Source organism: Sarcophilus harrisii, chromosome X, assembly GCF_902635505.1.
Source record: "Sarcophilus harrisii chromosome X, mSarHar1.11, whole genome shotgun sequence".
NCBI lineage: Eukaryota > Metazoa > Chordata > Mammalia > Dasyuromorphia > Dasyuridae > Sarcophilus > Sarcophilus harrisii.
In genome coordinates this window covers 38965070-39037158 of record NC_045432.1, presented here as the reverse complement: position 1 = coordinate 39037158, position 72089 = coordinate 38965070, and the positions used below count along the sequence as shown (strand labels likewise).

Here is a 72089-nt window from a genome sequence, read left to right as displayed (position 1 = left end):
AGGCTCCATCTGGCCAATGGGTACTCGGCTGGGCTGCTGGCCTATCCGGCCAGGCAATCGGGCTGTTCGGAAATGGTCTTTGTCTGGAGGGAAGTTCATTGTCCATTCAGACCTTTTCATATGCAGCTGAGCTTTTCCTAGGTGTGGAATGCGTGGAATGCTTCCTTTATATCTGAAAGGCCCTCTCTCCATCTTTTGCCTTTTCCCATCGGAAAAATGCTCGATCTGACAAATCTACTAAAATGAGCTTCATTTCGGCTGTGGACGAGAAAATGAGGACTGGGCGTGAAAATGGGGATCTTCTTGGAAACTGCTCGCTTTTCTTTTTTAAACATATCACAGATTCAACATGTGATTTTAGTTTTTAAATACATATTTTGCTACCTCTTGTTTTCCCTTTCCAATCTCTTGCCAGGGAGCTATTGTACTCCTATTTAACAACAACAACAAAAATTTTAATCAGCAAAACCAATTAATATATGAGGGGGAAAAAATCTGATAATCTACATAATGTTGTACATCTGTGGACTCCAATCTGAAAGGGAGTGGGGGAAGGGAAAGTAGGAGGGCTCTTCTTTTGGGCCAAACTGTCCCGCTCGTTTGATATTTCTTAATTCTCTTAAGCTGAACACCTTTCTGTGATCTCTCTCCGTCTCTTTGTGTCTCTCTCTCCCTCTTCCTTTCCAACTTGCCCACTCTTTGCACCTCCCAAATTGCGACAGAAGACAAACAAAACTTTTGTAAAACAAATTTGTCCCAAACTGAACTCATCATCTCTCTTTTCTTTCTAACCTCCCTATTACATTTATTATGGTACACTAGTAGGTGTTATCCTTACTTACCACCTTGCTCTCTCTCTCACCTACTCTGTCTCTATCCAATCCACTGTCAAGTCTGATTGTTTCAACCTTCATGGTATCTTTCCATAGATCCCCACTCCTAAATATCCTAAATGTATTTTTAAAAAACTTTGTTGAATATCCTTTTCTTACTACAGCTAAATAAATCTTTTGTTAAGTGTCGAACTGGCACATTTTGTTCCATCATCAAATATAAGCTACCAGACCACTTGCCTGAGCCAGGTTCAGCCCAAAACATCTCTTTAAGTGACATCAGGCCTCTTCATTTGCTGTGAGCTGATATCCTATCTCTCTCCCATTTAATGAACTCAATCACACGCACGTATTTTCTAGTATATTATAATCTGTATAACATCTCCAATTTCTCATTTGTGTTTGCTTGAGTAAATAGGTTTATTTACTATTTGCTATTTGTGATGGTCTTTTATGTGACCAACATTTATTTGATGCTAAGAGGCCAACCTGGCATATCGAAGCTCATGGCTGTCCTCCTTAAGAGTGACCAAGGATCAACCTGCCATCTGGGGGAGAGAGTGAGGGGAAGGACGGGAAAAGTTGGAACAAAAGGTTTTGCAATTGTCAATGCTGAAAAATTATCCATGCATATAACTTATAAATAAAAAGCTATAATAAAAAAAGAATTAAAAAAAAAAAAAGAGTGACCAAGGAAGCCTCTTTTGTCCTGAACCAGACATATCCCAAACTAGCAATACTTGTGGGAATACATAGATGCTCCTTTTGGAGGGGAGCTTTTTCTAATGGAAAAAGCAAACCATCAACCACAGTCCTTCTGTTCCCTTCAAGATAGAAATTGCAGCCTTCCTTGAAAGAGGCTGACCTGATTCCAGAGCTGGTTATCTCTGCCACTTATGAAAATATACATCTATGTATGAGAAAACTCATTTGGACAAACATCTTACAAAAACAAAACAACAACAGAATTAGCAAACAAAGGGCCAAAGACTACTACAGGCTTGTACTTGGGCTCTATCTGCCATACATATCCAAGCAGTACTTGTTTCTGCGGTGTTAGGGAAGGCCTGAATCCTGCAGGCTACCTCACTAGAAATCCCCGGGAGAAAGTTACAGAATAAAATTCATAGTTCAACAGAGCACTGGCTCTGAAGTCAGGGAGACTTGAGTTCAAATCCAGCCTCAGACACTTAAAACTTACTAGCTGTGTGACCAGCTGTGTAAACAAGTCACTTAATCTCGATTACGTCACCCCTCAAATATATATATATCACAGTCTAATAGTGAACGTAAAAATTGTCTTTCTTTTTAAATGTCTTAAAATGATGCAGTACCTCTTGATGGGGGAGCCCCAAAACTCTCTCTTTCTGATTTCAAGGGAGAGCTTAGTGTTCCCCCACAAAGTCAGAGAGAGAGAGATAGAGAGAGTTTTGGGGCTCCCCTCATCATCCTGTCCTCAGAAAATCACCATACTAGAAAATACAAATGATATATTGGTCCATTTCCAGAGAAGGCTCTGGCCTTTCCTTACCATAAGTCCACAAGGCACATCTTCTGATGGCCTCCTGCGCCACATAAAAACCCCCCAAGAAACGCCTTCCATATAAAATTTGGAAGGGGTAAGGGGGGGGGGGGGGAATGGGCCTTGGTCCAATTCCAGGTTTTGGTAGATCTACCAACTACTCTCACTTCCAAATGCAAGACATTAAACAAAGTTAACTACCGACAGTTTGCTATACTTTTCTTCAGGGTATCCTTCTTAATGATATAGAGTATATTAAATCAGTGTCTCCTTATTAAATATAGAACAGAATATTCTAGAATCTTTCAAAGACAGCGGGTTCTGGATAGTAAGTAGCAGCCTTCTCTAGAGCATCACTAAAAGCAGCTCGAGCAGCATGGAGGCCGATTCGGCTTTAATTTCCTCCGCCCTGGCCATCCCCCTATTTTTTTTTTAATTTAATAGCCTTTTATTTACAGGATATATGCATGGGTAACTTTACAGCATTAACAATTGCCAAACCTCTTGTTCCAATTTTTCACCTCTTACCCCCCACCCCCTCCCCCAGATGGCAGGATGACCAGTAGATGTTAAGTACATTAAAATATAAATTAGATACACAATAAATTAGATACACATGACCAAAACGTTATTTTGCTGTACAAAAAGAATCAGACTCTGAAATATTATACAATTAGCTTGTGAAGGAAATCCAAAATGCAGGTGGGCATAAATATAGGGATTGGGAATTCAATGTAATGGTTTTTAGTCATCTCCCAGAGTTCTTTCTCTGCATCCCCTTATTTCAGGCTATTCTGTTCCAATCCTGCATGATTATGCCAATTGTTCTGGGCCGGACCTACTTCAGTCCTCTGGTAGTTTATATTTGATACCAGATTGAAAAGAAACATTTGTTGGAACTATGCTCAAAAAGTTATCAAACTGTGCATACCCTTTGATCCAGCAGTGTTACTACTGGGATTCTATCCCAAAGAGATTATAAAGAAGGGAAAGGGACCTGTATGTGCACGAATGTTTGTGGCAGCCCTTTTTGTAGTGGCTAGAAACTGGAAACTGAATGGATGTCCATCAGTTGGAGAATGGCTGAATAAATTGTGGTATATGAATATTATGGAATATTACTGTTCTGTAAGAAATGACCAACAGGATGATTTCAGAAAGGCCTGGAGAGACTTACACGAACTGATGCTGAGTGAAATGAGCAGGACCAGGAGATCATTATATACTTCAACAACAATACTATATGATGACCAGTTCTGATGGACCAGGCCATCCTCGGCAACAAGATCAACCAAATCATTTCTAATGGAGCAGTAATGAACTGAACTAGCTATGCCCAGAAAAAGAACTCTGGGAGATGACTAAAAACCATTACATTGAATTCCCAATCCCTATATTTATGTACACCTGCATTTTTGATTTCCTTCACAAGCTAATTGTACAATATTTCAGAGTCTGATTCTTTTTGTACAGCAAAATAACGTTTTGGTCAGGTATACTTATTGTGTATCTAATTTATATTTTAATATATTTAACATCTACTGGTCATCCTGCCATCTAGGGGAGGGGGGGGAGGGGTAAGAGGTGAAAAATTGGAACAAGAGGTTTGGCAATTGTTAATGCTGTAAAGTTACCCATGCATATATCCTGTAAATAAAAGGCTATTAAATAAAAAAAAAAAAAAGAAAAAAAGAAACATTTGTAAGTCATTCCCCAGTTAATAAAAGATTTACTTAACTATAGAAGGAGAAGGATATTCAACAAGGCTATACATCAAAGACAATGAATTGATTCAGGTGAATGAATTGATTGCTCCTACCTCTAAACTGCCCGTGGTGGTCTTCCAGCCAACCATCAGATCACCCCTGGATATCTTCCAGACTGTGTTGTACTGGGAACTACTTATGTCAGTGGTTGAAGCCTGTAGGTTCAATCCTGAGCAATCAAGTCTTGAAGATTGTTTCAAAATCTTTCAGGGGAAAACTAGACTAACTTGCCTAATAAAGGACTGGTGAAGATATTTTTCCCATTGCGGAACTTGAAAAAACAATTGATTTGACCAAAAGGCATATTGTATGGAGAAGAAAAATAATAATAGCAAGAACAACGTACGTTTACACAGCACCTTGAGGTTTAGCAAGCATGTTATTGAAAAATAAGGTTAAAAAGCTGTGGGTAAGGTAAAAATAGTATTGGAGTTGGAAGATCTAGGTTTGAGTATCTTTTGACCTTGAACATGTCATATCATTTCCCATAATCTCAGTTCCCTCATCTGTAAAGTGGGAATGATAATATTTGTACTAGACTGTTGGACTTGGGATCGGAAAATTGAATTCCTAAACTGAGGATACATACATATCTACCCAAGAGAACAGAGTTTATGCAATTGTTTTCAAACACTACTAGAGTTCCTAAAAAGACATACCGGCAGTAATATTGGGGAGAACACACTAAAAGAGGGGAATCAAGCCAATGGATTAGAAAGACCACCCTCCTGCCCCCAAACAATCCCTTGGGGTTATTCCTAAAATCCTGTGGGGAAAAGAAGTCCAGATTCTATCACTGTTATATTAGTAAGTGTCCAAATTGTGATTTTAATCCACATCTTCTAGAATCCAGGTGACAGAGTTTTTGCCACAGAATGGTAGTGAGTGATTCATCAGGTTGTTGACTATGAATAATGGTATATACGGGACAGCTAGATAGTCCAGTGGAGAGAACACCGGACCTCTCAGAGGACCTGAGTTCAAATTTGACCTCAGATACTAAACACTTAATTAGCTGTGTGATCCTGGGCAAATCACTTATCCCCAATTGCCTCACCAAAAAAAAAAAAAAAAAAAAAAGATATGCAATATTCCATACCCCCTACCTGTACAATGAAGAGAGAGGGGGTACATTTTCTCACCCTTTTTGAGAGTCAAGAATGATTATTATAATTAGAGAATATTCAGTTTTATGTTATTTCAACCCCTTTATTTTACTTATGAGAGAATCGAGTTCCAGAGAGAAGAAATGTCTTAGATTTAATTGTGTAGTAGAAAGAGTATTGGGCCTGGAGTCAGGAAGGCCCAAGTTCAAATCTGCCATCAGAAGTTTACTAGCTGTATGATCCTGAGCAAGTCACTTAACCCTTTTTGCCTCACTTTCCCCATCTGTAAAATAAACAGAAGGAAATGACAAACTGTTACAAGTATCTTTGCCAAGAAAACCCTAAAAGGAGTCACAAAGAGTTGGACTCAGCTAAAAAAGAACTAAACAACAACATAAGAACCAAAGTTCAAGATCACCTCTTCTAATTTCCACTTCAAAGCCCTTCTCATGATGCCTCTCCCAACTTGCCCTTCAAATTTGTCTGGCAGAGTCTGAGGGCGTAGCAATGCTGTATGTTTGAGAAGCAACTGAGACGGCAGAAATAGCATCGGACTTTGGTTTCGGGTCCAGGCTGGCCATCTGTCAACCATGTGACTTTGGGCAAGTCACTTGAACTTTCCAAGTCTCAGTTTATCTGTAAAATGAGCACAATGTGTTCTAGAATTGTTGTTGGGTGAGCTCAGTGAGATAATGTGGCTGCAAATTCTAACAGTACCTATGTGACCTGGGCCTACCTTTCTCTGGGCCTCGGTTTTCTTATTTATAAAATGAAGAGGTTGGGCTTAATAACCTCTAAGCCTCCTTCTACCACTACATCACTGCTGTTATGTCAATACTGCACAAACTAAATTAACTGTACAATAGTGAATTGTTAATACTCTAAAGGCTGATGTTCCAGTTTGGCCAAGGATTGTAAATAGACTGGCAAGTATTACTGAGTTATCTTGAAAATCTGGATGGCCACAATTATGGCCTGGCATATGGAGCCAACATTAGGGCAAGTCAATTTCCACCATGAACTTTTTGGGCACTAAAGACGAGACCAATTCACAGGCATAAAATCTATTTGTACCTACCAGTTTAATATACTTTTTAAAAAAACCCTCCAAAAGTATGGCGATACCGAGGGGATATTTGTGATTAAATTAGTATAGTGTTATAATAAGAACTCTGGATTTGGAGTTCAAAATTCAAATCCCAGTTCTACTATTTCTTAACCTGTGTGACCTTAGACAAAATGAGAAGAATGAGATGATACTAATAACTAACATTTATCTCGTGTTTTGAGGTTTGCAAGGCATTTTCTCTCTTTGGAGATAACAACAACCCTGCAACATAGGGAGGTACTATTTTATTATTCACATTTCATATATGAAAAAAGCAGAAAGGTTAACTCATTTGTCCACGTCTGGCTGGCCCTGTGCTACAATTTTATAATTAATGCTTCTTTGGATCCTCACCTGGGAGATAGTAATTATTTCTTTTTTCTTTCTATTCTTATATATTATTATTGTTTTTTTTTTATTTTGCAGTGAAGAAAACAGGCAAACAGAGGTTAAATGCCGTATACAGGGTCATACAATTAGGATGTTTCTGGGGCTGGATTTGAACTCATGACTTCACGACACTGACTCTAGGACTTTGAGGCCAGAGCTCATCACTTAGCACCTTGTTTGCACTTTCCCACCCTGGTAAGTTCACTTCACATAGCATTTTGTAGCATAGTTATTGGTCTAAGTGTCCTACTCCCCTACTAGACACAGGAAGGAGCCACAGCTTAGCCAAACTTTGTAGCTCTCCCAATATTCCATACATGGTAGGTGCTTAAGAGATGTTGACTAATTATGACTAATACATCTATTAAACGAATGAATGAATTGTGGGAACACTTTGAAGCCTTTGTACTTTTCATGCCTGGAAAAAATAAGTGTCATGTTAACAATGAAATATGCAGAATAATATTACTGTAACATTAGTGGGTGGGGCTGCAGAAGGGATTTGATCCTATTTTCTCTCTCCTCTCTTTGGAGTTGACTCTCACTGGGCCTCCACTGTCTCCATTCTGTCTCCCTTTCTTTTTTCACAGCAGGGGCTGGAGATTAAATCAGCTGTGCCCTATTATGACAATTAACTTGCTTTTGGTTTAGGAATAAAATAAAGACCCTCAGATTTCCACAGTCCTTTATTTGCTGTTTTGCGGAGTTGAAAAGAGACAGAAAGGTATTAATATATAATGAGGGCTGGAGCTGGGGGGTTGGTGAACATGCATAACAGACATGTCTTATGCAATGTTAACATGGAAGACACTATGGAGACTATGTCCAAAAAGGCAAGATGACATTTAATGGCAGGGCCCTGTTGCACAATTTGGAGCATGTGCAGACAGTTAGGAATTGGTTCTGGTCTGCTAGGTCATGAAGAGGCAGGTTATTAATTGACCGCATAACTGGAACTGGGGTACCTACCTTCAAAAGGTATGAGCTGACCAAACCAAGGGGATTGGCAGTGCTCGATCCGGCCTGGTTGTGTTCATGTGAAAAGGAAAGGACTAAGCTATCAATGGGGGGTGGGGGTGGGGGAGGGGTCCCCAGCCTTTATCTCCCCACATGCATTCTACAGGTACATGGCCCTTGTTGCTTCTGTCTCTATCCTTTCCTGCTTTTAGATGAAGGAGATTGGAGATGGCTATGAGTTTGTATCAGAAGATCAAGAGAAATTACTAGATGTTCAGGAACTCTTGGAGCTCATGTTGTTCCCAACATGAAAGTTCCCAACTTGCTGAAAGTTAGACGGTGAAGAAATAAGTCCCAAACAACCTGCCTGGCCATAGATAAATGGCCTCATCTCTTCATTCATTGCCTTGGTCACAGATGGCAGTGAACTTGGTAGGGTACTCTCTAATTTGATACCACTCTCAAGAGATTAAAGTGGTATATGGGAGAGTGTACCTTCAGGGGAAAGTGAATTGACTTCTGTTTTTTTTTTCTATATCTTTGAAGTAAATAAATATCCCTTTGTAAAACCTAATCGATTGGAAATGGTCAAATGGAAGTGGGATGCTAATCATCGGTAGCTAACAATGAGGGGTAACATGCCAGAATGGGAGCCTGAGCCAAGAGAACAAGAGAAAGATTTATCCGACTCCTCTAGGGAATTCTTAAAACCCTAAGGTAGAGATGTAGCTAGCCTTACTCTGGGAGAATCCAGAGTATGACTACAAATACAATCACAGTAGCTCAGAGCTCCCAATTAGAAAAATTCTAAACATTTGGACAGAAATTTTGACTCTCTGCCCTAATTTAAATTTTGTAGCTTCCACTTTAATCCCCTCCCTTTTTAAAATATTTGGCATAAAATCAGAATATAAGAAATATTTTGGTAAAAAGTTGGCAGAATATATTATAGTGTCTGTTATTGGACAGATAAAGTAAGGAGAAATTGGAGGGGGAAATAGATCTTTGGGTCTTCCAACTTCAAGGATCTCTTTTTTGCTTCAGCCCAGGGTCTTCTTTTGATTTTTTCTATTCCTCATCCTGATCTCTAGTTGCCGATTCTTTATTCCTTGGCTCATTAGGTTCCCAGCAGGACTGGAGGTTGCATCTCCTTCCTCTCTCTCATTCTGCTCTCTTACAATTTTTTTGTCTCTTTAAAACTCCAGGTTGTTGATGCAATGGATAGAGTACCAGCCCTCAAGTTAGGACTTGAGTTCAAATCTAGCCTCAGACACTTAACACGTTCTAACTGTGTGACCCTAGGCAAGTAAGTCACTTAACCCCAAATGCCTCAACTAAAAGAAACAACAATGACAAAAAAAAATTCCAGGATGTAATGCAAGTTACCTTTCTGATTCAAAATTCATGCTAAACCAAATTGTTCTCAACGCTAGAAGGAAATACTTATCCCTCATAATTACCAATCCCAGAATTCCACTCAATTTTCCAACCCCTATTATATTACAAGAGCTTTTATCCCTTGGTGGAGTTGTGAATGATCCAGCCATTCTACGGAGCAATCTGGAACTATGCCCCAAGGGCTATCAAACTGCAAACCCTTTGGTCTAGCAGTGTCTCTACTGGGTCTGTATCCCAAAGAGATCATAAAGGAGGGAAAAGGATCCATATGTGCAAAAATGTTTGTGGTAGCAAGGAACTGGAAAGTGAGTGGCTGCCCATCAGTTGGAGAATGGCTAAGTTATGGTATATGAATGTTATGGAATATTATTGTTTTGTAAGAAATGACCAGCAGGATGAATACAGAGAGGATTGACGAGACTTCCATGAACTGATGCTGAGTGAAATGAGTAGAACCAAGAGAATGTTGTACAGAGCAACAGCAAGATCATGTGACGATCAATTCTGATGGACATGGCTCTTTTCATCAATGAGGTGATTCAGGCCAATTCCAATGACTTGTGATGGAGAGAGTCATCTGCACCCAGAGAGAGGACTACGGGGACTGAATGTGGATCACAACATAGGATTTTCACCTTTTTTGTTATTGTTGTTTGCTTCTTTTTCCTTTCTCTCTCTCTCTTTTTTTTTTTTTTTTTTTTTTTACTTTTTGATCTGCTTTTTCTTATGTCACATGATAAATATAGAAATATGTACAGAAGAATTTTCCATGTTTGCTTTCTAGGGGTGGGGGTAGGGAGAAGGAAGGGAGGAAAATTTGGAACAAAAGGCTTTGCAAGGGTGAATGTTGAAAACTATCTTTGCATATATTTTGAAAATAAAGACTTATTATTTTAAAAAATAAAACAAAAACAAACAAACAAAAAAGTATTCCCTGGCTCCCTATTGCTCACTGGGTAAAGTTCAAACTCCTTTGCCTGGCATTCAAGGCTACCCATAATCTAGTGCCCCTCAACCCTTACAGCCTGCCCCATTCCACCTCCCCCTCGAGAATGTTATAATCCTGCCACACTGGACTACTCTTTACTCTCCAAACATGCACGTCATTCCTCCACTTCTGTTCCTTTCCTAGTTCTGTGCTTTTTCCCTAGTCTAAATCCTTCTCCCTGGTCTTTGCCTCCAGAATCCTACTCAGTCTTTAAAACTCTACTGAAATGTCCTTGGAGCCGATCCAAAAGGCCCTGCCTGAGGACTGATGCTAGATTATACATTCAGATTTTGAGCCAATGATGCCTTCAAGGAATCTGTTGGAAAAGCTCTTAATTCATAGGTCCAAGTCTTTATTCTCTAAAGCTCAGGTACCAGGTTGGATTCTATTCATTAGAGGCAGCAAGGTAGCCCAAACTGCTGCCTCTGGAGACAAGAATTGAGTTCAAATCTCGCCTCAGACACTTAGCAGTTGTGTGAATGGTAATCATAGTAACACCTGCCTCACAAGATTACTTTGAGGATCAAATGAAATAACATAAGGTTTTTAGGGTGCCATATAAATGCTAGCTACATTCATTTAACAATAAATACCAATTGCACACCTCCTGCATGCAGGGTAGTTGCTGGAGAGAATTTAAAATGTAGACAAGATTCATTCACAGAATCAAAATAATTCTGATTAGAAGGGACCTCAGAAGTTACACTGGCAAAGAAACCCATATTGCATCATTCTTCACAAGTGAGCCATTAGATCGCGAGCTTCTCGAGGGCAGGGAACTGTCTTTTTACTTTCTTTGCATCCCCAATGCTTAGCGCATTATGCCTGGCACATTGTGGTGGAGGAGACGAAATGACTGAGAAAACACAGGTTCAAGTTTCTGAGCATATCTATTAATAAGCAACGTATGCCAATTGAATAACAAATCAGGGCCAGATCTTCTCGGCCTTAACCCTGGACCCCCAATACAGAGGGAGAGAGATTTTTATGCATTTAAAAACAATCAAATAAGGCCAATGAATTAAAAGAAAATAATTAACAGGCTACAAACTAGGATACAAAATCAAGAAATTTGCTTTCTAATTGTAGGAAAGATCAGGGACTTTTCAAACTGGGAAAGGGAGCACAAATAGGTGCAATTTTCTGAAATCAGAAAAAGAGGCATCCCACTTCCCTCGAGTGTTTGTACTCAATCAAAGAAACATGGAAACAGTAACTGATTGACTAGTATGAGCCAGTTTTCAGATAAGAAACATATAGGTTGCTTGAGATGAATAATAGTGAGCAAACTTTTTTCATCAATCTTCAGATCTGACCTGGTTTCTGGTCAGCAAAACCAGGTCCTTCTTTAAGAGTCTCTAAGCAACAGGTAGAGATGGTCCAACTTCCCAGTCGCATAGGGCTAAGATTCAAATAGTGCAATAAAACTTTCTCACAATTCCTACAATTGAATATATTTTTCTCTAGACAGAATTGGACTAGACCCATAATTGAATAGAGAGGGAATTGAGCTAGATCCAAAAGCGAGTCACAAGAGAAAGGCAGTGTGGTTCACTCAATTCCCAAATCAATGTTTATTGACTCTACTAGAATACCTTTCAGTGAAGGTGGGGGTGGGGGTGGGACCCACTACTTCCTTCTTTTGACAGGTCTAATTGTTAGGAAACTTTTCTGGATCTCAAACCTAAATCTGCCTCCCTAGACATTCTACCAATCGCTCTTAGTTCTGCCCTTTGGGGCCAAGCAGAACAAATTTCGTACCTCTTCTAGGTAGCATTTCATGTACTTTAAGCCATCTTTCATGACCTCCTTCTCCATTGCTCCCCACCCCCACCTCCCCAATCTTCTCTTTGCCAGGCTAAATCTCCCCTAACCTAATTTTTTATAATAGCCTTTGATTTTTTCATACATGCAAAGATAGTTTTCAACATTCACCCTTGCAAAAACCTTGTGTTCCAAATTTTTCTTCCTGCCTTCCCCTCTCCCTCTTCCCTTAGACAGCAAGTAATCCAATCTAGGTTAAACATGTGCAATTCTTCTAAACATATCTCCACATTTGTCATGCTGTACAAGAAAAATCAGATCAAAAAAGGAAAAAATGAGAGGAAAAACCAAGTAAACAACAAAAAAGGTGAAAATACTATGTTGTGATCTACCTTCAGTGCCCATGGTCCTCTCTCTGGATGTGGATGGCTCTTTCCATCACAAGTCTATTGGAACTGGCCTGAATCACTTCACTGTCAAAAAGAGCCACGTTCATCACAGCTGAGCATCACATTATCTTGTTGTTGCCATGTACAATGTTCTTTTGGTTCTACTCACTTTACTTAGCATCAGTTCAGGTAAATCTCTCCAGGCTTTTCTGAAATCATCCTGCCCATGGTTTTTTATAGAACAGTAATATTCCATAACATTCACATACCATGCTTTAATTCACCCCTTCTCTAGCCAATGGGCAGCCACTCAACCCCTAAACTTCTTTTAAATGGTTTTCAAACAGAAGAAAGTCAAGACATCCCCTGTCTTGGTTGTCCTTCTCTGGATGAACTCCAGTTGCTCAGTTTCTGAAACTGAGGTCCTGTCTTCATGTAGCTGATAACTCTGTAAAATGAGGAAACTGGACTATATTTTCCTTAAGGCCTTTTCCAGCTGTAAATCTATGACCCTGGGAACCTACCCTTCTGGGTCAGAAGCTAAGGAAGCCCAGGTGAGTTTTCAGTTTATCTTCCTGGAACACTCAGGTGAGAATGATGCAAATCACCTCAGCTTGTCAGCTACATATGCTGGCAGTGTCTTTAACAAACCTTCATGCCCAGGGCCTGCCTATAATTCATTTTCCTAGAGTTTAAGAGAATATCATAACTCAAAAATCCTCCTTCTCTTTAAGTAAAACTACACAAGCATAGGCTTATGTTGCACGGAAGGCAACATGCATCATGATCTGTGTTTTGGCCTCAATAGCAGGAAGACCTGAGTTTTTAACCTTCCTCTTACTCTTAATAGTTGTGTGATTCTGGGCAAGTCACGTCCCCCCCACAGGCTTCAGTTTCTTTCTTTATAAAATGAGGGAGGTGGATTAAATGGCCTCTGAGGTCTCTTCCCTCTCTAGAGCTATGGTCCTATATGTGACATTGGGCCAGTCTCTTAATGTCTCAGAATCCCAGCTTCTTCCTCTGTGAAATGAGGTGGGACTAGATGGGCCCAATGGTCCTTTCCAGTCCCAAATTTATATTTATGTGATCAATTGATTTCAGGAAAAGGAATGATGGCTCATGTTTGAAATTATCCTCCAGGAAAAAAAGAAACTATCTTACAGATCCATCAGTTGGGACCCCCTCCCTAAGTCCCCTGACCTCAATTAAATGTATGGGTTCCTGATCCCCATCTTTACCCAGGGCCAAAAATAGCCTGGCCACTTGCCAACTGTTGAAGCTGCAGTTTGGATATTTTTAGACCCTGCAGGCTTGGAAACAGGGCCCAGCCCGGAATTTGAGTCAGCAGTACAGGCGGGGCTCTCACCTCTACAAAGCTGCTGATTGGGGGGGTAGGGGGGGCTGTACTGGCTCAAATCCCTAGCAGGTGGCCAAGAAAGATATGGGAGTAGGCCCACAGGGTCATAGAAAGTGGGTGAGGAAGAGTTGGAAGATCACTAGGAAGGGTTGGAAGCCAATAACCAATTACAGTTGTAGAACTACCTTCCTACATTAATAATAGATGGGGACAGGAGGAAAGGGGGCAGGGATAAAAATCAGTACCTCTATTAGATTTGAAATAATTAAGTTATCCTACTTACTCTTTCGTGCTTCTGCCCCTAAAAAAACATTGACTGAATCTGGGCTATGAGGCAGTTGAAAATGTTCTTTTCTATCTTTCCCAATTCAACAGAACTGAGATACACGTGGTAAAAATCAGGGGGATCAAAGACTTTGGGTTTGACGTACATATTTCTCCTAGTCATTCCTGCATTTGTTAAAAATATACTATGTGTCTACTATATTCGAAGCACTATGCTAGATGTTAAGTTGGGATAAAACATTTGGAAACAGGAACCATGGCTTTTTCACAAGGAGGGCCTCCTTACTTCCACCCAGGGTTTCCTTATTAGCAACTAAGCAGAAAAAGTTTAGATTCTGTGAATCTTTAAAAGAGGCTGACCCACCCTTTCTTCCCAGAAGTTATGTCAGGATTACTCTAGCTTGTTCGAGAGAGGCGATAGGAAGCTAATGTAAGGGGACTCAAACTTGAACCTGGACCTCTCTTGCTTTGTCTCTCTTTCCTCGATTATAGGTAACCAAATAGTGGTCCAGAGATGGACAAATCAGTTGGTCAGTCAACAAGCTTTATTAAACTAAGTGTTAAGTACTGAGGATAAAAAGAAAGGCATTGCGTTTTACTTTTTAAATATGGGAAGGTGAGGTTGATTGATTTACTTAATTAGTGATCCTGTTTGAGTTAAAAACAAAAAAGTGATATGATGCCCTAGTGCTTTAACCAGTGAAAACACTCAATCTCAATCATAGACTGATTGTAAAATCAATCAGTCAATCATGGGCTTTAGGCTAAGCTAAAAAAGCAAATTGGAACAGGAATGACATTCAGTTCAGAGTTTAAAAGAGAATTCAGAAAGGGCTGAGGAAACCTGGTCATATCCTATGGGTCATCTGTAAATTATGGAGTTGAGAAGGGAGTCATCAGAGGTTGGAGCAAAGGTGGCACATCAGTCAAACTCCCAGAGAAGAACTGCCTGTAGGATGGGAGAGGCCTCAGCTTCAGTCCTGACCTGTCTCCTCCCCACATTCTTCTGACTAGAGGAGGATCTTGAGAGCTCTGAAGCATGTGGAGGATGCTGTCCTTCCTATCTTCCCATCACTGCACTAGGGGCATCCAGAGGTCAGCTGATGAGGTGTCTGCATTGGGAACCAATGACAGACTGGACTGGGTTCATGACTTCACAAGGAGCCCAATAAAGAAAATACAGCTTACCCAGGAAGAATATCTCGAGCATCTCACAAAGGGTTTTATAAGTCTTCCCGAGTTTCCCTGAAACTGTCCATTTATTCATTTCTTATGATGCAAGAATATTCCATTATATTTATATATCATCATTGGTTTTTAGCCATTCTCTTTTGTTTCCAAACTATGCTATGTTTTTATCTACAGAGATCCCATTTTTCTTTCACTGATCTCTTTGGTTTATAGGTCTAATATTAGTATGGCTAAGGTATACACAATTTAGTGACTTTGGAAACATAGTTCTAAAATTGATTTTTCACAGCTCCATCAATGGTGTACCTATTTTCCCATAGCTTATCACCATCTTTTCCAGGCTATAGATTCTCCTTGTTATTCTTTCTTTGGCTGTCATTAACTTTAACATTCCATTTTTTTTATACTTTTGTTTGTTTCTTCTAAATACTCTTGTAGTCGTTGTAGCCTGAACCTGTTTTTCTCTGTCACTCTATCTGAACTTGTGGAGTATGTATAGAGAATCCAGATGTTCAAAGCTTTTGTAGGGACTTATTTTTTATGGAAGGAAAAGAAGATAATAACAGGCTTTTTGCTTTCATCCACACTTTGGTAGAATGGAGAATGGCCCGTTGACAAGATTAACCAACTTTCTAGCTAGATAAGGCTCTTTGGAGAAATAAAATTTTGGCACAGTTCAGTTGGGACTCTTCATAAAAACATGAACCTAGCATATTTTCCCCCTTCTATGTGGCTGTGCCTGTTGAGCTTTTCATTCAGTGAATGAACATCATGGAAGCAGTAGCATAACATTTTTGCCTCCATGAAAATCAAGGTCACAAGAATACTATCCCCATCTCTTGTCAAGTCTCAACATCAAAAACTGTTTTCAAGCTTTTTCTCCCAGTCATGTAATACGGATGATTAAAGTATGACACCCAAAATTTTCCACCCGGGCTCATATATTTCTTGAACTTACCGGGGCTATTTAGCTCTGCCAACTTTACATTCAAGCAATTTATATCTTGTTCTTTGATGACCTTAGGTGCCATCAATGGTATCAATCTTATTGATAAGTTGTGATCACTTTCTTTTTTTATTATTATTATAGCCTTTTATTTACATGATATATGCATGGGTAAATTTTCAGCATTGACAGTTGCAAAACCTTCTGTTCCAACTTTTCCCCTCCTCCCACCCCCTCCCCCAGATGGCAGGTAGACCAATACATGTTAAATACAATATATGTACACATATCCATATAGTTATTTTGCTGCCCAAGAAGAATTGGACTTTGAAATAATGTAAAATTAACCTGAGAAGGAAATAAAAAATGCAAGCAGAAAAAAACAGTGATTGGAAATGCTATGTGGTGGTTCATACTCATTCCCCAGAGTTCTTTGGCTGGGTGTAGCTGGTTCTATTCATTATTGAACAAATGGAACTGATTTGGTTCATCTCATTGTTGAAGAGGGCCACGTCCATCAGAACTGATCATCGTAGATTATTGTTGCTGAAGTATATAATGATCTCCTGGGTCCTGCTTATATCACTCGGCATCAGTTCAAGTCTCTCCAGGCCTCTCTGAGATCATTCTGCTGGTCATTTCTTACAGAACAATAATATTCCATAACATTCATATACCACAATTTATTGAGCCATTCTCCAATTGTTTTAGCTCCTGTTTCTGCTTCTGCACTAGAGAAGACTCCTTTGATCCTGTGGAGAGGAAGGTATTGATATCTTCACCTATGCATTAAGATAGCTTTTTTTTTTTGAGTCATGCATCTGTGCTTCTACATCTTTTGCATATCCTTTCAAATAAAGAACTTCTTGGCTAGAAGCTGGAAAATGAATGGATGCCCATCAATCAGAGAATGGTTGAGTAAATTGTGGTATATGAATGTTATGGAATATTATTGTTCTGTAAGAAATGACCAGCAGGATGAATACAGAGAGGCTTGGAGAGACTGACATGCATTGATGCTGAGTGAAACGAGCAGAACCAGGAGATCATTATATACCTCAACAACGATACTGTATGAGGATGTATTCTGATGGAAGTAGATTTCTTCGACAAAGAGAAGATTTCAGTTTCAATTGATCAAGGATGGACAGAAGCAGCTACACGCAAAGAAAAAACACTGGGAAATGAATGTAAAATGTTTGCATTTTTGTTTTTCTTCCCGGGTTATTTATACCTTCTGAATCCAATTATTCCTGTGCAACAAGAGAACTGTTCGGTTCTGCACACATAGATTGTATCTAGGATATACTGTGACATATTTAACATGTATAGGACTGCTTGCCATCTGGGGGAGGGGGGTTGGTAGGGAGGGGAAAAATCGGAACAGAAGTGAGTGCAAGGGATAATGTTGTAAAAAATTACCCTGGCATGGGTTCTGGCAATAAAAAGTTATTTTAAAAAATAAAGTAACAAAAAAAAGAAAAAAAGAAAAAAATAATGAAGCACTTCTTCAAGGAGCCACAGCTTCATTAACACCAGGAATAAGAATGTGCTACTTTCTGTTCACCAAGTACCCCATCAAAGTAAGGAGATTTGACATGGTTTCATGCATGAACCACCACTCACACCACAATGCAGGTATTTGTCACAGCTTCCCACTTCTATTAAAAAGTAAAAGTTAGCAAATTCCTCTGAGACCAGACAGGACTTTTCCCCCCAGCCAGTAGTGGTCAAAAATATAAAGAGCCCACATCTTTGAAGAAAGTCTTTCTTGATGAAAATCAAGTTATAGCTAGACCTTCAGAACCAAATACTTCCGGGCCTTGATAACAAAATCTTTTATCAATAGAGATATCCAAATTTGTTCGTTAAGAGCATTTATCCAGTAGAGCTCCAATCTATGTCATCAGTTGAACTTCTCCCATATAAATTTTTCTGTGTCTTTCTACCAATGTGAAAGACTTACTATTCCAGCCATTCTTTAGACTTTCTTGCCGTATATCCAGAATGTCCATCGGTACACAAACAAACTCTTCTTTTGGAGATCTGGGCCCAATTTGCCAAGTATAATAGAAGGAATTAAGTCTTTCTGAGTCATTAGGGAGCTTTTGTTTCCCCAAGTTCAGCGGCTCAGTTGCTATATGTCTACAACTGCAGCTTTCATTATTCATTTGATTCTGCTCTTTTCTCTGGTCGTGCAAAAATGTTTTGGATTGCCATCTATTCTGCAAACTTCTTTATGTATTATTCCTGGTGATCCATCAATAATGATTAAACAGGTCACCGAAGAGAGGCATTGTCCACTTCAATTAATCGACGATTTTGGAAACTGAGAAGAAAAGATTATGTCCAGTGCTTGCAGTCCTTAGGACTATGGGTGGCTTCTGTGTCACAAGTATCATTTTTAGTGTATAATCAGATCAGCTGCTAATTAGAGCAAAGGTCAAAATCAACATCAACTTAGAAGAAAGGATAAAGATGAAAAGAAAGCACTGATTGCAATTACAATTGTTCCACTCTGACCTATTCAAACTTCTTGTAGACTCTGAAAAATGGGAAACCAGTAATCTTGTCACTGTGACCTCACATAGTACATTAAGGGGCATAAAAATTGTCAGAGATATATAGGCTGAAGTGAGCCTTTGTTTGGGACTAGACAAAGCATCTCCTTTAGAGGGTGTGAACCCGACCTTGAAAGAACTAAGAATATCTCTTAAGTCCCAGTGACTGGGACTACCCTAAAGGCGAATCTGTTGGTCCTTGGTATTGTGGGATGGAACACACTGGAGGGAAAAATCCTTTGTGCTAGAAGCCAAGACCCTTTTGGCTCTTTTCCCTTTATTTTCTGGAGATATCCAGAAAGAGAAGCTGTAGGAGCAGACCAGGATTCATGGGGAGGTGGATTCTCCAGCTTAGAAGCTAGTAATGACAGAGGAATGTGGGAGAAACAGACATGCTCCAACAGGAAAGTTCTTGACCCCCAGGTCCTGGCCCCATATTTGGCATAACCTCCCCAGCTTGTTGGAGGAAGGTCAAGATTCCCAAACTCCAGCCTCCTGGATAGACAAGTAGCATAATCCTAGAATTTAACTTCCTAAAGAGAGAAGGGAGATTTCTATTTGTAGTAGGTGGAATATATATCTGTCAGGGTCCCTATGTGTAGGCTAGGTTACTTCTTTTCCTTAAAAGGAACTGAAACTATCCTTAAGACTTCAATTGTCCAAGGCAATCCCAACAGACTTTGGACAGAAAATGGCATCTGCATCCAGAAAAAGAACTATGGAGATTGAATGCAAATCCACAAGCTATGTTCACTTCTTTTTCCTTTTTCTTTCCTCTCCCATGTTTTCTCCCTTTTGTTCTGCTTTTTCTCTCCCAACATGATTCATAAAGCAATGTACATTAAAAATAATTATTTTTTTAAATGGCTCAGGGTACTACAAAAGGCTTGGGCATATTGATGGAGTTTCCTGGCCACTGAGTACCAGAGACGGCAAGAAAAGCTCTATTTCCTTCTCTCTGAGACCAGCAGCACATCACCAACACTAGCACAGAAATGCTGTGTTCAGTTGAATCAACACTCTTTTCCTCATTGATTATCCTTCCCCTGCTATGGCTAAGCAAACCTCCTTTGATTAATTACTACATGGACTATGAGTAGATGTCTCATTTTGTTCTAATCTCAAGTTCAAGATTGCACTCTGGTTCCGTCTACTTCCATTGGAGTGGTTGATGAAGGATTGGTTTAGAATGCTTAATGGAAGAGAAGGAAAAATGCTGAAGAGGAGGGTGAGTTCTGGGTGGGCACTCCACTTCTGATGGTTCTCCTGGTACATAGAAACAACTGAGCTTAACTAGTCAATTTTTAATTATCTAACAAGAAAAACCAGTTAAAGTAAGCAACTACCACATGGTTTCCTTCTTTAATTTATTCTGGCTAAGAAGGTGATAGAGGCAGCTAGGAGGTGCTGCAATGGATAGAGTTCTAAGCCTGGAGTCAAGAAGACTCATCTTGAGTTCAAATCTGGCTTCAGACACTTATTAGTTGTATGACCCTGGGCAAGTCACTCCACCTAATTTGCCTCAGTTTCCTCATCTGTAAAATGAGCTGGAGAAGGAAATGGCAAAACTACTCCTGTCCCTCTCCCAAGAAAACCCTAGTGGGGTCATGAAGACTCAGACAGAAGGTGCTAAGTTCAGATAAAAGCTTCTATCTCTTGGCTGCCACATCCCAAGTAAGCACTCTTCCTCTTCCCACCACTGCAGAGTTGGAACAGCCTCACTGACTGTCTCAGTGCCAGTATCATGGGGTCTCTGTCTCCTCCCAACTTTCACTAACTGAATTTATCCTTAAAAGTTTATTTAAAGGTATTTTTCAGATTGCTTACCCTTATCACTTTTTGTGAAGCTTTCCCAAGAGATGAAGAATGCAAGTTACAGCTTTACTTTGAGTTATATTCAAACGAAACAGTAAGAATTTTCAACAACAAAAAAAGAGGGGGTACATTTCTCTTTGTCCATATCCTAGTGGAAATCTTAGGGGTTTTTTCCACCTTCCTTTCCTGGCAGTGTATAAAACGCAGGCCCAGACAGTAGGACTTGTGTGCAGAAGCACACAGACTGAAGTGAATCTTAATTACACATAAGCCATGCCTTTGAAGGCCCTCACTGCCATGTGTTACTCACCAGGAGCATTCAAAACAAGTCTTTGTAAAGAAGTATTTCCTGATGTGTTCAGGACATATGTGCTCATTTAAAAAAAAAATCCCATGGGTTCCAATTCTAAGTCAAGTATTCTGTCTTCTGAGTTTTCAGGAAAGGAGGAAGGTGGGGACGTTTCAACAATTTCCTTCGACATCTGATTCCATTTTATGGACTCTCTTTGAAGGTTTATAATTAAGTTTACTCAAAGCTGTAACTTGGGTGTGGCCATCAGTACTTTGTCTCAGGATGAGAAATTTAAAGGGTATTGGGAGTACTACTGCTTGCCACAATGCTTTGCATCTAATAAGTGCTTAATAAATGTTTAAGGAGTGATTGATAATTGAGTACTATCCCAGGGTGTGTTCCTTTTCCTGTCTATCCCTACCCCTGATAGCTCCCTCCAAACATACTCCCTTTCCTGCCTTCCTATTGACCCAACAACATAGGTGATAGTTATAGACTTACCTCCTTCCTGTCCCGGTGACTGGACTTCTGGCCTCACTTCTCCCCACTAAAATTCTAGTAATGGCACTGAGTTTACCGGTATATCCTAGCCTTTATATCCTTCTTCGCAATACACCGGACTTTTTCTATTTTTTCTCATTCCATAATGAAGCTTCTATATATGTTTTGCCCTCAAAATTTCCACTCTGGTTCATAATCCTGATTACTAGCTGCTTTTCCTGACCTGAAAAATTTTTGAAACAGAGGCTGAGCTAGAGATGAGTTGAAAAGAAGGGGATGAGGGACACACTGTAGCTTCAGCCATCCCCGCTCAGACTCAGGCTCAGCTCCTTCGTGAACCTTTCCTTGTTTCTCTTCCTCCTACTCCTAGCTGAAAGCCACCTCTCCCTCCTCAGATTTCTAATAGAACTCGGGGCCTCTCTTACACACTTAGCTCAACATGAGTTTGGTGCTACCATTTAACCAAACGCTCATGTTCATAACCTTGGGTGTAGTGCCATTCTTGCCTCAGTCAACAAGTAAGTCAATAAATATTTACTCAGTGCCTTTCTATGTGCTAAGTAGGAAACAAAGAAAGGCAAACAAGAGTCCCTGGTCCCAAGAGCTCACTATAAGGAGAGAGCCCAAGAAGAGGAGATGAAGAGGGAGAACCTTCTAAGCAAGGGGGACAGAATGTGAAAATGCCCAGAATCGAGTGATGGAGATAGCAAGGAGGCACTCTCTCCCTAGTCTCCTATATTAACTGAACTACTGAATTAAATTTCACTTCTGTCAGTATTTGCCCCTCTGTTCCCTCTGACTATTAATTCCCAATGGTCTTCCTGCCACCAATCTCTCCCTCCTTTCAATCACCTTCCAGGTGATCATCAAGGGAGCTCAAAGCTCTATTTGGTCCAATTCATATCTCACCATCATCTGCAACAAATGGTTATCCAGCTTCTATAGGCAACCCAATCCACTTTCACGTAATTCTAATTAAAAAGAACTTTGCCCTTCTATTAACCCTAACCCTGCCTCTCCACAGCTACCACTATGTCACCTAATTTTGCCTTCTGGAGCCAAGCAGAACAAGCCTTGTTTCTCTTTCACAATAGAGCCCTTCCTGAAAAAGTTAAGAAAGGATGAGCAAGATGATTTCAGAGAGGCCTGGAGACACATGAACTGATGCTGTGAAGTGAGTGGAACCAAAAGAACATTGTACACAATGACAACAAGATTATGTGATGATCAGCTATAAAGAACATGACTCTTTTCAACAATGAGGTGATTCAGGCCAGTTCCAATCGACTTGTGATGGAGTGAACCATCTGCATCCAGAGAGAGGCTGTGGGGACTGAATGTGGGTCACAATGCAGTATTTCCTTTTTCCTTTTTTTCTTTTTGAATATTCAACCACAAGGAATCTTCATTATTTTCATACTTATCAATATTAGATTGCTAGTTCCCTAAGAGTATGGATTTTTTTTTCTTTCCAAGCACTAGCATAATGTCTGACACAAATTAAGCTCTTGATCTTTTTTTTTATTTCATTATCATCACCATCATCATCAACAACATTATCATTATATTCATTTCCATCATCAGAAAGCAGCATGGACTTTGCCTCAGAAGACCTAGATTCAAATCCTAATTTGAATTCCACCAGCTATGGTAAACTGAACAATTTCCTCATCTGTCAAACAGTAAGATTACCTTCATGCTTCCAACTTAGCAAAATTAAGAATGAAAAATTTTGGAAGACAACATAGTATTTTCATCTTATATTGTTTTCTTGGTTTTTTCTCATTTTTTTTTCTTTTTGATCTGATTTTTCTTTTGCAGCATGACAAATGTGAAAATATGTATAGTAGAATTGTATATGTTTAACCTGTATTAGATTACTTACTGTCTAGAGGAGGGGGAAAGGAGAGAGAAAAATATGGAACACAAGGTTTTGTAGGGGTGAATGTTGAAAACTATCTTTGCATATAGTTTTTTTAAAAGCTATAAAAAAAAAAGAAATTAAAAGTATGCTACTAGAAAAAAGAGCCCTTCAATTACTTGAAGCTATTTCTCATGCTTCTCCTAAGACTTCTCCAGGCTAACCATTCTCAGTTTCTTCTAGTAAATCTGTTATGCTATATGGTAACCAGTCTCCTCACTAGCCTGTTTGTTCTCTCTCCTGAGGACATTCTCCTCCTCATCCTTGCTAAAATGTTGGGCCCAGAACTGAACACAATGCTCTAAATGAGTCTGGCCAGGGCAGAGGACGGTGGAACTCTTACTTTGCTTCTTGTGCCCAACACAGTTGGATTTATGCAGCCAGAGATCAACATTGGCTGTTCTGGCTACCATATTATGTAGCTGAATATACTTGAACTCAATCCCTGGGGAAGGACAGACCTGATTTAGGCCTGGCTAGTGTTTCATGTTTAAAATGAGAATTTTTAGATCATCTAACAATTAAAAAAAAAGGTTTATTTACTCATAAGTTGAGGATACTCAACAAGGATACCATACTGATTCTTCCCTACCTTGGCGTTGGCCAGGCTGGCATATCCTGGTCTAGCATAAGGGAGAAGAACCCTTTCCTCCCTGTGAGCTGGTTTTTAGAAGCTATCAGTGGCAGGAGACTTAGATACTTGAGCCAATTAATTCTCCAGGAAGACTTCAACCTCTATCTTTTACAGAAAAAAAAGCTTAGTTTACATGACAAATATTGCTCTTATTACTACCCTCCAGGCAGTTGAATCTTTGGCTTAACCCCAACCCCTCACTAGGACCGGTATTTTTTTCCGCAAATCTCCCAAAGTCTAAACATTTTCAGTCATGTCTGACACTTTGGGAGTTTTCTTGACAGAGACACCTGAGTGGTTTGCTATTCGTTCTCCAACTCATTTTTACAGATGAAGAAACTGAGGCAACAGGATTAAGAGACTTGCTAGGAGTCAAATAGCTAGTAAGTGGCTGAGGTCACATTTGAACTCAGGTCTTCTTGACTTCAGTCCCAGCATTCTATCTACTTTGCCACCTCAAAACCAGCGTGGCATTTGAAGGTAGGAGTGATCTTTTCTTCTATTCTTCTTCCCCTTTCCTCAACACACAGTGTTAGTATGCATTCAGTAAATGGCACTGACACCAGTCCCATTTGTTCAGTGATGAAGAGAGCCATCACCCAGAGAAAGGACTGTGGGAACTGAGTTTGGTTCACAACATGCCATTTTCTCTCTTTTTGTTGTTGTGCGCTTACATCTTATTTTGCTTCTCATCTCTTTTTCTGGTTTGATTTGATTTTCTTGTGCGGCAAGATAATTATATAAGTATGTATGCATATATTGATTTAACATATATTTCTACCATGTTTAACATATATTGGACTACTTGCCATCTAGGGGATGGCATGGGGGAAGGCAGGGAAAATTGGAACACAAGGTTTTGCAAGGGCTAATATTGAACAACTGCTCATGCCGATGTTTTGAAAAATAAAAAGCTTTAATAAAGAAAAAAAATTTTAAAACCTTATCAGAAAAAAAAATGGCAGTGACACCTAAAGCACAGGTCTGATCATGTCAATCCATTGCTTAAGAAACTTCAGTTGCTCTCTATTAGCTCTAGGACAAACTCATCTATTTGGTATTTAAAGCCCTTCATGATTTGGTTCCAGCCTCTCACTTATTCCCCCCACCCACCCAAACTCTGATTATCTCAGCCTATGTATGGCTCCATATCCATATGCAATATTGTAATTCCATCTGCACTTTTAAGTTTACAAAGCACTTTACAAATGTTATTTCATCTGATCTTCACAATAATAGTAGGAGGCTCACATGCTGTTGTTATCCCAATTTATAGCTGAGAAAACTGAGGCCAAAAGAGATTAAATGTCTTGCTCAGGGTCACACAGCTAATAAGTGCCTGAGGCCAGATTTCAACTCAAGTCTTCCACACTCTAGATGCAAAGGCACAAGCTGCTTCTATAGTGTATACCTTTATCTTTATATTAATTTGCATTAATAAGTTCCCAACTGGAATCCAGTCAAGATAACTGGCTAAGGAGACAATGCTCCGAATCAGAAAGAACTGGAAAACACAAGAGGTTAGAGCAGTATCACCCTCTGTCTGGAAGTGACAAACGTCAGAGCTGATGTCAGAGAGTTAAAGAGGAAATGCTTTTTGTGAATCTTAGATTAGGAACCACCAGAACGGGCTGAAAGAACCCTGTAACAATTTTGCTGTTACACACAAAAATAGCCACCTTAAGCTAGAGGGTGTCAGTGAAGGAGATTGCAGTTGTCCATCAAAAAGCCAGCCTGGGGAACCCATCCATCCAGTAAAAATGCCAAGTCCCATGAAGACTGGGAACGAAGTCATCTTGCCTGGTCCGGTCCAACAGCAGCTCAAAGGTTCCGTCCATCATGTGCCACGACTCCCCGCCCAACAATCTGTGCAGTTTAGCCTAGCATCAGATCAACCTTTACAGCTAGGATACCAAGGAGCAAGGCCACCTGAGCCATCTGTCCAGTGAAAATATCAGGCCATCGGAGGCACCAGTCCTGCCTAACAGTGGAGTGACTCAGCTATCACTGACACCGATGTCTCACTCTGCCATGAATTTGTTGGGATTTTTCAGAGAAAGAAAGGACATCAGGCCTGCTGTTCCGGAGTTGCGAGTTGCTTCAGCTCTGTGTGTTCCTTGTGCCTCACTATCATAATACTTAATGTCTACTCTTTCCTCCTGGATTCGGTGGCATCTCTGCAGGACAGATTTCTGAAAGATATTTTTTGTAATTACTATCCTTGCTATGCCATTTGAGTAAATACTTTTTGAAAAAGCTGAGTCTACTTGCTGATTATTACAGGAAAAGACACTGGAGGGGGCTTGTCAAATACTGTTAAGTATAATCTCCCACCAAGGAAGTCCTAGAACTCGAGGGAGCAGCCATCCCTCTGGGGAACTTCTCGGGGTCACTGAAAGTTTTGGAGAGTAGTCCAGAGGGGGTTCACTTTCTCCATGTGTGTATATATATGTATGTCTATGCATATATATGTATATGTATATACATGCATGTTTGTGTATATAAAATGTGTGTATGTATGAATATAGGTTTGTATGTATAAACAGCTATGTGTGTATGTTTATGCATGTATGCACGAATATATATTCAAACATACACACATGTATATACATACACACATATATTAATACATATACACACCTACTATCGCTGTACAACATCAGGCTGATCACTTCACTTCTCAATGACCCAGATATCTCCGTTAAAACAATCAGCTGCTGAGCAGGTCACTTCCTTTATATTTCCAAATCCTGCTTCTTGCACTCTGGCCCTATTCCTCCCACAGAACTCCGACTCTGCCCAATACCTCCCTTTCCTTTTATTTGTTGTCTTTTCCCATTAGTATGTAAGCTCCTTGAGGGCAAGGACAGATCTTGCTTACTTGTACTTGTATTTCTGTCCCTTAGGGTGGAGCCTGGGATATAGTTAGCACTTAATAAATGCTTTCTCATTCTTTGGCAGAGGAAGTTAACTCATGGGGAATTCGCTCTACTAATGAAATCACCAGTCACGTCCTATCTGCATATATGGATTGTGCATCTATTATACACTAAAATGAATACCTGTATCTGAATATATGGACATATACACATATGTATATTATGCATGTATACGAATATATATATATGTATATATACATATGCTTGTATTTACATATGTGTATACATATTGTTTCTCCCTAGTACTCCTTGATGGAAGGGGCCGTTTTGGTTTGTCTCTGTGTCTTTGACATGCTTAGCACAGTGCTGGCCCAGAGTTGATGCTTGTTGAATTGCCTAACTGGAAATTGATTTCATTTAGTGAGTCTTAGGGATGGAAAAAGGAGAATACTTTTTCTCTGATTAAGTCCTCTATATTTTGGCATGGAATCAGGGGAAGGGACGGGGCAGTTCTTGAAGATTTCTGGATGTGCCTCTCTGCCACAGAGATCAGTCCCTACTTGAGGCGATGGTATAATAGGAGATAAAGTTCTGCACGCTTCTGGCCTTTTGACATGTTACAAAAGAATATAGCAGATGACCGAGCTTATGTTCCCTGTTACCAAACTTTTTCCAGAGCAGCTGTAGCCAGGGGAGGAGGGGCTTTGAGGCAAAGGCTATCAGTCAACAAAGGTAAAACTTACCATCTGTCCAATCAGTCTTAACAATTTGCAGTTAAAGGTCAGTGTCAGATATCTGGATTTCCCGTCAGCCTATACTGGCTCTATAGCTAAAGAAGGACAACACAGCAGAGGTCAGAGGGATGCATGCTGACTCCTCCACATGTGAATTTGGCCACCTGGGAAGAGTTCCTCTGAGCCCCCTCATACCAAAAGCCACACAAAGGATCGTCTCCCGATAAGCTCATCGGATCGATCAGAGAATTCCCTTAATGAATTCCCCTACAAGTATAATCCAAATCTATCTCAAATTGGGAAATTTTGTTATCAAGTAGTTCAGTCATTCCCCCAGATAACATCTGGTAATGTATGCTTATGCTATCTACCTCACCAGGTTATCAGTGACACTTTAGTCTGAATGAGTCATAAAAGCTAAGCAGAGGTGGAGGGGGTGGTGATTTGTGGAGGGGAATATCTACACATATGAGATCACTGGTTTTTAGGGGCATTAACTATGACTGAATTTCAGATCTTTTCTTTCGAGCCCTAGGGAGAACTTAGAGAACATTGGGCATGGGAGGGGAAAGGAAGGGCAAATTAAAGAATTCGTCCTACAACAAATTTTAAATTTTAAAATATTTATGTCTCAATGTATATCTGTCTCAATATATCTGATTTTCCTTTCCCAAACCTCTTTTAATTCCATAAGTATTTATTAAGCACTTACTGTATGCCAGATACTATGCTTAGTGCTGATATAGAGGGAGTCTCTGCCTTCAGGCAGCTTACATTAGGATGTAAGGAAGGCAGGATGAAAATATGGAAAAAGAAATCACATACCAAATAAAAATGAAATAATGGGTTTGAGGGAGAAGTGTTAAGAATCAGGGTGTTTTACATACATAAGGGCTATGCCCTAAGCACTTGGCTCTTCCAGGAAGCCTCTTTTCATTTTCCCAATGCTAGTGCCCTTATTTTGTGTAGAATTCATATTTGTTTCTGTACTGTCTGTAGATAGTACCCCCAACAAAGCAAGCTCCTCGAAGGCAGGGACCATCTTGCTTTGCCTTTGGTCAGACGTGACCCAGTCGTGTCTGACTCTTTGTGACCCCGTGGATCACACTGCCCATGGGATTTTCCTGACAAAAACATACTGGACTGCTTTGCATTTTCTTCTCCGGTGGATTTAGGCAAACAGAGGTTAAGGGACTTGACCAGGACCACACCACAAGTCAAAGTTTAACTCAGATCTTTGTGACTCCAGTCCCAACTCTATCTACTGAACTAGCTGCCTTAACTAGCACATAATAGGCACTTAAATACGTACTTGTTCATTTGATTAGTCTTCCACAAAGGGATATTTTCTCCATTAAGGTGTTCCCACAGAGGACACCATGATGGGATTATACCATCAACAAGTTAAAGCTGAAGAGGAAGGGCAGACCTTACAAGTGTAATTCTAATGGACCAGTTAGCTTTTGTTAAAACAACACTCACTGGACCAGGTCGAGGGCCGTGACCACGTAAGAGCCCACAGGCTCGTCCAGAGGACCAGAAAGACCTGTGTTACAATCTTGTTCTTCCACTTAACTATGTGATCTTGGGCCAGTCATTTCCCCTCAGGGCCTCAGTTTCCTCATCTGTAAAATGATGTAGTTGGGCTAAAATGACGATCTCTAAAGTTCTTTTCAGTTCTAGATGTCGGATCCTATGATCTTGCTACTTCTTCTCTGTGGGCCTCAGTTTCCTCATCAGAGAGATGAGGGATTTGAATTAAGGGGCCCTACAGCACTTCAGCTGTGCTCTCTTGGCCTCCGAGGCCTCGACCGGGGGACAGCTGCGGGGGAAGGGCCGGAGCTCTTTTGGGGGAGTCCGGGGGAGGGAGTGGTGACAGAAGGGTGGTGGCTGGTAGGCAGTAGGCTGGAAGGTCGGAGGCCAGGTGGGCAGACAAAGCCCCGCCCCCGCCCCGCCCCCGCCCCCGCCCCTCTTGGCCTGCTCCGGGAGTAAGTAGCTCCGCCCAAGGCAAGGGAGCCACCGAGTCCTCCGCTTTCCCAGCAGCCAGTGCAGCCCCCCCCCCCCCGCTCGGGTGACAAAGGACTGGGAGCCCTGTCAGTTGTCGCCTCTGCCGCTGCCGTCGCTCAAGGAGGGGGAGGGACCGAGCCCGAGGAGCCGTTGCTGTCCGAGGTGAGAGTCGCCGCCTTCCCGGCGCCCACTTCCTCTGGCGGGGAGGGGGTGGGGGTGGGGTCTGGAGCTACCCCTCTCCTTCTCCCGTCCGTCCGACCACAACAACTACCACACGCGACTGCCCCCTCCTCGTCAGGACCCCCCCCCCCCTTTCTCCCCCACGTCGGCTGGCGCTATCCAGGCTATATGGGTCCGTCCGCGCAAGCGCGAAGCCCCGCTCCCTCTGGGCAGATCTCCCCCCCAGCCCCACCCCCACCGTGTAGGCTCTGGTAGTCCGTTGGTCTGTCCCGGCTGGGCTTAGGGAAAGGGGACCGCGCTGCCTCGACGGCGTGCGGGCAGTCCGAGGGAGCTCGGGGAGGCCAGCTGCCAGAGCAGTCAGTGGCTCGCGTGGCATCGAGGGGAGGGAGGGAGGGAGGGCTGGAGGAGGAGGGGAAGGGGTACTGGCCCCCCAGCGGCTCCCATCTGGGCGTTTCCTCTGGTCATCCCCTCTCCCTTCCCATTGCCCCCGAGTCTGGTATGGGTGGCTGCCTTGGCGCTAATGGACTTGACCGTGGGGGTGGGGTGGGGTGGGGGGGAGGAAATCCTTCAGTCCAGTGCCTGGGCTGGGAGGGAAGAATCGGAGAAGAGAAGTGGAGAATACATGAGCCCCCAATAATAATCGGACGAGGGCGGTGGAGGGGGAAGATGTGGACTCCCTCCATCTTCCGGGACCTCCGGGGCGGCCCTTGAGCAGTGCACAGCTGTAAACAAGCTCACGTGATCTGCCCATGTGGAACCGGGGTAGGGACGCTAGATTGAAGAGTGGGCCCGGGGCATGTTTACCGGGATGCCCTAACTAGGGCCAGGGGGCTTCTATCCTTGGACTCTTGTGGTTGGGCACTTTTGTCCTGAAGCCACGGATCTAAGGCAGAGAACATCTCGTCCCAATTCTGTGGTCACTTTAGAGAGGAGGAGCCCGAGGAATGGACAGGTTAAATGACTTGGCCAAAGTCACACAAGTAGCAAATGACAGAGCTCCAGGACTCTTTCCACTCCATGTCATTACTTTTCTGGAGGCAGTGAGCCATCAAAAGTCGAGAAACCTCACTTCCTCCAGGCCTAAGTGTGGTGTGTATATTTTTTTGGGGGGGGGGGGGAGAGGAGGGAGTAGTGAAAGGAAAGAAATCAATGACTCCTTGATCCAGGAGGAGATTTTGGTTCATTTTATCATGCTCATAGAAGCATCCAGCAGTTGGCGTTCCTATTCTCAGTGAGCTGGAAAACTGTTCCTGGACTGGTGACCACTCATTTCTTTAGAACTTCGAAGGTTTATAAAGTTCATCCCCCACAATAACTCCTCGAGGTACATGGAATAAATATTATTTCCATTTTATATAAGGAAACAGAAGTTTTCTAGGGTTAAATGATATACAACTATTATTGGTATTAGTACACAGGTCTCTTCATTTGAACAGCTCCGGAGTCAGAGGCCCCGAGTTCAAATCTCCCCTCTGCTATTATCGGTGTGACTTTGAACAAGCCACTTGACTTCTTCGGACTATAGTTTCCTTTGTAAAATATGGAGTTGGACTAGATATCCCTTCCAGCTCCAGATCTCTGACTCTATGGGGGCATTTATCAGGGACCCCCTGGGGATACAAAGACAAAGCAAAAGAAACATTGCCTGCCCTCAAGGATCTTATTTTGTACTTGGGAGGAGGGGGGTGGGAAAGGAAAGGCAATTTAAAACAACATAACTTACATAGATAAGAAAATTAAAAAATATATATTTCTAGGGTGGGGTGGATAGAACAGCTGGAGGACTTAAGCACTTGGATCGAGTTGTGAAGGGAGTTATTGCTGTTTTCAAACCACCAGGCTGCCTCTCTGTTAAGGGATTCTCTTTTAGTTTATATCAAATGGAATTATCGTTCAGTTGTTTTCAGTTATGTTTAACTCTTCATGCCCCTTTTTGGGGCTTTCTTGGCAAAGATACTGGAATAACTTGCCATTTCCTTCTCCAGCTCATTTTACAGATGAGGAAATGGAGGCAAACAGGGTGATGAGTGTCTTGCCACAGCTAGTCAGTGTCCGAGTCAGATTTGAACTCAAGAAGGCCAGTGCCATTTTGGTATTCTGTCCGTCATCTAACTGCCTATCAAATGGAGACATGCCAGCAGTTTTCATCTGGTTACAGTAGCTGGTTTAAATGGGAAGGGAAAAACAAGCTCAATTAAAATCCTTTTAGGATTATTTATTAACTTATTAGGATACAGAAATGAGCCCGTGCCGATTTTTTTCTTCTTCGTTTTATGAAAATGGCAGACTAAACCCCTCAGGAATTAGGTATGCATACCTCGTCCCATGTAAAGTTGATTTAGGGGCAAATCCTAGATAACAAACCCAAAGCCTTATATAACCATCTTGTTTCTTTCTGAAACTATTTCTACCATTTTTCTTTTTAGAGCATTTATATGGTAACTTTGAAGATGCCTCATTTGTAAAAATCTTGAAATTGTAACAGAACATGAGTTTGTCAAGGTGGTACTGGGTGTTTCAATCCAACTTAGTCTTACATTAAGTGGGAAAATGATTATATTAGCACTTGACAGATAATGATGTGCTTGTAATCCATGAATGAGATTTAGAAGCGTTTGGGCTGGACTTAGTTTATAAACCTGATCTAGAAGGAAGATGGTCACAATTGAAAGGAACTCCAGACTCGATCCAGTCCAGCTTCTTAAATTTTGCTGCTGAGAAAACTGAGTCTTGGAGAAGAGGAAGTGACTTGGCCAAACTCACGCAGGTAGTGAGCATCAGGTCCAAGCCTCAAACCTGGCTTCTCGCAATTGAGCCTGTGGGTGTCCCAGTAGGTCCTCAATGGAGCTGGAGTTTCCAACTTAATTGTTACATTGTGTTTTTAGAGCCCGATATTTAGAGCAGTGATTTGGAAACTTTCAAGTAGCAACATGGTCCACTTCCATTTCAAGTTCTCCTCCCTCTGGAGGCGCTGCTTGGTTTGCTGAGGCTGTAGTAGTGTGAGGCTCTGGCGAGCCCCTACAGAGCTGGAAAGGCTTCAAGCACAGGCCTGGTGACAGACTGTGTGTCTGACATCTGAGGATCAGCCGGGATAAGTTCGGGAAGGCTTCTCAACAGGTTGGCCACACAGTGAGGAGATGTTCAGCCAAAGCAACTCCTAAAGCCTGCCTGCAGATTCGGGGAGAGTTTACTGTCTGTATTGGTGGCAGAGCCCATGCTGACAAGGTTTGAATTGTAAGCTCTTTGAGGGGAGGGACTGTCATTTTGGTCTTTGCATCCTCATCTAGAACAGCACCTAGCACACAGTAGGTGTTTTGTTTTGTCCCCTTCCTAAAGGTGCTCTGTGTTTTAAGTTTTTCATACAGTTGCAGATATAAACTGGAATGTTACAGTCAAAGCTGGGAATTAAAAAAAATAAGCCATATGTTATTAAGAATGCAGTGTGAGGGGGAAGCTAGATGGCACAGGAGCACCGGCCCTGGAATCAGGAGGTCCGAGTTCAAATTCTGCTTCAGATGCTTAACACTTCCTAGCTATGTGACCCTGGACAAATCACTTAATCCCAATTGCCTCACCAGTAAATAAAGGTATGGCCTTGGGGAAGCTAGGTGCCACAGTGGATAGAACATTGACTCTAGAGTCAGGAGGATCTGAATACATACTCAGCCTCAGACACTAGCTGTGTAACCTGGGGCAAGTCATTTAACCTCAATTTCTTCCAAAACAACAACAAAAAGTACAGTGTTGTAAATCCTTTTTAAAATTTTGAAAAATATATATTATTCATCTCCTACATTTTTAATGTGATTTGGTTTCCCTATATGTAATTGGGCAATATTAACTTGGATTGAGTAGCTGATAGATGACGAGTACTCTTCAGTGGTATAAAAATGTTATTACCTGCTGTAGAGTTATGGGCAATTTTCAAACTTAGTGTATGCATCATTTATCACTTGGGCAAATGGTGATGGTACCCAAAGCAATACAACACATTTATACACACACCAACGATCTTATTCTTTCTAACAGACAAAGGAATTCCTAGGCTTATAGCTTTAGAAATGTATGAGACTTCCAAGACCATTGACTCAGCCCTCATTTTATAGAAGGAGAAACTGATCCCCAGCCAGAGGCCAATGTCTTAACCCCAGGTCACACAGTAGGAAGTAGCAGGGCTGGGATTTGAATCCAGGACCTCTGATTTTAAAGTCGGCCTTCTTTTTCATTGCACTAAGCTGCCTTTCTCTTGTGATTCCCTGTAATTCCTACAAAAATAGATATTCAAAGTTTTGGAGCTTGCATTTTGAAAAGAAGAAAAGGGTTTTTTCATAATATAGCAGAAGTGGAGGAGTATATTGCCTTTGGAACTCCTAGACAAAAAACAAAACCCTAAATATTATTGAAAGATTTTCTGCCTCTCGATGAGGGCAGGATAGCCTTGAAAGTACTTAAACTATTCATGATAATCAGAGTGAACAGTTGGGGATGGAAGCAGATGGTAGTTTATATACTCTGGTTATGGAAATGCCTATTTAATTGTGATTCTCAAAGTTTTTAGCCTGGACCACCTCTGTTAAAAAGCCAGGAAAACAAATACCAAAGATTCTTTCATTCAAAAAAAAAAAAAAAATAATCATGCTACATCTCCCTGGATAAAATAGCCATTAGAGTATGCATTTTAAAGTGTGTGTGTGTGTGTTGGGCCTCAGTCTTGCCCAGGCTGGAAATGTCCTGGCCAACAGCATCCCAATACTGGTCAGCATCTATTCTTTTCCATGCTCTGCTTTCCTAACCTGGGTTGGGTTGCCTCTGTTTAGGCTTCCTGGAGGCCCTCTGCTTCTGGGAGTCTGCTATATTGGTGCCAGACATTTGACCAGTTTTGTTGTAGTTATATTGTAGTTATATGTAGTTATTGTAGTTATATGACATTGTAGTTATGACATGACATAGTATATGACATATGTATGAGTATGACATAGTATATGACATGTAGTTATATGACATTGTAGTAGACAATTGTAGTTAAATGACATTGAAAATTTCTTTTCAAAATTTCATTTAGGGAAAGAAGACGAAGGGAGTTGCTTCAGTGCCAGTCTCTATCTCCTAGGAAGGTTGAGGGTATTTTGGAACTTCAGAGATTTGAGCTAATCTTGGTACTCATAGTCTTTAGGTAAACAAAAGGAGCCAAAAGAGGGAGGCAAGACTATCCTTTGCCACTTTCTTACCTCCCCTTTGTTGTGATACGGGAGCCACCTGCCAGTGGCTATTGGAGGTCTAACTCAGACCTGTAGAATGGGTCCCTTCATGTGAGAGAATGAGGGTGATGATACAAGGAGACTGAAAAGCAATTCTGTTATCTAACCTCTCTCCTCTTCCCTCCAATTTATTTCCTTCCCAATCCACAAGGAACATCTGTGAAGGCTGCTTTGCAACTCCTTCAAGTTTATGATTCACAGCTGTGGAGGCTCTGGGAGAATTGACCTGCCCCCTTCACTTAGGCAGGATCCTTAACACCCCTTACCATAAACAATAGAAGCTGCAACATATTAGTTTCCCTATTTCTTTGAGGTAAACTAAGGGTCCCAGCAGATACAAGGGAAATATTTCATAGTGATTAAACTAGTTATGAAACTTCTCAGTTAATCAACAACCATTTATCAAATACCTACTATGTGCTTTTAGCTGTAGTAGGTGCTATTGAGGCTACAGAGAAAATGTGACAAATTTCCTGTCCTGGAGAACCTTATAAAATAAATGCAGAAATGTTTATTAAGTTTATTAAGAAAAATAGCTTTCTAGGAAGGATAAGTGGGATACAGATTTAGGTAACACATTGTTCCTCTTCTAATAGAGTTTACAGAGGAGAAAAGTCCTTGTTGACACAAGTCAACAAGTATTTATTAAATGCCTAATATGTAGCGATTACTGTGCTGAACCTGGGAGATACAAAGAAAATTAAAAAGCAAAAAGCAAACAAACCAAAACCCACAAAGAAAGAAAATCACCCGTTGCTCTTAAGTAGCTCACCATCTAATGGAGAAGACAACATTCAAACAACTATGTACAGACAAGCTATATACAGAATAAATTGAAAATAATCTCAAGAAAGGTACTAACATTAAAGACCCAGACACAAATGACTATGGAGAAAATTGAATTGCGAAGACAAAATCAAGATACATGAAACAATGAGGGCAGTTAAGTGCTCAATTGTAGGATCTAGTCAACAGAAGTATTTAGGAAGGAGAGATTAGTGTGGACCAGAGTTGTTATGAGAAGGCTTCTTCCTAGACAGATCTTAAGCTGGGTCTTAAATAGTGGGTAGGATTTGGGGAGGCAGCCTTCTGTTTGTTTGCTTTTAACATAATCTCTCTTAGTGCTTGCTTTTCCTTTTAAGTACAAAATAAATTCAGCACATATCTTTCAACCAGGTCCTGCTTAACTGTTTCCTTCTGTTCTCTTCTGGACATTTTTTTTTCTTTTTCTCTGCTAACCTTAATTATAAAAAATCCTATTTCCATGTACATAGCAGAACACAAATAAAGAAAATTCAAAACTCTGACTCTTCCTTTTATATTGCTTATTTTTTGAAAATTGTGATAAATTTTATACATTACTTTCAAATTTGTTCTGCACTTATGAACTTCCTTTGTTTTCTCTGTACATTTTATAAAAAATGTTTCTTTTTTGGTATCACTGTTGCCAACCCCATCCCTAATTAAAAAGGGTGGGGGGAACTCCTATAATGAAGGAGTGTAGTCAAACAAAACAATCTCACTCAGTGGCCCTGTCCAGAAATAGCTTTCTCTTTCTGTACCTCTGTGTCTTCTGTGTCAGGAGGTGGGTAACTTGTATCATCAGAAGATCAGTTGGTTGTTACTCTGTTCAAACTTAAGTCAAACTTGGAAAGACTTAAGTTTGAACAAAGTTACTTTTCTTTATAATATTGTTGTCATAGTAAACAGTCCTAAGTACTTTTCTGTTATCTTCACTGTATCAGTATCTATTTGCCAGGATTCATTTCTTATAATACAACAGGAAGAAAATAAGCAGTTACTAAGTAACCTACTACGTGCCCAGGTGCTACATTAAATGCTTCGCAAATATTTCATCTCATTTAATTCTCACAACAACCCTTGGAGGGAGTAGAGTAGAGTAGGCACTATTATGATCCCATTTTGCAGTGAAACTGAGGCAGACAAAAGTTAAATGTCTTGCCTCTGGTTACACACCTAGTAAGTTTCTGAGACTGGATTTGATCTCGGTTCTTTTTTCCAGACCCAGAACTCTATCCAATGTGCCGCTGCATTCATGTACCGCACTTTGGGTACTCCCTTAGATTACAATTCTTTGCTTTTCTTTACCTCTCCCTCCCTTTTAAATACCCTTTCAAGATGACAAAGTTTGTTTTGCATGTCTGTTCCTTCTCCCATATTATCTTTCCTCAAGCCCAGCTTTCCTATCACCAACTGTTTTCTTGCTACGTTTTCTGAATTTCTTCCCCAGAGGGTCTGTGTGTTCAACCCTCTTGTAGTCATTTCACATAAAAATGAGGTTCACTCCTTCTGTGTTCTCATGCACTTGAAATATGAGAAATAGCAAGTTCCAACTCCTTCCTCAGTCCTCCTTGATCTCGCTTCAGGTCATTTGATTCTTGCACTTATCTCTACCTCCCAGGGTTGAACTATTTGAATATTTGCTCTTTAGGGTGTAGGTCTTCAGGGCCATGTATGATATTTCAAAACAGGGTGTTAGCCTTGGAGTATTCCAGTCTGAGCACAGCTGTGCCTTTTTTGGGGTGCTGCTGCTTTAGGTGACTTGCTGTGTGCCATTGACTCCTTTGGGGCTTTCTCCTGGGGCCTCTCCCCTCCTGCTGACTTGAAGGGAACACAGCTTTTCAGGGTAAAAAAAGTATCTGAACTTTTGGCGGTTAGTTTGTACTGGTTCTGGTTTTGCTGGCAGCCTCCTTTCCCATTGCCTGTAGGCTTCTGGCTTCCATTTCCCCCCCCCCCCCCCCAGTTTTGAAGTAGAAGTCACTGTAGTTGCTCACTGCATTTCATTCTGGTGTGATTTTAATTTTTCTTGTTTGGTTTTCTTTTCCTCAAGTAGGTATGTGATCAGGCAGCCATCTTGGCCAGAAGTTTCTTCTATGTGTTTTAGAAAAGTGCTTCAATGAGCCTCCTTCTTTTGTTTTTGGCAACTCCATTAAAAGTATCTACTATGTGCCACATCCTATGTTTAAATGCTTTGCAAATAATAATCTCATTTAATTCTCAAAACAACCCTGGGAGGTGGGCAATATTATGATCCCATTTTATAGCTGAGGAAATTGAGGCAGCAGAAGTTAAATGGCTTGCTTAGGGTTACACACCTAGTAAGTTTCTAAGTCATTCCCATTGGGAAAAAAAGACTGAAAACCAAAAAGGTTTTTTAAAGTTCATTTACTTTACAATGTTCTTATTATTTAGAAAACCTTCAGAGCTCTGATCAACTCAATGAGAAATGAAAATTCCAAGGGACTCGTGATGAACCATGTTTCCCACCTCCTGATAGAGGTGGTAGACCCAGGATATAGAATGAGACATAAATTTTTTTAACTTGGTCAATGTGGAAATTTATTTTGCCTGCCTGTACATATTTATTTACAAGGGTTTTGTTTTTTGCTTTCTTTTGTTTCCGGAGAGATGGATGTGAGAGAGAGAGAGAAAAGACATTTTTGTTAATTGAAAAATTAAAATTAAATTTTAAATATTCCTATTATTATATAAATTGTTCTCCTGGTTCTCATTTCATTCTGTAACAATTAATACAAGTCTTCCCAGCTTTCTCTGAAACTGTACCTTTCATCATTTTTCTTGAAGAAAAATATTCTATCACCTTTATATAACATAATTTGTTCAGTCATTCTCTGAATGATAGCCTCCCCCTTAGTTTCTACTTATCATTATAAAAAGCTGCTATGAATAGTTTTGTATATATGAGTTCTTTTCATTTTTTTTTTTTTTTTGATCTTTTGGGGATTTGGGCCAAGTAGTAGTATAGCTGAGTATACATAGTTTAGTGCCTTTTGGGGCATAATTACAAGTTTCTTTCTCGATTGATTGGACCAATTCACAGCTCTACCAACAAAGCATTTGTGTTCCTGGTTTCACTCTAGCCCAGGGGTCCTCAAACTATGGCCCGCGGGCCAGATGTGGCAGCTGAGGATGATTATCCCCCTCACCCAGGGCTATGAAGTTTCTTTATTTAAAGGCCCACAAAACAAAGTTTTTGTTTTTACTATAGTCCGGCCCTCCAACATTCGGAGGGACAGTGAACTGGCCCCCTATTTAAAAAGTTTGAGGACCCCTGGCCTAGCTCCTCCAAAAATTAAAAAAAAATTTTTTTTTTTGCCATCTTTGCTGATCTGATGGATGTGAGGTGGAACCTCAGAATTAGTTGTAAATGTTCATTTCTGTCAGTGATGTGGAGCAATTTTTCATGTGGTTGTTGCCATCTTTGATTTCTTCTTTTGATAACTGCCCGTTCATATCCCTTCACCATTTTTTTCCATTGGGGAATGGCCCTCGTTCTTATAAATTTTAATTAATTTCTTAGATACCATTGATATGAGGCCTTCAGTCAGAGAAACTCATTGCAAATGTTTTTTCCATTTCCTTTCTAATTCTAACTGCATTGGTTTTGTGTATGCAAAAACTTTTAAAATTTTATATAATTAAAATGGTTTTATCTTCTTTGATCCTCTCTATCCCTTTAAACTCTTAATGTCATTGAGGAGCAGCTGTTGGCAACTGTGGTTGCTCTTTTAAAGCATAAAAATAACAGTATGGATTATGAAAGGAAAACAAATTGATTTTCTCTTAAAATTAACAAGAGTAAGGAAGAATTTGCTAGGGAGTAAAATAAATGAGTCAATATGGTATTTTTATATGAATTGAATTTTTGGATGAAGATTATGGTGGCATTTTGAGAAGCTGTCACTAGGAAATGGGTGAGGATTTCCAGAGGTGAGGCCATTCATCTGGACCAATTGCAGGGAGCCTTTGAATTCTGAGTAAAGCAACAGGCCATCATTACCATACTCAGGAAGTCTGAGGATTGTTTATACATTAGGCTGGCTTAAGAAGACTGCCCAGATGGCATTTTTTTTTAAGGCTTAGGTAACCATAATCTCCAGTAAAGTCCTACTCTAGTGCTTCATCATCAGATAGAATTGACTCTGAGCACTTATCCAAGGCTGTGTATTCCAGCAGAGCCTCTGGCTTTCTGGACATCTATTTGTCTGAGGGTTAGCCTTAAGTGTGGTGAGTCCCATCACCAAAAGGTTGGCCGTTGGGTGATGGATTAATTTGTCTGACCAGAGCACTCAGAAAGACTGTTTACTAACACAATCTGTATCCATGAAGGGAGTGCCCATATGGATGAGAGCAAGACATTTCTTTTAGTTGCACTGGCCATGATCAGCCCTAGGCAAAATTTGGCCTTGGTATGCTTCCCACCTACCTTTTTAGAGCCTCTCAAATCCTAGCTTCTACTGGCAGACTTTCCTGGTCTCCCTTCTCTCCCATGATCTTCCTTTTCAGATTATTTTCACATACTATGTGTTGATCTTACATGTACCTCAATGCTTCATATTATCTCCTCCATTAGGACGTAGGTTTCTTGAGAGCAGGAACTGTGGGAACATTGTGCCTGGTATATAGTAGGCACTTAATAAATGCTTGTTGATTGACTAGCCCTCTCATCACTCGTGTAGATACCTCTAACCACCCAGGTAGTTAGTTCCCTGATATTGCCCTCTGGTTACCTCATGATTCCCACTGTGATGTCTCATTCAAATCTGCTTTCCCGGGCAAGTGTCCAGTAATTGGAATTTCTGCCTTTTTTATTAATTTTCATCTCAACTCAGGGCATGGGCCTCAGTTTCCTGTACTGTTGATGGGAGGCAGTATGACATAATCAGGAGATCTGAGTTCTACCTCCAAGTTAATCATTAATTCACTGTGTAATCTTAGACAAATGACTAGTTCTCTGGGCCTGAGGTTTCTCATCTGTAAAAATGATTTCTGAAGTTTTGAAATTCTGAGAAGCAATCCTATAAACTAATTCATAGGGAAGCGGTATTTGATAACTTTAGCTTGTTGGGTCTCCCAAGGGATAGTCAATAGTGATGGGAGAAAAAAAAATTGAAAATGCCTGTCTGTCCCAGAGGGCCAAGATGACAGGAAAAGATGATGATAAATGTTAGAGGGCTGGGGGGAACTGGGACATTAATACATTGTTGGTAGAATTGTGAACTGATCCAACTGTTCTGGAGAGCAATTTGGAACTATGTCCAAAGGGCTATGAAACTATGCATATCCTTTGATCCAGCAGTCTCACTACTGGGCCTATATTCCAAAGAAATAAAAAAGGGAAAAGGACCCACATGTGCAAAAATGTTTGTAGCAGCCCTTTTTGTTGTGGCAAGGAGCTGGAAACTGAGTGGATGCTCATCAGTTGGGTAATGGCTGATTATGCAATGGGTATGGCTAACCTTAAGTTATGGTATATGGATATAATGGAATATTATTGTTCTGTAAGAAATGACGAACAGGCTGATTTCAGAAAAACCTGGAGAGACTTACATGAACTGATGCTAAATGAAGTGAGTATAGAACCAAGAGAACATTGTACACAGCAACAGCAAGATTATGTGATGATCAGCTGTGAATGGACGTGGCTCTTTTCACAATGAAGTGATTCAGGCCAATCCCAATATACTTGGGATGGAGAGAACCATCTGCATCTAGAGAGATGGGGCAGTGGGTCCCGAGTCTGGATAAGAATTGTATTTTCACCTTTTTTGTTGTTGTTATTGTTTGTTTGTTTTTTTCCCTTTTGATCTGATTTTTCTTGCACAGCATGACAGATGGGAAAATATGATTAGAAAAATTGCAATTGGAATATTTAACCTATATTGGATTACTTACTGTCTTGGGGAGGGTGGGAGTGAGGGAGAAAAATTTGGAACACAAGGTTTTACAGGAGTGAATATTAAAAACTATTTGCATGCATTTTGAAAAATAAAAATCTATTATTATTATTAAAAAAGAAAAAGAAATGAACACTTCATAACTGAAGAAAAAGAAGAAGAAATCCTATCAATTCAGGGCAATTGCCATGTTGTTTTTCTTTCTTGGCAGGGCTCTTCCTATTACTATAGTGACTTGATGCCATCTCCTTTCCAATTTTCAATGGGATCAGTTTAGGAGGCAACTTTCATTCCTAGCCAAGAGAAATGACAAATGGAAGCAGGTGCATGAAATGGAGTGCTGATAAGCTGAGCAAAATGGCTCAATATTTTTGTTAATGACTACAAGAAAATTAACAGTGTAGGTTATGGTTCATGGAAAAATCTGGGGTCGAAATGAATTATTTAAAGCCTTAGCTAGAATTGGAAGGTGGAATAAGAGTATTGGAAGGGAACCCCAAGAACCTTGGACTTCCACATCTTCCTAAAGTTTGTCCCCTTAAGTCAGTGCATTCTTTCCCTGCTGAAGTCAGTCGCTGTTGGGTAAAGAGTTTCTTTTTGAAGAAGGGTCCATAGTACAGTGCAAAGTGTACTAATGTGGAAATTGGGACCCTTGGCTTAGCTTTGTCACCAAGGAACTGCAGGCAAGGCACTTCTCTTTGAAGTGCCTGTTCTGGAAAATCCAAAAGTCCCTCCTAGTTCTAAAACAGTCTGGTATTTCAATTTGATTCTTTCTATTTAAGAAAGAACTGAAGATTTTTATGTTTATTTTTTAAATAGTATTTTATTTTTCCAAATACATGCAAAGGTAGTTTTCACCATTAAGCTTTGCAAAACTGTCTGAAATTTTCCTCCCTCTCTTCCTCCTCCCCTAGACGGCAAGCAATCTAATATACGTTAAACTGAAGACTTTTAGTCTCTTCCTCAGTGCCTGTACGTTGACAGATGCATTTCACATTGTTCATTACTTTTTCCAGGTTTAAGAAAAATGTGTCCTTTAAAGCTCATTTTCTTTGAAATCCCACATAATCTTCAAAGGTAGCATTTTATCAAAGGAGGCATAATGGAGAATTTGGGTGTTCTGGCTCTAATGAAGCTTGCTGTGCAGAGTAATTAAAGAACTTATTGCCCTTGAAACAAAAAGGATTTACTAGAATTCTGAGAACACCTAATCCAACTTGGAATGTATGGGTTATAGTGTTTTGGTTTTTAAAAGAAGAAAAAGGAAAAGCTATGTGGTATATTTAGGCTGAAGAGGTTATAACTTTTATGTAATGTACATATATAGTTTGTGTGGTTTATGGTTATAGAGTAAAAAATAATAGTAACAGTATTAACACTTTATATAACACTTTAAAAAAAGAAGGAAGTCCCTGAAGAAAAAGAAACTCACAGAACAGGACTGCATAATCTGATATGTTTAGCATAATAGATTTATTTTTCTAAGACAGTGTGAGATAAATGGATGCTATACTAGATGAGACATGAGCAGACCTGAATTTTAGTTTGAGCTTCTAGCATTAGCTAGTGAATGACACTGACCAAAGTAACTTTACTTTTCTGAGTGTTAGTTTTCTCTGTAAAATGGAGATAGTAGTAGTAACCTCATGTGGTTGTGAGGTTCCAAAGCGAATTCTAATATAACTCTAAATCTATATATGGGAACTGTTTCTTTATTCTCCCAAATAAAATAGTTGAACTCGATCTCTCCAGCTCCTTCAAGCTCTAAACAATTCTGATTCGATGACTAAATGGGCTGTGTAAGTGAGTTTAAAAAAATGGAAATTCAGTAGGTTCAACTGCTGGGAAAGTGCTTAGTAGACTTAGGTGCCATTGGATATGATGAAAGATGAAGAGAAATGGTTCAATGTTTTTCTAATGAGCACAAGGAAAATATAATCTAGGGCATTTGGTCAAATTTGAAAAGTCTGGATAATAGTGCCAATGATTAAAAATCTCCATCTGGTAAAAAACTTTACCATTTACTGGGGCCACTTTTTCTGTGAGAGAATCCGAATTCAAAATGATATATAGCTTACAGAACAATTTGAAGGCACAGACCACATAATTAAAATTAGAGGTGTTCTAAAATTCTGTAATTTAATTTGGCATCTTTCAGGGTCCTTAAATTATTTGTATAAAAAGCAATATGTATATGGCTTTTCGTTTTTCTTAAAGGTTTTTCTTAGAGGTACTATTGATTTTTTTTTTTCCAACCGCGACTAGGAAACATAGTAATGTATTACCTGGTGATCAGATTTATGACAGCTTCAGCTATCTGAACATAGTTGGAAAACTAAAATCAATCTAAAGAAACACATCTGAGCTTTTGGGGGAATAGTTGCCGCAGAACTCACATGCTTCACTCACAGATGTGGAACTACCTTTGAGCCAAACCCTTTCTTGTTTACTTTGAATGGTAACCATCCCATTTCTTTCTAGGGTATAGAGACCTGTTTTATATCATTTTGTGCCTCCTTTTAATATCATTTAGAAATTAAAATCCAGTTATCTCATTCCCTTGCTCAAGATTGTTCAGTGGCTTCCTATTGTCTCTAACATATAACTGGACATTTAAAGCCCATCATCATCTTGCTGTAGCCTACCCCTCCAGGCTTATTGTCCAGATTCCCTTTCCTGCGCTGTGTTTTGGTCAAAGAGGCCTACTTGCCATTTTTCCCCTTCCTAACTCCTGGCATCAACTAGACTGGAAACCTAAGTGTCATCCTCGACTCCTCACTTTCTCTCCCAGCCTCACCCCTGTAGCCAATTAGTGGTCAAGTCTTGTAGCTTCCACCTTCATAATAACACCTTGCGTATGTGTATCCTTTGCTCCTCTGACACTGCCTCCACCCTGCTGCAGGCCCTCATCCCCTTGCATCCTGACCCTGCTGCTTGGTTTCTCTGCCTTAAGTCTCTCCCCATTCCAGTTCATCCTCCTCTCTTCCTAAAACAAAGGCCTGATTAAATAATACCCTTCATCCCCATTTAATGAACTTCAGTGGCTACTTAGTATCTCAATATTACCTTATTACCTTCAAATATGAAGTCTGTGGTTTTCAAAGCCAGCCCCTTCCTACCTTTCCAGTTTTCTTCCACCTCACTCCCTTTATGCGCTCTGCAGTCCAGCAACACTGGCCTCTGCGATGCTCTTCCCACAAGACACTTCATCTCCCATTTTCACTGGCTGCCCCTTACGCCTGGCACTTTCTCCTTCTGCGTCTCTGGCTCTTGCCGTCCCCTGCTTCCTTCAAGTCTAAGCTAAAGTCCTAGGTTCTGCCAGAAGACTTGCTGGTCCTCCTTAATCTTAGTGCCCCCTCTGAGATTTCTCATTTATCATGTATATAACTGGTCTGTACTTGGATATTTGCATGTTGGCTCTTCAATTAGAGTGCGAGCCCCTAAGGGTGGGGACTATATATGCCTTTCTGTGTATCCTCAGTACTTGGCACAGTCCCTGGCACATAATAAATAGGTGCTTAGGACCAGGAGATCATTATATACTTCAACAACAATACTAGATGATGACTAGTCCTGATGGATCAGGCCATCCTCAGCAACAAGATCAACCAAATCATTTCTAATGGAGCAGTAATGAAACTGAACTAACTATACCCAGAAAAAGAACTCTGGGAGATGACTAAAAACCATTACATTGAATTCCCAGTCCCTATATTTATGCACACCTGCATCTTTGATTTCCTTCACAAGCTAATTGTACAATAATTCAGAGTCTGATTCTTTTTGTACAGCAAAATAATGTTTTGGTCATGTATACTTATTGTGTATCTAAGTTATATTTTAATATATTTAACATCTACTGGTCATCCTGCCATCTAGGGGAGGGGGTGGGGGGGGGTAAGAGGTGAAAAATTGGAACAAGAGGTTTGGCAATTGTTAATGCTGTAAAGTTACCCATGTATATATCCTGTAAATTAAAGGCTATTAAATAAAAAAAAAAAATTAAAAAAAAATAAAAAAAAAATAAGGTTATATAAATGTAAAATAAATAAATAAATAAATAAATAAATAAATAAATAAATAGGTGCTTAATAAATGCTAGTTGGCCATTTCCTGAATTTGATGTTACATCTCTGCTTCACCATCTTTACAGAGGCTGTCTTCCATGCCTACAATGTCCTCCCTTCTCATCTCTGATTCTTAAAACTGGCTTCCTTCAAGGCTAAGCTCATATGCTACTTCCTCTGGGAAGCCTTTTGCTCCTCCCTCAAATAATCATGTGTATACCTATATATTTACATGTTATATCCCTTCAGTAGAACATAAGCTTCTTGAGAGCAGAGACTATTTATCGGTTTATCTTTGTGTCCCTATTCCCAGCACAGACTTTAAATATTTGATAGACTGGATTGGAAAAACTCCTAAGTTTTGGTTGTTATTGAATTTGTTGTCTAGTATTCAATAAGTATGGAATTTATCGCATTTTTTAAAAATGTAAAAGTTGATTTCAGATGTTGATTTAAAAGTTGAAATTTTATGTATTGTATTTAACACATACTTTAACATATTTAACATGTATGGGACTGTCTGCCATTTGGGGAGGGGCTGGGGGGAAGGAGGAGAAAAGTTGGAACAGAAGGTTTGGCAAGGGTCAATGTGGGGAAATTACCCATGCATATTTCTCTAAATATGATATATTTATAAATAAATTCTATCAAACATTCAAAAAAAAGATAAAAGTTGAAGTTTTGCTTTGCTTGAAGCATAATACTGAAAGGTGCCATTAATTGAGACTGAGGACTTTATTGCTTTATAGACCAAATGTAATTTTTCATAATGCTCATTTTTATAGTGTTCATGGTGTGTGAAAGGAGGATTTATAAATGATAGTATGGTACTTAGATTAAACCCGTTTTAGCAAGCCAATAACAAGAGTTAAAGGTCATGTTTCATTAATTGATTTTTACAGTCCTTTTCGATGAATTATGAGCTAGCATGAAACTAAATGCCAGCTAGCACCTGCTTCTTGTTTAAGTAACATAAGCTCCTGAAAATGTTATCATACGGTTTTTCTTTTTTCCTTTGCTTCTCTTGCCCCCCTTCTCTCTCTCTTTCTTCCCCCTTTCTCTTTTCTATCTTCTCTCCCCACCCCCCTCCACATTTCAGGATTGCAAACATGCTTTGGAGTTTTTAAACTAAGTCAAAGAGAGAAATCCAGACTAGATCGGAGACTGTAAGAAGAGGAGTGACAAGGGAGATTCAGTGCCAATGCAGCAACAAAGAAGGCAACCAGAATTAGTGGAAGGAAATCTTCCTGTTTTTGTATTTCCTACCGAGCTGATATTTTATGCAGATGACCAGTCAACACACAAGCAGGTGTTGACCCTGTATAATCCCTATGAATTTGCCCTAAAGTTCAAAGGTGAGTTTCTTTGCTTCAGATGGCTGAAAGGGGACCTTGTTTAATATAACTCTACTATATTAGTGCTTTATGCTTGGCCAGTGTCCCTGGTCGTATTTTTTATAATCATGCAAATGGTTGCCTCCATCTAGGCTTTGGAAAGCTGGCCTTAAATGACTATTTTGACCTTTGTCTTTCAGTTTTATGCACTACTCCCAATAAGTATGTTGTCGTTGATGCTGCCGGGGCAGTGAAGCCTCAATGCTGTGTGGATATGTAAGTCAAAGCCCCTTGTTGGTTAAATGTTTTAAGGTCGATAATAAATTTTTTATGAGTTTAGTAATGACAGGTTAAAAAAGCTGTATTTTCTATTTGTTACCTGCTCATAATTTTTATTTGGCCATTGCTATGCTTTGAGCTCTACTTAATGTTTGGGTGCACTGAGCTTCTCTGTAAGAAGTTTCTAGGCAATTTAAAACAAATCGGTCAAATGTCTATCAAGTTTAAAACATGTTGGAGGCAATACAGATCTTGATTGTATATTTTCTATAAAAACCTTTTGAAGATCATTTTTCAATCTCTCAATTGCAGCAAGATCCTTTAAAATGGGAAAAAAACCCAACAACCCCCAAAACCAAGCTCCTTTTTTTGGGTTTGCTCTCTTCAAATTACTCCATCTGCACTAGGGGATTTGGCTTTCTTTAGCACATCCTGATTTTCTTAGGGCTATCCTGAGAACAATGAGAATACAAGCTCATCTGCAGTGATTCAGCCCCAGGAAGTTTACCCAAATAGACAGGAAGCAAGTAAGAGAATGATGTGAGCAAGTATATAAGGAGTTTCTTATCTGTAAGAAGCTATGAGATAGTTCTTCCAGATCATTTTATTTGGAATATAAGCTAAATTATTTAATGAATCAATTCATACTTGGTTTTTACCCTAGTGGGAAAACCATATGCCTCTGTTAACTGGTCTCATATGTTCACTTAAACCTTCTATGAGAACTACAAACAGGTAGCTAGGTTTTTCTTTCTAAAATGTTATTTCTCTAAGAGAAAAAGCTAAAGTAGTGGGCTTTGGAATCTTATAAAACTACTAGGAATGTGCTCTTCATTACCAGAGAAGATTTTTATTTTTTGATTGTTGTTGAATTTTCAGTTTGGTTATAAAATTCTGTTGCAAAGGCTAGACTGTTGAAATGTGGTTTCTTGCCAAATGCCCTGAATGCTCTGTGTTCTTCAGTAAGAAAAAGCAGGATATACATAAATATTGCTTTGTAGTGGAACCATGAACAAACTAGCTTTTTTCTCAGCATTGTCTTGCTGCCTTCATGGTGCACTACTAACAGTGGGTTCACTGCTAGATTGGTTATTTCAGCCTCCTTGTGTCAAACTCATTTTAGAGTTCATTGTGAGCTTTGTGATCTGAGCAATAGATAGAGACAGATAGCAGTAGAAACTAGGAGAGAGTGCCAGAGTAGGAAGTAATTGATTACTATTACAGTTGAAATAGTCAACTGTCAAGAAGATGTATTATCTAGAACATGGAAAGATTTTCTTATTTGTCTCTTTTGCATCAGACTTTTGTATGGAGACCATTGCTACATTTCAAATATGTTTTATATATATATCTGAATTTTTCATACTTTTGGCTTAGAGCAAATCTATTTTGTTGTGATTTGTTAATAACATTGCCTCTATAGTAATGAAATCTCCCTCTACTTGTCATACAAAAACCCCCAAACCTAACAGAATTTATTTTCTAATCTCACACAGCGTTATTCGTCACAGAGATGTTCGGTCCTGCCACTATGACGTAATAGACAAATTCCGTCTCCAAGTTTCTGAGCAAAGTCAAAGAAAGGCTTTAGGACGGAAGGAGATTATCGCTACCCTTCTTCCATCTGCCAAAGAACAACGAAAGGAAGTGGAGGAAAAAAGGATAAAGGAGCACTTAACAGAAAGTGTCTTTTTAGAGCAGATGCTCTGTCAAACAGGTCTCTATTTTTAAAAAGCCTAGTGAAATTTTTGTTTCTGATTACAACAGGGGTTCCTAACCTTGGGTCGATGGACTTCAAAAACATTTGAATCACTGTATTTCAATATGATTGGTTTCCTTTATATTTCATGTTATGCATTCAAATTCTGAGGAGTCCATATAGGCCTCAACTTACAGCCAAAGAAGTCCAAGGCACAAAAAAGGTTCAGAATCCCTGGTTTACAATAACCTTGAGAATAACTCCATCAAAAATATGTGCATGTGTATAGACACGTGTATGTGTGTGTGTGTGTATGAGAGAGAGAGAGAGAGAGAGAGAGAGAGAGAGAGAGAGAGAGAGAATGAATGAGAATACATGCACAGGTGACGCTGGGGCATCTGGAAATTGAAGTGCTTGGATGGCTGGGGTCGCACTTTCCAACAGGGCTGGGATGTAAAGAACAGATGTGGTAGGCTATCTTTTACAAGTTCTTTTGAACCTGAAGAAAGAAGGCAGTATATTTATTATATGGCAATACAACTTAGTAGTTGTATGCTTTGTTTTGATTTCCTTTTCCTTCATTTTTTCTTATTTAATTTATTTGAAAGGAGAGGCAGCTTGGCAGTAGGACAAAGTCCCTATAGTATTTATTGACTGAGGTTATAAAGTAATGATTATCATATTTTGAAAGAATATGGGTCCTTGGTATTTCAAAAGACCTGGAATTTTCTTTTCTGTGAGTATTCCTCCCACAAATACAGATTGCAGCCCCTCCACATCTTAGTTAAAAAGTCTTCTTTAGTCATTTTGGCCAGAACAGTTCATCACTCGGTGGCCCACCTTCTGGCGCTGAACTTGGCCAACTCTAACTGACTGTTCTGGGAAGACAGAAGTACTTTGCCACTGGGCCTGTATTGGAAGCTTTTCCAGTTTGGGGTTAGATCTGTCCAACTTGGTGCCTCAGGGAGCTTCTATGCCGAGGACAAAGGGAATGAATTTGTATATCTAACACCTAACTCTTTACCTGGCATCTAATAGGTGCTTAATAAATGCTGATTGAATTGATTTGATGAAGCATCAGAATGGGATGAATGGTAAAACAATAGAGATGGGAACATTTAATAGTGTGTCAAGTTGACAACTCCCTCGTTCCAAAAGACTTGATAACAATTCAAATTTAAGATCTGTTTTCCCCCCCCTTTGAGAAGAAAATAAGAAAAAGCTAAGGGGTTCAGTTTAGTTCTTTTTTCTCTTCTACTGCATAAAGAGATTTTATGCAAAAATCATCATGCTAATTTTACTGGAATAATAGCTGGCTGTTCCTCCCACTCATGCTTTGCCTTAATTATATAAATAATTAAATATTTATGTCTTATATAAGGGGATTTGAGAATCAAATTTATTTACTTGCTGTGGCCTAAGCTGAATTGATTAACCAGAGAGAGAGAGAGAGAGAGAGAGAGAGAGAGAGAGAGACTGAACACACTAGTAACATTTGGCTTATACTGTAATAGAACAAACACCAGGAAGGTGCTTTTCTATGTGAGTGAATTGTATGTGGTTCATTTGCCCTCTCAAAGCTGTGTTAAGGAGGCTCATGTTGTTTTTTGGGGAAAAAACCTCATTAAAATTGAATTTAATTAAACTAGGCAGATTATAAAAATCCCCTGTGGGCTACTCATTCAATCCCTCTCCATTCCTCATTTCCTTCCAGTTTAGCTCTCCAGAAATGGGATTGGATACTTTTAACATTGTCACCATCTCCATGCTCTGGCTCTTTGAATGTTAATCCCCCCTTTTAATTCCTTCTCCCCTCTCTTCCATTGTCAGAAGGAGAACTTTTTCTTAAGGTACAAAATAAGAGCACCTTGTAATGGCCTAAGTATAGTCAGCACCCCCTGTTTTCATTGTTGTCTAGCATGTCCATGAGTTGTGTTGCTTAATCCCTTTCTTGTTACAGGAATTCATGGGTCCCCATCCATTTATCCATTTGAGAAAGTTGAAAGGCAACCTTGGAGTCAGGAAGACCTGGGTTCAAGCCCCACTTCTGATGCCCACTGCAGTGTGGCTGTAGGCAAGTCATGTGATCTCTCAGTGCCCAGGCAATTCTCTGACTAGCTGTTACTGAGCACGTGCCCTTCTGGATTGCTGGGGGGAATTTATTTACTGGGAGTTCCGATGAAATCTTGGGTCTGGACCCCACCCCACAGCACTGGGGTCAGAGGACCCAGTCTGATTCTGACTCAGCTACCTTGTGACTTTGGGAACAGGGAAATCAGGATAGAGAACTGGAAGGGACCTTCAAGGCCAGTTTCTTGAGAGCCAAAAAGATAGATGAGATGATGGGGTTTGGCAGAAAGAGGTTTAAAGTCTGGGTGATGGGTGACTTAGGGCACCCTCTGAGCTTCAGTGCTCTCCTCTGTAAAATGAAGAGATTGGATAGAATCTTCCAGCTCTCGTTGCGGGCTCCCATGATGGTGATTTGACTAACATCACGCTGATGGCAGAACTGAATCTTAGTCTTTCTTTATAGACATTGCCATAGTCCTGAAGTTATATAATAACCTTTATAATATATAATATATATAATAAGTTATATAATAAGCCTTTAACAGCCGGAAAAAGGGGAAGGATGATGGAGGATGTAACTAACACAAGGCTTTCTTCTCAGAAGAGATGCCCAATAATTGTTGCTGACAAAAGAACCTGACTGTTCTTTGAAAGCAAAAGCCCCTGTTGATGCTATCTTTGATGTGAAAACAATTTGTGAAATTGAAATTCTTGACTTTGTCCATTTTCTAAATCCCATAGACTCTCCTTTTGAAATACCTCTTGTGGAATGAGTAAGAGGACCCATTAACTAAGGAGGTATTTCTGGTAGCTGAGCCTGGCTTAGGGCCCGATCTGGCTGTTGTGTGGGACCCAGCCTCACTAAGATCAGACGGGTTCCTTACTGTGCTGGTGACATCAAGATGGGGTTTTTCTGTCACAGCCACTGGATGCCTTGCTCTCAGTAAGAGAAGAGTTATGATCCAGGCTGGCATACTGATACAATTGCAGATCTTTGAAGTATTGAATTAAGAGACGGAATTAGCCTGTAATTATTTTGCCCCACCAAGAAAAATAACTTGAGTCACTAGACCACGTTTATCTATTTACTAAAGCTTATTTAACTGTGAAGAATAATTTAGTATTTTTGGTAATAAATTATTTCAAGTCCTCCTTGGGATCATCTTTTTAAAATTGAAGGAAAGGGAAATGGGTATTAAAATCAGTTATAAAACATGCTCTCAGACCCTAGTAACTGTATTGGGATCGAGAATATGACTGAGCAACAAAAATTAGAACTTGAATAGTTCTGACTGAAACCTTTCATTCTTTTTTGGCTTTCATTTGTTTGTGATTCTGGGAAGGCAAGTGGGGGCTTAAGAATTCTGCCTATTTACAAAAAGGGAAAAGCTTTAGCGAGATCTGGTGTTAGGTTTTTGTCTGTGATGTTACTTTTCTTGCCCCCTCTCCTCCCCATTCACAAAAATGGGAAGATTCTTTGGGGAAGGGGGAGGCTGGGGGGAGATGATGGTGGGGGCTGTTGGGTTCCTTTTATTCAGTGCTACAAAGTTGTGGCCATCACCAGCCTGCTGAAAAAAAGAGGTGCCACAGCAAAATGCCTTCCACCTCGTGTGCCAGATCCTACCATCTTTGCCAGGTTGTCCCATTTTCCCTAGTGATGATGTGGAAAATCAGATTTCATGGGATCTTTGATTTAGAACTAGAAGTCATCTAATCCACTCTCCTCAACTTGCAGGAAAGGAAACTGAGCCCCACAAAAGTAAAGGGGTTTGCCCAAAGTCACATTTAGGATCCTAGATCTAGAGCTGGAGGAAACAGAAGCAATTTAGTTCAACTCTTTCATTTTTTTATACATAGGGAAAGTGAGGCACAGCTTGGTCAAGGGACTTGTCCCAAGCCAATCAAAAAGTATTTCTAAAATACCCGCTATATGCCTGGCATTGTGTTGACTCCTAGGGATACAGTGAAAAGAATGAAACCTCCTGGAGCTTCTATTCTAACATAAATGGCTTCTGACTCCACGCCTGTTTCCTTAGCCACTGGGCCACACTGTTAGTCTTCCTAATTCCTTAGAAAGGGTAATAAAAGGGGGTGAAATTCTGGCCATCTTATTGAATCTTTTGAGTCAAAAGCTTTTGTTTGGTATCTGGAATTCCATAGTTGGAAGTGAACTTTTCCAAAAGTCCCATTGAGACAAATTAGATGAATTTGGCTTCTCGCTAGCTTTTCAAAATGCAGGAATGGCTTCCACCCACAGCTTGGAGCTTTTAGTAAAAGTGTTAAGCAAATACAATTGCTAGGTAGAATCACTGCCTTCTAGCAGAGCTTAGAAATCATTAAACGTTGGAAAGTGCAGAGTTAGTTATTAAGAAAAATGTCAAAATGCAGAAAATTATTTTTGCAGGCCAGTAGGGTTAGAGGGTATCAATTGAAAAAGCATTTAGGCTGGAACGATAAACGCAATTACTTTTTCAAACTACTCAAGGTGCTTTCCATGTATATAATTTTAAGTTTTTTAATGTCCTTTTGGCTTTATATCACATTAATGTCTGAACATATCCTTTCCCCCACACTTGGAGCCATCCTGAAGGTATGTTTTAAAGGAAAATTACTGGGTTTAAAATTATGGTTTTAAAATGTCACTTTTAAACATGGAGGATAAATGTAAATGGTGCCTGTGCTTTAGTCTGCCTGAAAAGTGCTCAAGTGCCATGACTTCAGTTACGTTAAGTGATGAATTGATAAGAGAGGCTTGGTGCCCCAATAGAAAGAGCACTGGACCTGGTGTGGCCGGACCCAGTTCTAGTTCTTAATCTACCATTCCTTTTTAAAGTCTCCCCTGGCTGAGCCTCCCTTTTCCAGTCTATCAAATGAAAGTGTTGGATTAGATGGCCTCTGAGGTCTCTTCCAGTTCTAAGCCTCTGATCCTCTGAGCCATTTTTGCTTATGTTTACTGAATTTGTGTCCTGTGAATTTATAAGGAGATTTGGGGAGGGGGAAGTTGCTTAAATGAAAAAACAAAAACAAAACACAACCAATCTTATTTAATTTTTTTTTCTCCTATAGGTTTGGGGAATTTGATGTGGTTTTTAAGAATCTTTGTTCAGATATGACTTAATAGTTAATTTTTTTTCTTAAAGTAAATCTATTCTTATTAGGAATGTGAGTCACTAAATGTGCTTCAGTTATTGGCATTGACAGTTGAGCCGAGTCTCTCGTGATAACATTTGTGTTTTATTGCTTCAGCTAAATTGGTAATCACTGAAGTTTAGATTTGTTTTCTCTGATCTGGCTTTGGTGAGGTTGATTTAAAGTGAGCGTGATGCCTGCAGGAATGAACAGCCTCATTCTGCAAAAGAAGACAAAGGTCATTTGCTTTAATGAAAGAGACAAGAGTGGAAAATCTATATAGTGGAGGATGTTACTGTCACTTTTTGTAAAATGTATGAGAGTGTATAATGCAGAAGAATAGTGCCTGATAATACATTTTAAGAAGATCTTATTTGCTAGTTATAGGTTAGGGGCTAATTTTGTTTTAAATTACAAAGTAGGCTATAATAGAACAAGATAATCATTAGGATGATTTGAGTTTTAAATTTTTTCCCCTTAAACAAATTAAACCTTGCCTATCCCGTCATATATGTAGACTTATTTTTTTTTCCCCTTTGCACCTAAGGCAGTCATGAAAATAATTTAAAACTTTTCTTTCTGTACTTTCTTGCTTGCCTGCTGCCATACTCTAAAACAGCAACGGCTATTCAGAGCTGGGCATGGAGGGATGGATTCCCAAGGGACATTCCCAAGGATAATGGTAATGGGCTGTTGGGACTAGGAACCAAGGGTACCTGGAATCCCATCTTGTGGATGCTGCAAGACCCAGAAATTAGTGGGATGAAGAGTGTTTCCTCTGAGGGGTGGTGTCCCAGATAAGGAGCTCCGGGGGCCATATGGCATGGCAGGGCTGGGCAAGTCTACCGAAAGATAAGACGAAGATATTAGTGGGTATATATTTCCACGGCTGTCAAGTATTCTTGAAAGGCTCACAGATTGGACTCTGTCTTAAATTGTGTTTAAAAGATTTCAGCTTTAAGAAGCATATTTACATTTTTTACAGAAAATAGGACTGCCTCATCAGGACCTAGTTTATTGACTGTTTTCCTGGGAATCGTGTGCGTTGCAGCTCTGATGCTCCCTACCTTGGGAGAAGTGGAATCTCTTGTGCCTCTCTACTTCCACTTAAGCGTGAACCAGAAATTAGTAGCTGCTTATGTTTTGGGTAGGTATATTTTTCTAAATTATATCTTGGGGATAAGCTTGTTTTTTATGTTTGGGCTTTATTTATTTATGTTAAAGGCCTGGATCTCTCTTTTATGATTGTTCTCATGGTAGAAGATCTATATAAAATATGCTAGAAGGCATGCATGTGGTACTGGCCTCTCTTCCCCTCACCTTTATCCTTATCAAATCATGTAGAGATGAAAACTCCATGTCTTCTTGAGATTTTTCTATAGATTTGTTAACCATTTCTGATTTAAAATTAGTTTTTCTTCCTAGTGTGATTCTTAGGAAGTGAGGCATCTGTCTTGTTTCCTAAAAGCCAGCTAATACGAAATATCCTAACTTGAGAGAATGCCAAACCAAAATTGGGCTTCCCTTTCCTTCTGTCATGACTGGCAGGAGTGTAAGTCCATGCCCCATGCCATGAAGGGTTGCTTCCCAGCCACTGTGGTTCAGTGTTAATGGGGTTGCATTAATGAATGGCTAAAGATTGTGCAGTTACTCCAGATGACCAAGGTGGACAGTTTTGGCAAAAGGTAGTCTTTTGCCTTGACCTTAATACTCTGTGGGTAGTTTGGGCAGTGTAAGATCACTTGGAGATTATCACCTTGCCTTGTTGCAGACACTGTCCCACTTCTCTCAATGCAGCCTCTGATTCCCTGCACTCTTGGCTCCCACGTCATGTGGTTTGTGCATTTGGAAGAAGGAATCGGGTAAAAACCCAAAGTCTTTTTCATTTCATTGACCTTTGCAACTGTTGTCAAACCAGCTCTGTATTCTGTACTTAAGCAGCTAAATGCAAGATGTTACATTTATACCTATTAAATGGCGTCTTGTAACAATTTGGGTCTATATTCCATCTTGAGATCCCTTTGTTTCTGAATTTCATAATTACAGTTTTGTCACTGGCAGCTTTGATAAATATGCTTTCCCTTATCATTCAAGTTTTAGATAAAAATGTTAAACGGGACAAAGTCAAACCCTCTATAGAATACCCACTGGAGATTTTCTTCAAAGTTAGGCGTTAATTAGGAGTTTCCTTGAGGTTAAGACAGATTCCAAAGGAGTCTGAAAGAACTTGGATGTGAACTATAATTCCATCTTTTTTCCCCCACTAACCTCTCACTGAAATTGAGCATTTCCTCCGATTATGAATATAGGCATCAAACTATAATCTGAGAAGGAAATGATCCATAGACTTCATCAGCTAGGACCAGAGGAGTCTGTGACACAGAGAGGGTGAAGAGGCCTTGCTTGGGGTTCCCAGTGATTCCTTATTTAATACTCTGGCCAGAGTTATCTAGATGCTGATGAAGATTTCCCCTAACTCGGCTATCATCTAGCCTGGTCTGAGTGCTTTTCCAGATTCACCAGATAAATCTGTAACCCTCTGCTTGGTTTCTAGCTGTATAGGCCTGATCTTTTTGTCTCACAGACTAACAGAAGGCAGGTTACAAAGTCATATTTTGGTCTGATTTCATGTAGAATTTGTATATCACACCCCGTGAGAATGCACGATGTAAGTTTTGACATTTGAGAAACAGGCTTAGGTCTAGGGGAGGGTGTGGGGGGAAAGGAGGGGAAAAAGTTTGGCACGTACAGCAAGGATGAATGTTGAAAATTACCTATGCATATGTTTTAAAAATAATTTTTTAATTTAATTGTATATGTCTTATATATAATTAAATTAAAAATAAAAACAAATTAATTAAATTAATTTTTTTTAAAAAAGAGAAACTGAAACTTGGAGATATTAAGCTGCATTGCCTGATTACTGGCTTAGAACCCCTCCCACTAAAATACTATTGTCAGGTAAATGGCAGATGCGGGGAGTCCAGTCTCGGGCTGACTCATCACTAACCCCTCCTTCCAAATTCTAATAAAGAGTTTAATTGGAATTAAGTTGTGAGTTAGTAAAAGAGTCTTTAAAATCAGCAAGATGCTTAAGTACTTCAAGGATTTGTGACTTTTGTCTACTCCCTTCTACAGATACCCATCACACCCTGCACTAACTTAGTAGATGGGCTTTGAGAGTTGTTTGTGTAGAGAAAGCAACCAGGATGCTGAAGAGGTCAAGTCCCTATCCTATGAGGAATGGTTGAAGGAGCTTTGGGGAATGTTTAGTCTGGAGAGGAAACTCATGTTGTTTGCTTACTTGTTTCTTTTTTCTCTCATTTTTTTCTGATTCTTTTTTGTCCAGCGTGATCAATGTGGAAATATGTTCAGAAGAATTGCTCATGGTTAACCTGTCTTGGATTATTTGCTGTCTAGGGGAGGAGAGAGAGGGGAAGGGTGGGAGAAAACTATGGAACACAAGGTTTTGCAAGGGTCAGCATTGAAAACTATCTTTGCATGTATTTTTTAATTAATTTTTTTATTTTCAATTATTATATTATTTAATTAACATTTATTATATATTATATAATATATTAATTAATGATAAAAATAATTATTTAATTTTTAAATTAAATTTTTCACCATTGACCCTTGCAAAAAGGATCCCTCCCCTAGATGTCAAGTAATCCAATATGTTAAACACACTTTGCATATATTTTGAAAAATAAAAAGCTATTATAACAAAAGAGAGCAAACTCAGGTGGGACATGATAACTGGCTTTTAAGTATTTGAAAAGTCAGAACATGGATGAGGGCATTAGTTTGGTTCTGCTTGGATCCAGACTGCAGAGCCAGGATCATTGGGGAGAAGTTGCAGAGATAGAAAGGAAAGCTTCCTAGAGCTGTGCAGAAGCACATGGGCTCCCAAATTCCAGAGACAGTTTCCTCCTCTTTGGGGGTCTTTGTCAAGCAGAAGAAGCTCGATAGCTACTTTCTGGGATATGTTGTAGAATAAATTCCGACGCTATGGACTCACCTTATGATTCCTGTGCTTCTCTGACAATGCACTCTCAAGTGTTTTTCTTGTCTGTCTGACCAGCACGTCTGTGTCTCCTTTGCAAGTTCCTTCCTGTTCTTTCCCCTCCTCAGTCATGAGGGGGTCCCCTAAGTTTTTGCCCCCTTCGTTCATCTCTTCTGTCTCTTCACTTTCTGCTTTGGTTATCTCATTCACTTCAGTTAGCACCTGTCTGTACATAAGTCCCAAACTTTGGGGTCTACCCCTTGCCTCCTGGCCAGAGTTCCAGTTCCATATTTTCAAACACCTCTTGGATAGTTCTCCCTGGACATCCAGCTAGCACATTAAATAAGGTATCTAAAATGGAACTCCCCCTCGTTCCCCCTGAAACCTGTCCCTCCCGCTAACTTCTCCATTGTTGCTGCCACATTGGTATATATCCCTACGTCTGGGATATCCTCCATCTTCACCTCCTCAACATCTGTTCATTTTTAAAGCCCAATTCAAATGGTCCTTCTTCCAGGAACCTCCCCTGATGGGTACCTTCTCCCGAGCTCACATAGTACTTCTTTTTCAATTTGTTCGTGCAGTTTGCTCTTGTGAGTGGAAAGCCGGCCTTGGAGTCTGGTCCTGCCTCTGACACTCAGATTTGTTGAATGGGCAAGTCACCTAACTCCAGGCAAGTCTATAAGACCAGTGGACAGAGTAGGTACTGCTTTGTATTGGTAGAAGGAGTTCCCACAGGTTGGATGCTCTGCCCCTTCGCTTCCCTCCAATGCAGTTACTAGACTACACACTTATTAGAAGGCAGAGACTCTGGATATAGCTCATATTAAGTATTTTAATAAATGTTTGTTGATTAGTTAGAAGGAGAAATTCTGATTCAATCTGAAGATTGAATCCCTACTAACTTTTTGGGATTCTTTTGTTATATGAATAAATAAAAAACTTAAGGTGAGGCCAACTACTTTATTTGGTTCGATACTTCAAGGTCTTATTTCTCTAACTGGACAGCTTTTCCTCAGCTACTAGCGCTGCGAAGAATAACAGAGGTATGTTTTGAAGAAACTCAGAAACTTCTAACTTCAGAGCTGCAAAAAAGACTTCCCACTTTCCCCTTTTACATATGAGGAAAAGGAAGCTCATGGGCCCTAAAGGCCTTGTCCCAGATCAGCCAAGGAGGAAGAGCCGAATCTAGGCTCTGCTTCTAGAGCCTGGGCCTCTTTCTATGACTGACACGACTTTGCTTCCATTCCCGGGTCTTCGTGGACCCGAAAGCATGTGCAGAAGCAGTGACCTGGTGGTCTGAAGATGCTCAGGCTTTGTGTCTCTACGCACAGGCACTGATCTTTCCGAGACAGCCATTCAGTGAGGGTTACTAGCTGGCCAAATGAATAAGGACCATGGATGTCAGAATTCTTTGAAGAAGGTATTCCAGTTGGCCCACAGTGAAGGTGCTTTGATATATTGTCACTCAGGCTAAGGGCTGTCAGTCCTCAATGGCTGAGGTAGATTTAAGAAGGAGACAAGGGATCCTAGAAGCCCTTGAGAAAACAAAAACATTTTTCTCCCCTACTTGTGTGGACAAGGCTCGTGTGGGCCCCATTGTATCCTCTGACCTGGCTTCAGTCTCAAATGCATTCTTAATTTCTTTCTCTCTGTTACTGGCTCCTTTCCCTAAGCCCTCAAAACTGCTCAGTTCTCCCCAGTCTTCAAAATTACTCAATCAGCAAGTACTTGTTAAGCTCTTATGTGCCAGGCGCTTCACTGAGCTCTAAGGATACAAAGAAAGGGCAAAACTGCCCCTGTCCTAATATTTTAATTGGGGAGACAACATGAAAATAAGTAGGTACTACATACAAGAAAGACTGGAAAGCAAAGATGGGGTCAGGAACTCTAAATGCTCAACAGGGGACTTCTTGCTTGATAATCCTGGAAGTTAGCATGGAGACACTGAAGATTACTGAATAGAAGGTGACATGATAAGATCTGTGCTTCAGGAAAATCACTGGATTAGATGGAAAAAATTTGAGACGGGAAGACCATTGAGCAGGCTCGCCATTGCAACGCATCCCCTTTCTCAAGCTGTTGTCTTAGCTCTTCTTCAATGATGTCATACTATTATTAGAAAGTAGCCTAGACTCGCCAGCTACTTCACCATCAGCCTCACTCCTTGGCCCCTGGTGCTTGGCTCTTTCTAGAAAGGGCTCTCTGGAAGGCCAAGCTACCCAGCTTAGTGTCTCAACACACAAGAGCTCTGCGTTTGGAGTGGACCAGTTCAAATCCCACCTCTGCCACTTCCTGGTTGTGGGACCCTGAACAAGTCTCTCTTAGCCTCAGTTTTCTTATCCATAAAATATGAATGATAATAATAGCACCCACCTTAAGGGAGGGGAGTTTGAGACCATTTGATGTGACCTAGCTCATCTACTCGACTACTGGGACCTAACTCTCTTCTCCAAAATATCTCTGCAGCCCTGCCTTTCTCGGTGGCTCAGAATAGCTCTTTGTTCCTTCTGGATTACGGGCTGCTTTGCTTACTTTCAGAGACTAAATATTCTTGTCCTCTTGATCTCTCCCCCTCCGGTCCCTTCTGGGACATTGCTTTTTAATCATTCCCTCTCTACAGCTTGTTTTAAATCCAAAGTCTCCTCCCTCAAACACATACTTAGGACATTCCTTTCTTAAAAAACAAACAAACTAAAGACCATTTCCTTCATCCTACTACCCTGGAGCTACACATCTTTTTTCCTTCCTTTTGTCTGTTAATCTTCTGGAAAGAGGTTCCATTCACCACCCCCCTTTCCTTAGTACTTACTGGGCTTTTTCTCTCCACTACTTGAGTCAAATTGCTCTCATAAGGGCCCAGATCCTAACTGATGTGGCCTTTCTGTAGTCTTTTTCATGCTGACCTCTTTGCACAGTTCTCTAATGTGTACCACCCTGAACTTTGGGAAAATTTTCCCACTTTGGCACCCATGACACCGGCCCATCTAGATGGTTCCATTTTGCCTCAAATGTCCTGCTTCTAAAACTATCACTTTGCAGATATGATGATATGCTTAAAGAATCCTAGAAAATCATCCAAAACCTACTTGCATCAATTAACAGTTTTAACAGAGGTGCAGGATATAAAACAAACCCACACAAATCATCAGCATTTCTATATATTACTGACAAAACCCAGCAGTAAGAGATACAGAGAGAAATCCCATTGAAAATAACTGTAGACAAAATAAAATATTTGGGTATCTACCTGCCAAGACAAACCCAGGAACTATACGAACACAATTATAAAATATTTGTTACACAAATAAGTCAGATCTAATCAAGTGGAAAAATATCAAGTGCTCATGGGTAGGCCGAGCGAATATAGTGAAAATGACAATTCTGCCTAAATTGATCCACTTATTCAGTGCCATGCCAATCAAACTGTCAAAAGGATTTTATAGAGCTAGAAAAAATAACAAAATTCATCTGGAAGAACAAAAGAGTAAGAATTTCCAGGGAATTGATGAAAAAATATTCAAAGGACGGTTGCCTAGCAGTATCAGAACTAAAACTCTATTATAAAGCAGCAGTCATTAAAACCATTTGATACTGGCTAAGAAAGAGTGGCGGATCAATGGAATAGGTTAGACACACATGACACAATAATCAATGACTATAGTAATCTAGTGTTTGATGAACCCCCGAACCGTAGCTTCTGGGATAAGAACTCACTATTTCATAGATTTTTTTGGGTCATGTAAAAATTTCTCTGGCAAAAAGGAGTCGCAGGTAGGAAAAGTTTTAAGAAGCCCTGGTCGGGTTAATTCATTCTGTCTGGTTTCCCATGCTACTGAGGCTCAAGACCTTCTTCATCTGGTAGCCAACCTATGGTGATGAGCTTCTTCATACTTGGCGAGTCAGTCCTGTCGGCAATTGTACTTGTGCTCGAAACTTGGCCTGCTTGAACTGTTGGCACAGCCTTTCAGGAGCCCAGGAAATAAGATAGGAGGAGGCACTAGAGTAGAACTTTAGAGGAACATTTCTTGATAGAATTAACCCCACCCAGTGGCTGCCCTTTGTTTTAAATTGGATTTCTTCGTGTAACACAAATGTAATTTCAGCTAAATTCAATTTATTTTGACTTCTTAGTTGAGTGCCTCTTTCTATGTGTGGCTGCTTTAATCATTTGAAGTCTGAAAAATTTCTCTTTGAATGGCGTGAAATGCCATTTCTCAGATATGGGGTCTCCAATTTTTGTCTTTCAGGTCTCATCACAATGGTTATACTTAGAATATGAAGAAGGATGAAAATCGACCTGGGAAATAACTTTCCTTTCCTCACATCCTGATTGTGGACTGCCTTCGATTCTCATTTGGCTCATTAATATGTGACACAAACCTATCAGTGATCGATTATAATTGCAAAAGTGTAATATCTCTCTATCTCGATCTTTGTTTCTATTGAGATAAAGATCAAGGCCTATCTGTAAAAATTGATGTAAAACTTGTATTGGAAGGACGCCGACACATTTCTGCTCATCATGTTATAAAGATCTGTGGTGGTTTTGTTGAGTGACTCCTGTGAAATGAATTGAAGAAACTTGTCTTTTTATATCAATACCTTGTGTAAAAGGCTTTTATTAAAGTGATGTCTGTTATTTGATTATCTTTCTCTAATTTGATTGTTAAGGTACCGTTTGCCCTCGGGGTTAGAGGATTAAAAGGCTAAATTGATGGAAATGCAAACTCCAGCAGAATACTTGGGTTTTTCTCTGGCTGGAAGCTTTAAAGTTAATGCCCAAGAACCTCTGCCCTCCCCAAGTTTCCAAAAGTGGAATTTAAGTTAAGATTATGTTAAGACTAAGAAATACAATCCCCAGTCTCTGGGAATCCCAGATGTCCGAGGATCTCGCCGAACCCCCAAGGCTTCAGCTAGTGAGCTAGCCCGCCAGCCAGTTGGATGGCCAGCCTGAAAGCCTCTAAGGTTTTATCAGAACAGGCAAGCCTGTGGGCTGGCGGGATGAGGTGGTCCCCGAGGCCTTTCTCTTTGGCCTACCGGGCATCCCAGGAGGCAGCCAGGTGTTGGGCCAGCCTTGTGGTCCACCCTGCCTCCTAAGCTTCCCTTTCTCTTTCCAATGCTTTATGTTAGTAGGCAGCATCATGACCACGGCATCCTGCTAGCCTTTGTCCCTCCTAAGGGCAAGCCCAAACTGGGCTTAGCAGATGCTGGACTGTTTGTTTGGGCTGGCCATGGATTACTTACCCTAAAGCCAGCTGTGGAGACTGTTCCATTTCTGTCAGGTATTTTCTAGTAGTCGGCAAACAGTTGACGCCAGATTTGGAACACGTCCGTTTGGTAAGGGTCTTTTGTTCTTCAATAAGAAGTCTTCCGGGCCTTTTTACAGACCATGAGCATGCCTTGCCACGGTAATATGTTCATTGAGTACGTGAGCATAAGTCTAAACATAGCTAATGGGGATTTTTGTAGGAAACGGAACTTGGCTTCTAAAAAGCTTTTATGTATAATCTTTCAGAGGCCCATTCGGGGGTCTAGTTTCTAGGATATGTTGTTTGAATCCATAGCACCAATGGTATCGCGTCTGGGAAAAAGACACGGACGTAATTGTGGTGTTGTGGCCGAAAGGCTGGCCCTGGAGTCGGGGAGATCTGAATTTGAATCTAGCCTCTTCCATGTCCTAGCCTAGCTGTGTGACCTTGGGCAAGTCACTTAACCTCTCTGAGCCTCAGTTTCCTCATCTGTAAAATGGGGATAATAATCATACCTACCTCACAGGGTTGTTGTGAGGATCAAACGCGATAATGGATGTAAAACGTTTGCAAAGCATTGTATGACTGTCAGTTATTATTTTCTGCTCTGAACTTTGTAGAGAATCTGGAAATGATTCTGATTTCTCTGCCCATCTCAAGTCACCACTCACTCAAATGTGGGTGAAAAGGCATATGTGGAGGAGAGAAATTATTTAAAGACAAAAATAAACCATATCTGAATTTTACATTTAAACGTTTGTTTTTGGTGGTCCTTTCAATTTGGAGCAGCTCTGAGTTTTATGTAGCTTATGAAATGATTTTTTTCCTGATTAAATATGGAAAATGGGAACAGTGGGGTATGTAGAGAAGCTTAGATCTGGCCCCAGCAGCTTAACTTAGAACAATGAATGCATAGAGGGATCTTAGAAAGCTGTTATTTTCCAGAAGAGGAAATAGACCCCAGGAGGTAAAGGTAACCTGCTCAGTGTTTGTGGACAGTAACAAGTAATGGGTCTTTTGCTTTAAATCCAATGCTCTGCACTGTGCCACACTGAGGCAAGGCCTAGGTGTCCCAGGGAAACAAGATCTGGAAGATGAGGTCCCGGTCCCCAAGAAAAGTGTAATCTTCTTGGTGACTCTTTCGCCCTTTGCCTTGTGTTTCCAATTCAACAAACATTGTCCTACTGATACCAAGACACATTCGTCTGTGCTCTCAAGAAGCTTACACTATTGGTAATACGGAAACAGATAAGGTAAAGCAAAATAATTTGGTGAAAGAGAGAACACTAGTAACTGGGAAGTGGGGAAAAGCTTTCTGTGAGAGTTGAGACTCGAAGGAAGCGAAGGATTGTAAGAGGTGATGGGGCATAGGGAACAGCTGTAGGTCAGCCATTTGGGCTGGAACGCAAAACGGGACACGTGTAAAATAAGCTTGGAAAGGAAGACAGGTTGGAGTCGGATTGAGAAGGGCTTTAAATGCCTAGCTGAGCAGTTGTGGCAATGGGGAGCCAATGAAGGTTTTTGAGCAGGGGAAAGGACAAGATGAAACCTGTACTCTAAGTGTCTAGCACTGTGTAAGTGCTGGGGAATACAAAGAAAAGCAAAAGCATGTCCAGGTCTTAAAGAGGCTCACACACAAGATGTTAAACAATATGCAGATGAGTAAGTTCATACAAGATATATGTAGTATAAATCAATCAATAGACGTTTATTAAGTGTGTCGGGCACTGTGCTAAGCTCTGGGGATACAAAAGAAAGAGACAAAAGACCGTCATTCAAGGGGGTAGAAAACGAATATATACAAAGTAAACTATATATAGGATGAACAGGAAATATTTAAAAGAGGGAAAAGACTGGAATTGAGAGGTTAGGGAAGATTTCTATAGAAGTGGGAGGGTCAGAAAAGGCCTCTTGCAGAAGATGGAATGGGTATGAGCCGAGTCTTGAAAGGCTTTCTTAGTCAGTCGTGTCTGGCTCTTGGTGACCCATTTGGGGCCTTCTTGGCAGAGACATTGGAGAGGTCTGCCATTTCCTTCTCCAGCTCATTTTACAGATGAGGAAATGGAGGCAAACCTGGGTGAAGTGACTGGCTCAGGGTCACACAGCTAGTAAGCGTTTGAGGCCCGATTTAAACTCGGGAAGAAGAGGCTTTGTGATGAGCTGGAGAAGGAAATGGCGAACCATTCCAGTTTCCTTGCCAAGAAAACCCCAAATGGGGTCACGAAGACTCAGACATGACTGAAATGACTGAACAACAAACAGGTATGGAATGTTGGGCGTGCTGTCCCATAGGGTGGATGTGTTTGGTTGGCTTTGCTTAACTGTTTGGTTTCCTTGGTGGTAGTGTTTTGTTTTGTTTTTAAATTAAACCTGAGGAAGGCTTATTTGGGAAGGGTGGGAGATGTGGAAATGACAGAAGGCATCAATGAAGCTTTTTTCATAGGGAAGAAAGGGCATTTCTGCTCATGAGTAGAAGCTGAGGTGAGCAGGGAATCTTTGAGGGAGGGGCCGTGAAAAATCCAGTCTGACTTGAAGCAGAAAGAAGGGAGGGGGGTCAGAATACTAGAAAAGAAGCTGGTCTGCTCTATTTCTGAAATTTTCTAAAACTTCTCAGCTTTTGATTTTTGAGGGGAGGTTTTTTAAGTGTTTTAAAAGTGGTTTTTTATTTAATTAATTTATATAGAATTAATTTAATTAAATCCATTTTAATTATTGTTGCTTGTTGCTAACTCAACCAATTTTAGGCCAGCAAAGGGTTGATTGAGTAGAGGGGTTTGTGATGGTAATTAAAGCCAAATTATCATCATCCAAAATTATAAATAGGTCATTCTTACAAAACTTGAATCTAGTGATCAATGTACATCAATCTCTCCACCACCAGCAGCCACCCAGCACTACCATTATCCAGCATCTTCACGGTCATTTATAAAATTGATTGTTTTCCTTTGCATTTGAACAGAACCAAAATGACATCACTATATCAACAAAAAGGTACAGTGTGTCTGTGGCTGATCAGACTAATATGGGCTCTACCCACAGGTGGGGTACATATGACTATTCAGAGTGGAGATGTCTCAAAGCAGCTTTTGATTTGCAAAGGAGAAAAATCAAGAAAGACTACGGTTTAAGTCCTGCCTCTGTCATGAGCCTCAGGACTCTGGGGATGTCATTTTCTTTTGGACCTCAGTTTCTCTTATCTGTAAAATACACCACACTATCTACATCACAGGTGACTGCAAGTAACCATAACTAGGAAACAAGGGACACATACTGGTTTTTAGTGATTTTGAACTGGAGGGGATCTTAGACTTCAATCCAATCCCCTCATTTTATAGAGCAGGGGACTAAGACCCAGCTTTGGATCCAGTGACACTGCTGCTTTTTTTTAAATTTTTTTTTTTTTTTTTTTTTTTTTTTTTGCTGAGGCAGTTGGGGTTAAGTGACTTGCCCAGGATCACACAGCTAGGAAGTGTTAAGTGTCTGAGGGCAGGTGCTCTATCCACTGCGCCACCTAGCTGCCCTGACACCACTGCTTCTTGAATGAGGCACATCACCTCCAAGCTTCAGTTATCTCTTCTGGCCCTCCTTTTCCCTCAGCTCTGCCTCTTGACTCCCCTGGCATCCTTCAAGTCCCAGGTAAAATCCTACTTTCTACAGGAAGACTTTCCAGGTCCCACTTAGCACTATTATTTTCCCTCTGGTGATTATGTCCTTTTTCTCCTGTCATCGTCATTTGTTAGTTTGTCTCCCCATTCGATCGTAAGCTCCTGTCTTTTGCCTTTCTTTGCATCCCGGGCACTTAGCACAGTGCCTGGCACCTAGTAGGCACTTACTAAATGTTTATCGACCGGCTCTTTATGCCATTCTTCAGAGAGCCGGGAAGGTGATTTAGGGGCAAGATACACTGGGGTTTTTTTTTATCCCAAATGTAGATAATTTTTTTTTCAATCAGGATAGTAATAATACACAAATACACATTGTCAGTGGGAAAAGAACAAAGCCATTTTAAAGGCAGCAGGTAATCGAAAATCTAATCAGGAAAGAGGGAGAGAAGCAGTTGTCACCAGGGAGAAATGATTCATTCTGAAAGCAGCTGGCAAACAGGAAGCCCGCAGCAAGAAGTCGGTCTGCTAATACTTGTAATTAGCTGTCCCTGCAGGTGGATCTGACATTTCAAAGTGGTTCTGCTTGCGTCTGTCCCAGTTTCAAAAGGGCGAAGTGTTTCTTGACTTGGGATTTCTCAGAAAGATTCTGGGAACATCGGGCTCTACTAGAGGCTTTATTTATGAAAGGTGAGATGCGAAAGGGACAGCAGGTGCTAAGAGCTACCCATTCAGATTTCAGCTTTAATTAATTCAACCGGCACTTAGGTGTCTACTCTGTGCCAAGCACCGTGCTAGCTGTTCCAAACGCAGTGGCAGCGAGGCGGGGTCGTGGCCCTAGTCCAGAGGACCTGGCTTCAAATCCAGCTGCCCCGAGGAAGTCGCTGCATTTGTTTGCCTCAGTTTCCTCCTCTGTTCAAAGGGGTTGATAAGAGCAGTTGAGGATCCACTGGATAACTCAAAAGTTGGAAATATTAAAAAGTCTTATATGAATGGTAGCTGTTATTATTGTTATTAACTACAGAACCCAAGGTCCTCACCCTCAAATTATATTCTGAGAGGGAGAGAGATGGCTGGGAAAGGGAGAAAATGCAAACCCAGATATATTTTGTAGTTACTTAAATAAGATTCACCAGAGAAGTGAATCTTATTTAAGTAAATACAAAATATAAACCTATTAAATACAAAGCGAATTTCTGGGAGGGGAGGGTGAAGCCGAAGTGTAACTCCAGTGGCACGTGAGCACTTGAGGTGAACTTTGCTGGGAGCGGGAGGTCAGGAGACTCCATTCTAGGCCTGGGGTACTGACTGCAAAGGCATGGAGGGGGGAGATGGAATGTCACGTCTGGAAACATTTGCTCACATGGGCCAGAGTTCAGGGAGAGTGATGCACAATTCATTCCACAAACATTTAGTCAACAGCTACTACGTAGGATCACAGAGATTGAGTTCAAGTCCAACTTGCCATACATATTAGTTGTATGAAAGGGCAGGATCTGGGGGTGAGTCCTACTTCCCATACATATTCATTATGTGAAGGGGCAGGACCTGAGTTCAAGTCCTACTCCCCATACATATTAGATGTATTAGATATGAAGGGGCAGATTGCTAAAGCTCTCATTGCCCCCATGACACCTTGAGCTCTAAAAAAGTTGCCGACCTGTACTGGTGGAAAGCATTTCCACAAGGGGAGTTTCCCACACAGAAAATACTACTTTGGGGGGAGGGAGACCTGAAGCTGTGTGCAGGAAATTCCCCTTGTGGAAATTCTTTAGAGCTGGAAAAGACCCCTAGCCCAAGCCCATCACTTGACAGATGAGGAAACTGAGACCCAGAGAAATGAAATGATTTTTTCCAGTGTCACACAGTCATGAAGAGAGCTAGACCTCAGCTGTGGGTCCTTTGCCTGCAAATCCGATGCCTGTCTACTTATATTGCGCGGCCTCTCCAGGGTGCCCTGATGGGCCCTGAGGCTGCAAAACTGAATAAACAACAGCCAGAGTTCTCTACTGGAGGAGCCAACAGCTAAAGGGGGAGTCCATGGCCGGGGGGAGGGGGCAGATATGAAGAATGTGTACAGAAATAAATGTTATGGGAGGTTCAGTATATCCAAACAAAATGCTCTAAGAAAATCTGAGGAGGGGAGGGACTCCCCACTTTCAGCTGGGGGGAATGGGAAAAAGAGGGGCTCACAGGGCTGTCGGCTCCTGAGCTGGCCTGGAAGGAAAAGACTGAACAGGTGGGGAGGTGGAAGGAGGGTGCTCCAAGCCCAGATAGTGTCCCGGGCACGAAGGCCACTCTGGGCACCCAGAACGTCAGAGCTGGAGGAAGCCCATCAAAGTCATGTAGAGGCCAATGCCCTCCATTTTACAGATGAGGAAACTGAGACCTCAGGGGCCCATTCAAGGGTTAACTGAGTTAGTGGCCCATATGTCTTTGTTTCTTTCCTGTACCATTTACCAAAGAATCACATATTTCAAGCAGCTCAATTAAACCCTGATATTTAAAAGGAGGGGGGAAAAAATCTGTTAGAACGTCTATTTCAGGCTGATTTGAAAAGAAAGTCATGGGAGCCTGGTTTTAAGAGGATCAAATGAATGACCAGGAACAGACTACAGAGGGAGATGATTTCATTAGGAAAATATTTGTAACACCTATAAGCTGGGAGCAATAAACAGCATGTCACAGTACCACGTTGCTTTCCAGGAGGAAGTGCCAAAGAGAACAAGGAGCTGATCTAAGAAGGGGCAGATGTAGGAGTGTTTTTGCAGGTAGGAGTTGAGGGGGAAGAGAAGAAGCATTTATATAGCACCTACTATGCGTCAGGCCCTGTGTGTGCTAGCTGCTTCTTGCAAATATCTCATTTGATCCAAGTTCTCATAGTAAGCCAGGACCAAAATGATTCATTTGATTCAATAAATGATTATTTGTGAATTTGATTCAATAAGCGATTATTCGATACCTACTGTGTACAAGACCTGTATGATCACCAGCAAGTCACAATCTCTCAGTGCCTCCAAGAAACTCTCAAGACTTTAAGGTGCAGTTTTTGTTTTTCTTCCCAGGTTATTTTTACCTTCTGAATCCAATTCTACCTGTGCAACAAGAGAACTGCTCGGTTCTGCACACATAGATTGTACCTAGGATAGACTATAACATATTTAACATGTGTAGGACTCCTTGCCCTCTGGGGGAAGGGGTGGAGGGAGAGAAGGGAAAAGTCGGAACAGAAGTGAGTGCAAGGGATAATGTTGGAAAATATTACCCCGGCATGGGTTCTGTCAACAAAAAGTTATAATTATTAAAAATAAATAAATTTTTTAAAAAAGACTTTAAGGTGCAGGAACTGCATAGATGGAGAGAGTTTCCACTCTGGAAGATCTCCATACCGATGAAAGCTTAGTTCATGACTTACCAACCCCGGACCCCTCCCCAAATGTGCCAGACAGAAATGAAATAGTCTCTGCCCTTAATGAGCTTATCAAATGCATTTTGAGTAAGATTTATGGGACTACAGAGAACAGAGAAAGGAAAGTGAAATAAAATTAAGATGACCCAGCCCTTTAGTTTTCATCTAATTTCATTTGGCCTCTGTTGCTGGGAGACAAATCAAGATAGAACTTTGGAGTTAAAATGGACCATCAAGCCCAACCTTTGATTTTAAGGTGGAGGAAACTGAAGCTCAGAGAGGGAAGAGATTGTCCCAGACCACTCAGCTAGGAAGTCAGGACTTTAACCCAAATAGGATTATTAGGGATGAAAGGGACTGCTGAGATCATCCAATCTCCTTTTGTAGCAGAAACTGAGACCCAGAGAAGGGAGAGCACTTGTCCAAAGTCACAAAGCTCAGTGGCAGAGCCATCCAGAAGCCAGATCTGACTTAGGGGACTTGGGGGACTGATTATAAAGAAAAGGGCAAAAGAGGTATCTCCAAGTGGAATGGGCTGCCCAAAGAGATTCCCACCCTTTGGTGAGGCACTTCTTAGAGTTGTTACGCTGGGAATATCAGGCAGGGGTTGGATTAGAAGGCCACTGAGGCCGCTAAGGTCCCAACTCTCAAATCCTGTGATTTTATGACTTTGCATAATTCATTTCTTCATCTGTAAAATGGGGAAGAGGGAGGGATTAGAAATAGGTATCTGAGAACTCAAGCAGTGAGTGATGATTTTAGCAGTGTATGATTTTGAACTCTTAGTCCTGGGCTTTCTTTACTCCACGGTCTCATTTTGTAAACTTGGGTCATAACTTCCCTGTTAAGTCATTTCGGGGTAGGCCATGGTGACTTCATTTAATTCACTATCAAATTTCTTATTTTCCCATGGCCAGGAGAATACTTTGTGAAACATCTACTTGAAGAAAGTACCCGCATAAAAGGAATATGAGAGTCTCAGATGTAATTCAATGGAGCGGGAGGGAGGAGATGGCCAAAAAATGGGAAGGGGAGAATTTGATTCACACAGTACATTTATTGAATGAAGTCTTGCTGGGAGGCCCAAGATCTGGGATCCAGGTCTAGCTCTGAAACTCTCTGAGTCTGAATTTTCTCATTTGGGAAATGAGGAGTTTAAATAAAATAACTTGAAGATCACAGTCATTTCTGATATTCTGTGTTCTAAAGTTCCTTCCAGCTCTGACATCCTATGTTCTAAAGCCTCTTCCAGCTCCAGCACTAGTGACTGTTACGGCAAACATAAAAGTCACCCAGATGGACAAAGCACTTGGATTTATTTGTATACATGTTTTAAAAAATAGTATTTGCTGAATCCTATGGTTGAGTGGGGGTAGCAGACACTGGGATGGGATGTCTGGCTGGCAAAATGCCCAACTGTCCTTGTTACGCTAGTTTCTTTTGAGCTCAGTTGACAAATATTAAAAATGGACAAAGCCATATTTGCACATCATTTTTTTTCACATGAATAATCAATGTCAACTACAAGAGTCGGTGACAAGAACAAATTAGTTTCAAGATAGATCTAGATCCAGATGTGAGCGAAGGCAGCAATGAGCTTATCACCATAAATTAGCAGCATTCCTACCCAAGGAGATTGGAATATTCCAATATATCCTTGCCGATGTGGTTCTAAATCAGTATTCTGCAGGAATACATGCAAAGCTTTCAAAGTCACAAAAATACAGGAATGGTGTTTGGT

The 72089-nt window shown here is 40.5% G+C and overlaps 1 protein-coding gene across 3 annotated transcripts; it reads left to right on the top strand.

The window, feature by feature from the left end:
* The first annotated feature begins 29327 nt into the window (after positions 1–29327).
* LOC100928587 (motile sperm domain-containing protein 1) lies at positions 29328–64091 on the top strand. 3 transcript variants are annotated; one of them, XM_031945186.1, is made up of 7 exons: positions 29328–29506; positions 46668–46923; positions 47103–47178; positions 48678–48898; positions 54699–54761; positions 55065–55226; positions 62336–64091. In XM_031945186.1, the coding sequence occupies exons 2-7, from the start codon at positions 46770–46772 to the stop codon at positions 62365–62367; spliced, it is 708 nt and encodes a 235-aa protein (XP_031801046.1). In that variant the 5' UTR covers positions 29328–29506; positions 46668–46769; the 3' UTR covers positions 62368–64091. The 3 variants fall into 3 exon arrangements, with proteins under 3 accessions (XP_031801046.1, XP_031801045.1, XP_031801047.1); XM_031945185.1 differs by lacking the exon at positions 54699–54761 and adding an exon at positions 50841–50954; XM_031945187.1 differs by lacking the exon at positions 54699–54761 and having other exon boundaries at positions 29331–29506.
* Positions 64092–72089: the final 7998 nt, after the last annotated feature.

Excerpts from the sequence above, each read along its gene's own strand:
- LOC100928587 (XM_031945185.1), top strand. The coding sequence starts at position 46,770 with ATGCAGCAACAAAGAAGGCAACCAGAATTAGTGGAAGGAAATCTTCCT. Across the intron at positions 46,924-47,102 it reads ATTTGCCCTAAAGTTCAAAG|TTTTATGCACTACTCCCAAT; the intron begins GTGAGTTTCTTT and ends TTTGTCTTTCAG. Across the intron at positions 50,955-55,064 it reads CCACTGCAGTGTGGCTGTAG|AAAATAGGACTGCCTCATCA; the intron begins GCAAGTCATGTG and ends CATTTTTTACAG.